The sequence below is a fragment of the Telmatherina bonti genome, assembly GCF_933228915.1.
Source record: "Telmatherina bonti genome assembly, chromosome: 4".
Classification (NCBI taxonomy): Eukaryota; Metazoa; Chordata; class Actinopteri; order Atheriniformes; family Telmatherinidae; genus Telmatherina; species Telmatherina bonti.
In genome coordinates, this window is record NC_136622.1 from 18,030,818 (window position 1) to 18,085,503 (window position 54,686).

The 54,686-nt window shown below is 38.0% G+C and overlaps 3 protein-coding genes across 5 annotated transcripts; 2 read left to right on the top strand and 1 right to left on the bottom strand.

Annotated features, from left to right (window-relative positions):
* Positions 1–701: 701 nt before the first annotated feature.
* stac3 (SH3 and cysteine rich domain 3) lies at positions 702–8,130 on the bottom strand. Its single transcript, XM_079239696.1, has 13 exons — positions 7,783–8,130; positions 6,903–6,943; positions 6,532–6,610; positions 5,908–6,064; positions 5,648–5,745; positions 5,410–5,470; positions 3,252–3,349; positions 2,998–3,067; positions 2,860–2,909; positions 2,658–2,740; positions 2,497–2,548; positions 2,266–2,403; positions 702–2,022 (listed from the first exon to the last, which is right to left on the bottom strand). The coding sequence occupies exons 2-13, from the start codon at positions 6,908–6,910 to the stop codon at positions 1,915–1,917; spliced, it is 1,002 nt and encodes a 333-aa protein (XP_079095822.1). The 5' UTR covers positions 6,911–6,943; positions 7,783–8,130; the 3' UTR covers positions 702–1,914.
* A 1,411-nt stretch (positions 8,131–9,541) lies between these two features.
* Positions 9,542–24,790, top strand: mbd6 (methyl-CpG binding domain protein 6). Its single transcript, XM_079239624.1, has 13 exons — positions 9,542–9,667; positions 10,631–10,852; positions 11,210–11,349; positions 12,653–12,755; positions 13,189–13,360; positions 14,474–16,810; positions 17,075–18,045; positions 18,925–19,033; positions 19,188–19,333; positions 19,456–20,217; positions 20,300–20,352; positions 20,544–20,610; positions 23,103–24,790. The coding sequence occupies exons 3-13, from the start codon at positions 11,234–11,236 to the stop codon at positions 23,172–23,174; spliced, it is 4,908 nt and encodes a 1,635-aa protein (XP_079095750.1). The 5' UTR covers positions 9,542–9,667; positions 10,631–10,852; positions 11,210–11,233; the 3' UTR covers positions 23,175–24,790.
* Positions 24,791–26,038: 1,248 nt separating this feature from the next.
* On the top strand, positions 26,039–43,806 carry kif5aa (kinesin family member 5A, a; the record flags this gene model as incomplete). 3 transcript variants are annotated; one of them, XM_079239742.1, is made up of 28 exons in its annotated part: positions 26,039–26,167; positions 30,362–30,449; positions 30,533–30,606; positions 31,037–31,141; positions 31,373–31,421; positions 31,548–31,603; positions 31,708–31,795; positions 35,114–35,238; positions 35,440–35,544; positions 36,141–36,289; positions 37,603–37,751; positions 37,888–38,066; positions 38,355–38,423; positions 38,581–38,787; positions 39,361–39,507; positions 39,646–39,834; positions 40,005–40,122; positions 40,218–40,279; positions 40,602–40,711; positions 40,999–41,100; positions 41,385–41,445; positions 41,539–41,610; positions 41,836–41,940; positions 42,332–42,548; positions 42,700–42,874; positions 43,209–43,288; positions 43,375–43,414; positions 43,728–43,806. In XM_079239742.1, the coding sequence occupies 28 exons, from the start codon at positions 26,039–26,041 to the stop codon at positions 43,804–43,806; spliced, it is 3,129 nt and encodes a 1,042-aa protein (XP_079095868.1). The 3 variants fall into 3 exon arrangements, with proteins under 3 accessions (XP_079095868.1, XP_079095869.1, XP_079095867.1); XM_079239743.1 differs by having other exon boundaries at positions 40,617–40,711; XM_079239741.1 differs by lacking the exon at positions 43,375–43,414 and having other exon boundaries at positions 40,602–40,732; positions 43,700–43,806.
* Between the last annotated feature and the right edge of the window lie 10,880 nt (positions 43,807–54,686).

Below are 54,686 nucleotides of genomic sequence, written 5' to 3' on the forward strand. Positions count from 1 at the left end.
AGCAGCCTAAGCAGGGAAGCCCAGACTTCCCTCTCCCCAGCCACATTTGCCAACTCTGCGGGGGGGATCCCGAGGCGTTCCCAGGCCAGCCGAGAGATATAATCCCTCCAGCGTGTCCTGGGTCTTCCCCGGGGTCTCCTCCCAGAGGGACGTGCCTGGAACACCTCAACTGGTTCCTCTCGATGTGGAGGAGCAGCGGCTCTACTCTGAGCCCCTCCCGGATGACCGAGCTCCTCACCGTATCTCTAAGGGTGAGCCCGGCCACCCTGCGGAGGAAACCCATTTCAGCCGCCTGTATACGAGATCTCGTTCTTTCGGTCATGACCCACAGCTCATGACCATAGGTGAGGGTAGGAACGTAGATCGACTGGTAAATCGAGAGCTTCGCCTTCTGGCTCAGCTCCTTCTTCACCACGACAGACTGGCGCAGAGCCCGCATTACTGCAGATGCCGCACCAATCCGTCTGTCGATCTCGCGCTCCATCCTTCCCTCGCTTGAGCGATTCGCGGCCGAGTGTGAAGCGGCTGGGATGAGAATCAGCACCTCCAAATCTGAGACCATGGTCCTAAGCCGGAATAGGGTGGATTGCCCTCTCCGGGTCGGGAGTGAGGTCCTGCCTCAAGTGGAGGAGTTTTAATATCTCGGGGTCTTGTTCCAGCAATAAACAGAGGAGGTAAAATAAAGAACCGTGGTTCATGGGTCCATCATTTTTATTTTAATGAAATTTTTTAATATCATGTCTGGTTTTGTTTACTTTTTTGTTATTAAATATATTTAAAAAAAAAAAAAAAACTGAACATGATTAGGTTTTGCCAGAGATTGTAAGGTTGTCTCAAGGTATAAGGGGCATTCAGAGCTTTATGCTTTATAACAAATATGTAAACAAACATTTTTAGGCAATAACATTATAGTAATATATTAATTTAACTGATTAAATACCATGCATGATTTTAGATTCAGACAAGGCGCAGCAAGTTTATTTGTATAGCACAATTTTGTGTACACACACAAACTCAAAGTGCTTTACATAAAACATTAGGATTACATTAAAAGCAAGGTGCAAAAGAAGCAAGAAAGATTGAAACACACATTAGAAATAGAATAATTAAAACAAACTAAAACAAATGAATGAAACAGAAATAGCATGGGTTGCATGTGATACAGACATCGATGGGATACAAATCATCATCACTGTCAATGTATATATGCAATATGGCTGCCTTCCTGAAATTTCTTTGCTCTTCTCACTATTTATCTGATACACAGTTTGAATATGGATGCACTCAATTAGTTTGTTATTAAAGTGAAAAGACACCTTAGTTGTTCATGTCCTTCTAATCTGAAAGTACTTTTGTGCATAATCATTCATTTATTCAGTTTCTATACTGCTTAATCCAATTCAGTGTGGTGGGGGGGAGGGGGTGTAGAGCCTATTTCAGCAATTAGCAGCCAAAAAGCAGGGTACAACCATGACAGGTTACCAGTCCATTGTAGTGTTCAGAATCATATAAATTGTTTAAGTGTTCAGTTATTTGCCTTAATATCAACTGAAGAGTGATTTATGTTGATTGTGCTCCATGTTTTCTTCATCTGTCCTCAAGACCTATCAATCATAAAATCAGCAAGTAGTAACTTAGTGTTATACCATTTGTATTGCTTTGGAACTTACAACAAAGCACACTGGCCAAGTTATTAATGTAGCCTGGATATAAAATAAAACATTAAAAAAAAACAACTTCTAAATCATTATGTGTTAAAAAAAAATACACAGCCAACAGTTTCACTGTGGTAGACACAAGCTCAACAATAATTGATTTCCGTCAGATAATTAAAGAAAAGAATCTTACTGATTTATCAAACTAACATGTGTCTGGTGTTGCTTATATTTTAAGTGTTACCGCCCGTTGCCGCGTTTATGTCACAGTAATCTCCTGCAATAGATCAGCAGGGAAGTAGCCCAGCTTGCGTCCGGTGCTGACCTTCAAGTAGCCCCCTTTCTCATCTCCTTTCTTCACAACAATCTAAAACACAGATAGTACAACAGCATAGCAACAATGTCAATGTTATCAGGGTCTCAAACAGCATTTTGTATGCACATACAGATAATGTTAGATGTTACTTTTTTCATAAAACATTACTTTTACTTGTAATGCAGCTTAATGTGATCAGGTTGATATTTGCACTCATCTGCTGCAACACTTTCAGAAAAAAAAGAATTGATGCATGTTGCTTAGTTATACACACATTTTACATTAGAAAGGTACCTGGTCTTTCTTGAGAGTAATTTGTCCCATTTCTCTGTTCCCTACAAAGGAGCGGGTCACTTTATAAACTCTCTCTGATGCGCGGACTTTGATAATGTAGTTGGTGGGGAAGTATCCTGTCTTCTCCCCCATTTTTCCCTGTTTAAGCATGGAATAAAATATTAATGTTTTACAGTAATAAAGATGGAGATAACTTATTTACAGATTGAAAGTTTAAGATGTTGAACTTACCCTCCACCACTCTTCATTGGAGTCATCCAGTACCGTGATCCGATCACCAGGGCTAGTACACAAATACAGATTTTAGTCTACTTGGCTGAATATATCAATAAATTGAGGCCATATCATTGATGCTGTTATAGTGAAGAATTGTTTCCATTCCCAAAACTCACTGGAAGTCAAGGTCATCTTTCTCAATAGCTTTAAAGCGGTAGAGAGCCAGGTAGTAGTGGGACCCAGTGAATGTACCTTTACTCTGTTGGCAAAATAGCATGGATGTTGTTCCATATGGACTTGTGTGCACAGATGTTGCTGCTTGGAAACAAGGCATCACTTGCCTCCAGTTGTTGTTTAAACTGGCCTGTGTGTTCTCACCTTGTCATCTGCTTTGTCTCCTCCTTTGTCTTTTTTATCATCAGGTTTCCCTGCAAGTGCATCAGGGTAAACAAATCAATGTTTATTGTTTACAGCCGAAACAAGCCAACCTGTGTTTGAGATTTCTTTTTTTTTTACCTTCTCCTCCCTCCTCATTTTCTTTGGGCTGTTGGTTCTCCTCCTCTTCTTCTTCCATCATCATCATCATCTAGAGGACAAAGCACAGTTAAAATCAGCATATTCATAATCTACTTTAACCCTCTTCAAACTCTAAATGAATGATATTTTTACTTAATTCATGCCTGGTCAATTTTCAGCTTTCTGGCACCAGGACTTTTTTTTTTTTTGCTTGTTTGTTTTAAGTTTGGACTTTATTGATATCAAACACTCACATTTTTTTTGTCATTTTCATTCTTCTTGCGTTCCTTGTTTGCCATGATGACTCCAACCCTCAGTGTGTCAAAGACCGGGTCATTCCGATTTGGGTTGTCTAGTGAAGGACAGTTATGAGACCCAGACAGACAGACAGACAAACAGACAGACAGACAGTCAGACAGAAGACAAAATTAAAAAAAATATTTGCCCCCTTCCTGATTTCTTACTATTTTGTAAATATGCCACACTTAAATTTTTCAGATCATCACACCAATTTTAATTTAATTTATTTATTAACGAAAAAAAAAAAAAAAAAAAGCTTTTCAAACCTACATAACCCTACATGAAAGATAATAACGTAAAGTAATGTGTTAACTGCAATTATCCACATTTTTTGGAAAGCTGAGTCCAGTTTCACTGACCGCAATCTGCAAGACTTTTTCCAATTAAGAAATCATTTAAATAGAGCCTGTCATGGAAAGTGAAGCAGGCTAGAAAAGAAACACATCATGCTGCAATCCAAAGACATTCAAGAACAAATGAGAAAGAAAGTGATAAAAATCTATCTGTCTGGAAAGAATTACAAAGCCAGGCTTCAGGACCACAGTCAGAGCCATTACCTATTAATGGAAAAACTGGGAACAGTGGCAAACCTTTCTAGTAGTGGTTGGCCTTCCAAAATTACTCCTAGAGCTCACCAATGGCTTATCCAGAAGGTCACAAAAGAACCCAGAACAACATCTAAAGAACTGAAGGCCTCACTTGCCTCAGTGAAGCTCAGTGTTTGTGACTCAACAATAAGACTGAAACCCGGCAAAAATGGCACCCATGTGAAAGTTCCAAAGTGAAAACCACTACTTCCCAAAGATTTGCCAAGAAAACATCTTGATGATCTCCAAGACTTTGGGAAAAATATTCTATTGACTGGCAAAACAAAAGCTGAACTTTTTAGAAGGTGTGCATTCTGTTACATTTGGTGTAAAAAATAAAATAGCATTTGACAAAAAGAACATCATAATAATAGTCAAACATGATGGTGGTTGTGTGATGGTCTGGGGCTGCTTTGCTGCTCCAGGACCTGGAAGACTTGCTGTGATTGATGGAACCATGAAGTCCACTCTCTACCAGTAAATCTTGAAGGACCATGTTTGGTCATCAGTTCATGACCTCAAGCTCAAGCACACTTGGGTTATGCAACAGGACAACAACCCAACCACACCAGCAAGTCGATCTCTGCATGGTTTAAAAAAAAAGTGATGGGGTAATTGAGTCAAAGTCCGGACTTGAATCCAATTGAAATGCTGTGGTGTGAAAACCCTCCAACGCAACACCAATTCTGTGAAGAAGAATAGACCAAAATTCCTTCACAACGATGTGAAAGACTCATTGCCAGTTATCACAAACGCTTGCTTACAATTATTTTTTGCTGCAGGTGGCACAAACAGTTTTTAGGATGAAGGGGCAAATACTTTTTCACATAGGGTCACGAAGACTTGGAGGGCCTTTCGTCCTTCCAGTATTTTAAAAAATATTTAAAAACTACATTTTGTATTTACTTGGGGAAGGCTTAAAATCAAAGATCTGACACACTCAAGTGTGACATATTTGCAAAATAGTAAGAATTCAGGAAAGCAGCAAATTCTTTTACATAGCACTGTAAATAGACAGGCACAAATAACTTTGTGTGTACTTATACGTGTGCATATATATATATATATATATACATATATATATATATATATATATATATATATATATATATATATATATATATATATATATATGTATATGTATATATATAGATATATACTATATCTATATATATATATATATATCTATATCTATATATATATATATATATATATATATACATATATATATATATATATATATATATATATATATATATATATATATATATGTATAGATAGATATAGTATGTATATATATATATATATATATATATATATGTATATATATATATATATATATGTATGTATATATATATATATATATATATATATATATATATATATATATATATATATATATATATATATATGTATGTATATATATATATATATATATATATATATATATATATATATATATATATATATATATATATATATATATATATATATATATATAGTCTTTCCACATTAAAAAACTCACTTGGATCCGGTTGATCACTGCCATACAAAGGAGAACTGTAGGCCCTCCTAAAGCCAGGTGGCTGAAACACAACAACATAGAGCACCATGTTTGAGCATTGTCAATCAATATATCCCTACTTGGGCAGAATGATTGTAATCGATAGAGATTTTAGTGGTTTGCTATACAATACAGTACAGACAATGTAATGGATTGAAAAAAATGTAACTTTAACGCAACCACTCTGCGGCAAACTCACAATCTTCCCAAAGCACCTCTGGAATTCAACATAGGACTGACATGAATGGTGGATGTTGGTCTTGCAGTTTTTACACCTCAGACAAAATTTGTTATTCACTGAAAGACGAGGAAAGTAATACCAGTGAGGATAATCAGAGACCATGTAGCAATTTCAAAGTGTTGCATGTAAAAACATATCCAAATAAATAACAACAGCACAAATATAAAATTATAAAATGTAATATAATTGTGTAATAATTTCTTTGTGGCAATACATACAAACTATCATGCGAGCACAGACATCACAGAACTTGGGTTTCTTGCAGTAGTGGTCCTTAAACTTGTGAGGTTTGTCATTGATCCGAATAACAGGTTCTGGAGGAGGTTCTGGTTCCTTCTCCTCCACTTCAACCTCCTCCTCATATATGAAGTAGACCTTGGAACACAAGGGACAAACCTCAGATAACTAATAAAAAGTATAATGATATCTTTATGTGCCACCAAAAAACAGTTCCAAAAATAAAGAAGAAAATAATCATGTGTGTAAACTTTATGTAAATAGTTGTACTGGAAGAAAGCTCTAATATTATTTTATAATATTTTTCTAATATTATTGAAAGTCTTGATTGCATATCTTCACTCTGAAAGAATGTATACTTTTCTTAAATATTTTGTATTTATATATTTCACACCTAAGAAATGACATTTCAGACTTGAGCTAATGATCAGCCAGCAGACCATATTAATTTTCATCCCACAGGGGCAGAAATGAGGGACACTTAAGCCCTGGTTCATACTTTACAGTCAACGGTGCACAACAGTCCTGACCCAGCTGGTGGCTATTTTAAACAACCTGGCAATGACACTGCTAATAGTGGAGGTTGACATGGTGCTGTCACTCACAGTGTCTCCTTCTTCTCTAACTACATTGTCAGGGGCTGGAGGATTATCATGGATATCCACTGAGTTTTTGTCATCCTCCCTAACACAGAAACAATGAAGAAAAAAGAAACAATGAGCGTGATCTTCTGGTGGAGCTATATTTGATAAGCTGTATCACTACAAAATGCTGATTTTACCAGTATATGTTAAAAAGCAAATCCACATTGGAATATGAGAATTCACATAGGATGCATTTTTCTATCAAGTGCATGTTCAAACTGACTAATGATGCACCAGAAGTTACAGCTGGGTTCATAAAAGTACATGAGAGCTCTTTAGAAAGGCAGCAGGGCGTCGCAGGTGGCTCTACTGATTTAAAGAATCGTACTTACTGATCCATGGTGCAATATAGAAAAATTCACTCCTGCCCAGCCTGGAATGAAATAAGAGTAAGGTTATATTTCAATTGTCCTAAAAAGGCTCCAAGTAAAATCAGCAAAAGCTAAATTTGTAGATTTTTTTCCCTTCTTTCTTACTCACTAAGAAGTCCAATAGTTTGTAAATCCTAAATATTTAATTAGTAATATACACATTTTTAAACACCTTGCAAATTTTTAAAACATCTTTGTAAATCTGATATTCATTTAAATATGTTTAAAACTGCATTTTATCTACATGTTATCTTTTATGTGAGAACATTGTGGTATTAGATACGAATGAGTTTTTCATATTCATTCATTCGTTCATTCAGTCATTCATTCATTTATTCATTCATTCATTCATTATCCTAACCACTTAGTCCGATTAAGGGTTGCAGGGGAAGCTGAAGCCTATCCCAGCAGTCTTTGGGCGAAAAGCAGGGTACACCCTGGACAGCTTGCTAGTCCATCACAGGTTAATATTACAAAATCAAATATGAGCTCAGAGCCAATAAACACATTTTTTGCCATTTGTATGAAGTTTCCAATCTAATTCACTCACATCCACACAATGTTTTATTGTGTTTGTTAACTTGACCTATTCTTGGGTAGAGAAATTCTATCTCATCACACCTAAATTAGCTGCTGTCAATAAGAAGAATAAGCTAGAAAATCTCCAGGAAATACCACAAAGTGAAAAACCATATTAAATACTTCTGTAAAGTAGCCAAACAAATTTAGTGTGGTGAATATTAAACTATCATTTTCTTAGTGAACTTAACACAAATAAACTGACTGTCATCAAAAAATGTCTTGTCAAAACAAATTCTGATTTCAGATTGCAACAGCTTACCTTTAGTCCAAATTTGCACAGATTCCGCAAAGTAATTTACAAATCCAGTGTGTTGGAAAAAAATAGTCTGAACTCAGTTCTTCATCCGCTGGCAATGAGTTTAGTCCTATATGGTCAGTGTAGCTAAATCTAACAAAGCAGCTGACCAAAATGCCACTTCACTTTCAGGCCCTTTGGAAGCAGTCAGGTCCCTTCTTTGTGATCCTCCTATGTTTTCCTCTACTGAGTTCCACGCTGATTGTTGGCTTGGAGTGCTACCCAAAGGGTTTTGAAACTCGTTGTAATAGTGTATCTATACATTTGTGTGTATTTGAGCACATGGCAGACCGAGCACTGCTATCTTAAGCTGACAGTTTGCAACAGCTGAGGAACTTGGACTGAGCACCAGTGATGGGGGTAATATCAGATGCCTTCTCTCACTCAGTCTTTATAACAGGCATACACACACCTCTTTCCTCTTGTCCCACTTGGGGCAAGAAACATATACACACTCATAAATGTTTGCTACTCAGTGTCATTTGTCTTTTTAAGTCTTAGAGCCAACAGAAACAACAAAAGTTCACAATCTGATATGTCATATATATTTATTTAAAAGTTTGATATTTTACTGTTTACATTGGATCACACATGTAGATACATGAATGTGCTACTTTGGCGGCATAAACATATAATTTATGACAAAGAGAATCTCACTCAAAGCAAAGTGTAGCTTATACACTCCACTTGAGTGGAGGAGGAAGTTTAGAGTTTGATTTTTACTGTGGAAACAGTTGTGATGGGTTTAATGTCAGAAGGGAAGTTATGCCAGAGTTCAGGCCTATTGTAACTAAAGAAGCACTAGAAGCAGACTTGGATTAAATTCTGTGTTCAGCTGCAAGACCTAAGAGCCTGACCTGTTATAGACAAGCAAGAAAGAGATGCATTACTATGCCAAATATCAAGTGTTTAGTGCATTAATAAGTAATTTTATGTTATTTAATATACTTTATGTTATGTTTTAAATCCAAGATCCGTCATGGGATTAATCTGCTTTTTGTTGATTTGGTAATAGTTACACTGTCTAGAGGACTTTCCTAATTATTTTGTTTTTAGTCTATCAAGGGGTTATAGAGGTTATCCTGTCGAATATACTTCCAAGAATTACTTTCCTTATTTTATGTTTTGCATTACTTTTTGTCTTATGCTTTCTGCAAAATGTATTCAACAAAATGTTAACAATTTTGGCAAGTGTAATGGTAGCATCACTTATGACTTCGTACATAACATGTGACAAAGTGTCACTTCATTGCACAGTAGATATGGTGTTCTTTAAAAAAACAAAAAACAAAAGCAATAATAATAATAATAATAAAAAAAAAATAATAATGATAATTATTATTATTATTAGAATTATTATAAAGTGATCATATCAATGTTGTGAGTATCTTCAGATACAGCCACTCAACTGGGCATGTAACCTCCTTTGTTATAATATAAAAAAAAGGAAGGGAAAAAACCCCCGCTTTTTCTGGCCTATTATAATGTTCATTATCATGTCCTCTATCAAGGAGCTCCACACTGCACTCATGTCTGTCTGGTACACTATACAAAGGTCCCGTTGCATGTTGGGTACAATATTCCTTAAGCACTGATTGCGCATGCTCAAAAGAAAAACTCCATTATTTTTTGCTCGGAATTTGTCAGAAAAAAAGAAAACGAAAAAAAAAAAAAAAAAAAGAAAGAAAACAGTGGGCAACTGTGAATTGGGATTACATGGGTCGTTATGGTTGTCGGAATACACTTGAATTCTGCACGGTTTAGCACACCAGAGACCAAAGCAGCGGGTGGATAGCTGTGGACCTGGAGCGGGACATCCCTCAGTTTTGCTGGGACACTCCAGAATCAAGTAAATTTCAACCAGTTAGCTCTGCTAGCTAGCCTAGCTGCTAGGATTTCCCACAAGAACCCCAGCGCAGGAAAATGAAGCTTTATTGCCCTTTGTTTTTTAATCGGGCTGGCAGACACTTCATTAATGCTGAGAGGGGATTCACGGCGTCAACGCGTGGTTTTGATTACGTAACATTTTATGTTACGGGTATTTGTTAAAGTATCAGACGTTTTCAAAACATTCCCTGGTTAGTCTTCTCGCTAAGCAGCTAACACTTGATTCTCTCGCGAGCCAGAAAAGCGAAGACTTCAAAACTTGGCCAACAGAGAGCTCGACGCAGAGAATGGCTCTCCAGCAGATATTGAGGTTATCTAACTGATATCTACAAGAAAGTGTAGTGTGGTGATGAATTCAGTTAGTTTCTTTTTTTTTTTTTTCCTTTTTTTTTTTTTTTTTTTCTTGCGAAGCCATACTGTGCACGGATCGTTTCATGTAACCGATGCTAACACCCAGGAGTTTGCATCGGAGTGTTTTGTGCGCCTGACAGCTGTCACGACAACATAGTACAAAGTGGGTTTAGCTTGCTAGCTTAGCTGTTAGCCGAGACGTTAGCTGCCGTGTTGTCAGTAAATGTTGAATAGCGGATGCATGCTACCTAAAAGTCGAAATGTGAATTTAATTTCAGCTTTTTTGTCCATGCTACATGCTTGTTGTCTTCTAATAAGGTTGTTGGAGAGACCACTGCTTACATTGTAGCTGAACATTCAGTAAACTACGGGCCTACCCAAACACACCCTCCTACTTCAGTGTAGCCAGTTTGCTCTCAAGTTGTACTCTTTCAGAAGTAGCAGTGCATCTGAAGTAAGCCTTTTTAAAAACACAATGGGACGAGATCAGTTGCATAGAAAGATTTATTACACAGGTCATATATCTTGTTTCCCCCTGCCAGATTACATAATCCACCTCCACCTTTCTTTGCAGGCTCTCCATCTTCAGCCAAATCCCTACTCCGATGTGATCGACACAAATAAATCTGTGGTAGTCACCCTGAAAGTTAAGGATCTGCCTTATACTGGGAGAAATTCCACGTATTTGGACAAGTCAGTTTTTACTGGCAGTCTGTGTGCTTCTAACCCACCAGCATGTACATTGGACAGTGGATACCATAGCCAAAACGGATCCTGGCTTCCCAAAGATGACAAGGTATTTTGCATGTTATTTATATGAATTCTTCTGTTATAGTTACACCCACCTAATGATGAACACATTGCGGGATTTAAACATTGCAGATAATGTTCTGGAGAGATTTAAGAAACACATACATTAGATAAATGAATTACAGACCCTTTGCAGAATGTTTTTTGAATGTATTATATTTCATTTTAGTTGTCAAACTCAGTTTTACACATTTAAAAACAATATTTTTTATGTTGTATACTATTTGTGGTGAGGAGGTCTTAAAGAAAAGCTTTTTTTGTTTGTTTGTTTTCTTACACTTAACTAACCCAAATTTCTGTCATTTCCTAAGATAAGATATATTTACATTTTGCTGTTTCCAAGGTGCTGGCAAGCCACAGTAACAAAATGATGGGAGGCAGTGATACTGTCAGCGGGGACAAGGATGGGGTCCACAAAGCTGCAATACATGTCCCCATTGGCTGGCAGAGGAGAGTGGAAGGGGGGCAGGTGATTTATGTCAGGTACGTTGATTTGTTGTTTATATTTTTGGCTTTATTTTTTATTTTAGACTAATTAGTGGCTTACCTTCTGTAGAGACCAGTGTTTTATTAGTTTGGAGGAGCAGGGAAGAGTTCTGAAGTGGGAGCTAAGCTAACTACTACTTAGATGTGGATCATAAGAAAAATAAATATTTTGCTAACAAAAATATTTAAAACCCTTAAATTTTATAATGGTTTGTGCAAACCTTAAACTGCACTTTCTTTGCATCCCATCTTGAATTTGTATTGTACAGTCACAGTGGCTGTGTTCATGTGAGATGTGTTGTGACTCGGGCTGTGACAATATTCTTTTGTCCCAATTCGATTTGATTCTGATTTTTTTTGGGTGCCGATTCAATTTGAATTGCGATTCTAACAATTCTTCGAAATTGCTGATTTTTGTAAATTAAAAAAAAAAAAAAAAAGAGAGAAAACATTTTTTTGTTTTGTTTGCCATTTTTCTTGATTTCAATGAGGAAAAAAAACCAGTAGCCAGACCATCATTCTGCTGCTGTAATGCCCAAGGAGACAAGTAAAAACATCCATAAAAACAATAAAAATGACAAATAATTTATAATGGATTATTTTTATTTATTTGGGAAAAAAATGGGATTTTTCTTGACAAAAAAAAAATAAAAAAATTTGTGAAGCAAAAAATACCAATATTCGATTTTTCGATTCGATTTTCCCACTGCTAGTTGTGACACAGTGTTGCAACATGGACCATATGAAAAGGCTGTGGAACACTTTGCAACGCATATGTCCTGTAATCTATGACAATATAATGGCAATGTAAACTGATGCATAAGTAAGAATATTCAAATCCCACAGTTAAGTATTTATTTGGTTTATATATATATATATATATATATATATATATATATTGCTTTTTTATTCTGATTGTCCAAACAGCTGCTATAACAGCTGTCCAATGCATGTAAAACACTAACTAATAAGAATCTGCTTTAACTAGGAAAAATCAGGACACAGTTAGCTGGGATCACATTCCCACAAATATGCTTTTGACATTGTTTAAATTGCTTTTCAAAAGTTGAAACAGGTTTTTCCTTGTTGCGTTTAGTCTAAGCTTCATGTTTTTGGTCTTGTTTTACAATTTTTAAGTAAGGTATAGTTTCTGCAATGTAAATTTTTCAACATGCATTTCTGACTTACCAACTGTTCTCATGTCCTAAAATGTACTAAATGAAAAAACAACATCGATGTAAGTACAGTCTTGTATCCATTCTTCCTTTGATCACAAAGTCTCTCTGTCCTCTCTCTGTAGTCCCAGTGGCACTGCCCTGTCCACACTGGATGAGGTCAAGACCTATCTGTTGACTGATGGTACCTGCAAATGTGGTCTGGAATGCCCGCTGATCATCCATAAGGTAAAAAAATTCAATACTCTGATCTGATGGAGCATTAAGAAAGAGGACCTGTTGGGGGCTACTGTCCAATGTTTTTTGCCATTCTGGGTTTAAAAACTTAATGAGTTCATTTATGCTTTATTGTACTCTTGAGTTTATTAACATTAAAACAATCCATGTTCTAGATTCATGGTCCACAAATAGGAAACTTTTTTGACAAATTTGCATTTATTTATATGCACATAATTAAAGGACCTCATACAGTTCTTTTACAACTTCAAATTCACTTGACCAATATGTCGGGGTAGTTAAACTTACTTTTTCTTTGTGTGTGTGTGTGTGTATACAGGTGTAAAAAATGCTTTTGTGTGTGTGCTCTCAGCTTTGATGACATGTTACATGTGATGCTCTTTTTGAATTGTGTGTAATCCTCTTTCATCTTGTGGTTTTTTAGGTTTTCAACTTCAGTGTGGGTGTTAGGGTGGAACAGCACAGTCAGCCGTTGGGTAAAACTGAGCAGGACATGACCAAACTGTGCAATCACCGCAGGAAAGTGGTGGCAATGGCCGCTCTCTGTCGGAGTATGCAGGCCTCACAGCTTCCCTTTGCCAACTTTCATCATTCAGGTAACATTTAAAGCTCACTGTATATGGGACTATGTACAGTTCTTTTCGTCTAGTTTCAGACATTATCTGCTGTATCTACTTGTAAATGCTTTGTTTAGGAAACGAGTCAAAGATGTTTAAAGTAAAAACAACAGTCTTTCATTAATCTCAGTCCTAAACAGTACAGATTAACAAGATGACAAACATTGTCCTTTATAAAATGTACCCAAATGTACTTAATAATCATATAAAATGTGTTCAAATGTTCATTTCCAGTTGTTTTTCCTTAAAAGGTTTTGTTTGCATTTTTACCAGTTTCAAAAGACAAGACAATCTTTCAATTAGAAACATTTTTAATATGTTCATGATTGTAAATGACACACGTGAGTGGATTAAGGAATTGTGAGCAAACAGGATTCCTGTGGGAACAGGCGATTGTGGGTTTGGGAAAAATAATGTTGTCTTCCAAATGGAGGTGTAACCACTGTGCTGTACTGTCCACTAAAATGTTCTGTCCTAGACTGACATTTTACATCTAAAGGACTTCATGGACAAAATTGACCACAGCAATGCAAGAATCTCTTTCAACTCAGCCTAATTGAGTGTTTATTTTAAGATGCAAGGCTTTACCTTTACAATAGTTTTTTTCATAGTTTGGTTAGAAGATTTGATTGCAGGTTTGCATGTAGCTGGGGACTGTAAAGAAAAGGTATTTTAAAGATGCATGGAGTTAGAATACTCCTCCATTTGACGGCATTGGTTTTCACAATGCTGTCAGGTGGAATGGTATTAATTCGGTATTTATCAGGATTTATGTATGGATTTACTAAGTTTATCAACTATCCAAAATACGGAAACTACTAAAAACATATAAACATCTCTGAAGTCCACAGTGATGGATAGATGGATACAGCCCTCATGACATGTACAAGATATGCATGAGTAACTGCTGACCCAGTGTGTTGCTGGTGTACAAGTCAGGCTTCATGAACTCCTATTTTTATGTACAGATCAGATTCATAGAATGTCCATAAATGGCCAAATAAACTGTGGTAGAATTTTCATTCAGTGACTGGTTTCAAATTCACAAACTAAACTTATGTTCTACATGTGTTCATGTGTTTCCACTTTCAGATATGAGTCGTGCGGACAGTCGAGATCCAAAAGGGGAACCAGTGGAGCATAAAGAGGAGGAACATGGAATTTGTTATCCAAAATTTCATCCAGTTCCAGCTAGACTCCACAACAATCTCCACCCAAACCCCTGTGTCAGCCCCAAATCCTCCCACCAGTTTATTTATCCTTACAATGGTTCCTCCCCTGTGCTTCACACAGTCACAAACTCCCACCACTCCCTAGATGCTTTAAGAAGACTTCATCCGCCACCTCTCCCTACATCTTCCACCTCTTCCTCTAGCTCCTCATTTACGGCCCAGGGCACTGCCCAGAAATCTCCCCGCACTTCCACAACTCAGAACATCAGTCAAGGTCAAAGAACGCCCAAAACCCCAGAGACTCCCAGTTCTCCTCGGCTAGGACCCCTATCACCAGCTCCTCCCTCTTCCCCAGTGACCCTTGGTGGAGGAGCAAGAGGAGCACAGACTCATGCACAGTATCTTCATGGTGTTATTGTGGGAGCCCCTCCTCTTTCTCCATCTCCTTCCCTCTCTCCTTCTGTCCACAACATGTGTGTGTCTCCTCACCAGCGGTCTCGCCACCCATCAGCCTCTCCTTCCTCTATGTGTGAGCATGGAGGAGGCTCAATACCAGAGGGGGGAGGACTGATGGGAAGTAGCTTGCCTCAGAGGAGGAAGTCCGCGTCTTCCTCTCCACAATCCCCAGTCCCTGGTGGTTCCCCGAACCCCAGCCCCCACTTCCCCAAGTACAAGCTGGAAGACATCTTGGAGCAGTTTAAGAACTCAGGCAACAGCAGTACTAATAATCACCACCTCCTAAACTCTACTAATCCCTCCTCACAGACCAACCAAAGCAGTGGTAACCCTCATGCTGTTTCATCAAAGCCCTCAAAGAGCATCATGACTCCAACTGCCAGTGCAGGGCAACCAGGTTTTGGGTTGAACTCTGTGGGGTCCTCTAGTTTACCTTTGGGGCCATTGCTGAACCACCACTATAGCCATCAGGGCAAACTACCACACCCTGCTTCTTTCCCTGCAAGTAGTCTGCTCTCTGCAGCTGCCAAGGCTCAGCTGGCTAACCAGATAAATCAGAGCCCGAGCTCAAATGTGACCAGCAGCACAGGAAACTTGCCCTCTTCTCTGGATATTTTGAAAGAGGCACAGCAGCAACAAAAGGTAACAAACAGCACTTTACGTAACAGCCACTCTCCTTCCTCCATCACTTCTGCTAGGCTTCCCCATCCTTCCCTTCCAGCAGCTTCTGCTGCTCTTTTCCCATCATCCCACACTCTAGCCCAGTCGCTGGTTTCCTCCTCACCTCACCTGCCTCCCACAGCAGAACGCAGTGCGTTGCACAGGAAAAGACAACGAAGATCTCCCACTGTTCTCAGCATGCTAAGAGACACTCAGCAGCTTGCTAATGGTTCGAGGAAAGCCCCACCAGAGGAAGCTGTTTCTGCTGCAGTTATCAACTTTTCCTCCTCTTCATTCCCCTCTTCCTCGCAGTGCTCCTCTACCTCAGCTGTGCAGAACCAGAGCACTGCCACATTGGATAACCATCATCAAAACCTTCCCGTGCAGATGCTCAGACTCCCCGCTCCTCGACCAACAGCACACCCATCCAGGCCACCGCGTCCAAATGAGGCTCTAGATTTCACTACAGGTCTGACACCCACACTTCTTGGATTGGATCCTCCAACCCAGCCTCTGTCTGCTCTTTTACACCTGCTCAGTGTGCAGAATGCGCAGGCCGCTGCCTCAGCATCCAACGCTGCCTTAGCTCAGACCAGAACTGTGTTTGTTGAAGGTGGTGGACAGGCCAAGAAACAGTCACCATCCTCTCCAGCCCCGAATGACAGGCACCCGCAGACTCAGACCCAATGTCGAACAGATAACACTAATCCTCAGCCCTTGGCGCAACACCCACTTTCTTCCCCTCCCACTTCTGCTCATTTCACATTGTTGCCATCGCAGTCTCCCCCTCAGTCTACTAAATCAAGCTCTCTCGAAAGAGATTCTCTTACAGTGCTGCATCAACCAACTGATAATCACAGTCCTACAATGGACTCTGTATCCCAGGCGTCTTTACAGGTAACCTCTCCACAGGAAACTGTGGCAGTGGAGAGTGGTAGTAACAGCACATCTTTGTCTGCGGACCTCAGTCATTCTCAAGGCAGCGTTTCCATAGGAATACCCTCTTCTCCAAAGCCTCTGGATCTTAGCAACCATGTCCTGGCCCTTCTTGCAGCATCCTCCACTGAGACCCAGGGAGAGGGGAACTCCTCCAACCATGCCACCAGTGTTGAGATGTCTTCCCCAGAAAATCAAACTGCAGGTAAGGATAATCCTCAGCCTAAAATGCACTTTTGTCTCCAATATGTTGAAAAAATCTTAACCTTTGTATTTATGTCAAACTAAGTTGATTTGAACAACTTCATGGTTGATGCTCTGAATCAGTGAGACTCTAGCTTAAATAATTGTGGATTGAATGCTGTTTTAAAGTTATATGTTCCTGTTCCAGATATTTGCCATTTAAACTACCTTTCAAATATTTGTTTGATGGCTGATGGAGAAATAAATGATTGACATCTTTCAATAGGAGCCGAGGAGCCTGGATATATGGACCTTAAGGCCTCAACACTGACCAGACCTCCAGCAGTCACTAATTCCACGATTACTGTCTCCTCGCATCATGAAGAGAACCACAGTCATCACGCCCTTTCAGTTGTGGGTGACTCAACTGCTCCTTTACCTCTGGCAGAGGCCTTCCCCTTCATGAACCAAGAGCAGCTGCTTCAGCTGCTGTCTTCCACAGGAGGTCTACCATCTCTCCTGGACCCCGCAGTCCTGGCTTCACTGCCCTTAGGAGGCCTTTGGTTGGGAGGACAACAGACACCAATGACCCCTGCCTCAGTTACACCACAACCACCACAGAATCTTGCAGAGCAGCACCAGTCAGAGCCACAGTTACTGATACAAGACACACAGCAACAAAACCAAGATCAACAACAGAAGCAACAGATTAACGGCAATCCTCTATTTCCTTTGTTGCCCTTGCTGAGTGGTGCTCAAGGGGAACTGCCGCTGAACCTCTTGGGTCTGTTGAATCCACTTCCATCAGGACAAGAACCTGATATAACAGAAAAAACAAGTCTCCAGTCTCTGCTTATGGCCTCCGTGTTAGTTGGGCAACAGCAAGGCTCACTGTTACCGCTGTCTTCGCTTGGTCAAGTCAGCTTGGAAGTTCCTATTCCCCACTCACAACAGATCCCTACCACTTTGGAGGGCCTTACTCTGGATAAGACAGCTGGCCTCCTGGATCCATCCAACCTCACTGGCCCAGGACTCTTAGAAATTGCCCAGGGTCTGCTCCCAATTGCTGCAGGAGCTGAGGGCCCTCTCCAAACCCTACAGTCTCTGCTTCTTCCCACCACTTTGCCTCCTCCCCCTGCAGCTTTCCTGCCCCTCAGCCCTGCCTTGCTCACTGCTGCCCTGAGCTCTGCCGAGCTTCACCCTCCTCCCAACACCCAGTTAGCTCCTGCACAGCAAACCCAACACACCCAACCTCAGGTAGGCTTCCCTTCTCCTCTACCTCTTTCCTCTGAGCTAATCATAATCCCCTCCCACACCTCCCCAAAAAACACTGATCTCATTTCCTTTAATGGTCTATTGTTTCCATTGCGTCAGTTTCTCTATTTCTTCAACAGTCCATTAATGACAATTTTGTGCTATTTAGATATGTTTTCACTTAAACTATTTTAAATTCCACTTTCCTCAGATTTTCTTTTTTTTATTTCTTTTTTTTTTTTTGTATAAGTTGCCACCGGACCTGATGTGGAAATAAGAGAAAAAAAGATATTGTCTTTTGAAATGTTATTGTTGCATTTTACAGTTTAAATATAAATTATTTTCAAAGTTATCATTACATATGCAATGTACAGTGCTTTCATACAGACAATATCTACAGACCTGCCACCTTTGCACCACATTAGAACTAGAAAAGCACTTGGAGAGCACAGACCACTGCCAAGCTGCTCATTTCTACCCATATTGTGAAGAATCCTTCTAAAAAATTCCTGTGTCTGCAATTCCTTGTATAATACTCCCAATCTAAATGGGAATGTAAATTTAATCAGACCTATTCTCAGATAAAAAAAAAAAAATTCCCAAATAATTTTTTGTGTAAATTTGCTACCAAACAGAACCACGGACAAACACATAATCTGCTCGGTGGAGGTTATGAGAATGTTTTAAATATAAAAGACACCATTGACATTAGTTGTTTTATCAGAGTAGAGAGCTAGCAACTGGAATATTTAGGAGAATTAGATTTTTTTTTTCTCTAAATGTCTAGTGTTTAATTTTCTGTCACAGATGCTTTTGTGATTTTATGTGATTGTCTTAAAATTTATGAGAAAGTATAAAAACTACTGCTGTCCTCTGCTATAGGTACCGACTGATGCTGGTGTTGATACACTCATCCCTGTATCTATCCAAGGCAAGGACAACCCCATACTTCAGCAGTTACTGCCCACTTTGCTTAACCCTTCTATATTAGGTAAGTTAGTTCCCACCTTTTAAAACGCCCTTTTATTTGATCAAATTCATTTTAATCAGAGTTTGGAACTTTACATACAGTTATTAAGGTGTTGCAGGTATTCTTCTGTAGTAATCTGGTGTATTAGTGAATTCATGGCCTGTGTCTTTTATAGGCGAGCTTCCCGGTGTCACAGGTCTCCATAACATGGTAGGAATTGGTGCAGGTTCTATTTTCCTATCCCCAGTCCAGGCTTCTGCTTTGGGTATGTCTCTCCTGCAAGGCCCTGATGGTGCCATTAACCTACTCAACAACATACAGGTAGGTAACTGGCATCTATACAGTATAATGCTCGTCACTTCTTGCATGTACTCTTTGTTTGGTTTTATTTTTTTCTAATTATTTGCTTCTGAGCATATACATACTTTTTCCTTTTTCTCTAGCTAAATCTCGCACCACCTTCAGATGGAGAGAAGCCAGAATCATTGCAGGAAACGCAAAGCCCTACTTCACAGGAGGACATACCATCTGGTGAAGTTGCTCCTGAAGTAGTTCCAAGTCCTTTTCCAGCTCTAGCTCCATCTCCTGCACAAGAATCCACTCCACCCACTCACAGAGGATTTGAGGGCAAGTCTGTCATCGATCCTTACACATCTTTCATGGACACCATTTATACCTCGTTCCTTCAAGTCAGTGCTAAAGAGCAGGAAGATGGGGCCCAGCTGGGGCCATCTGACCCTTCTTCACCCTTCTGTGCCTTACCGTCAGTCTCTTTCTCCATGGAGCACCATACCCCATCCACTACTGTTCCAACTCTGCCCCAGGCAAATGCCCCAGTCTCTCTGAGCCCACGTCGAGCTTGTTCCCTCCGCAACCCTGACTTATCTCGCCTCAGCTTGGAAGCAGCAGCCCATTCCCCTGCTCAGGGTACTCCCAAACCTACAGAAGATGGGCCTACGTCACCTTTACAACAAAAACCAGTTACAGAAGGACATACCCACCTCGAGCCTCCTTTGCCACCTATATACTTGGAGGAGGCAAAGACTGACTGTACTGGTCCTGCTGCTGCTGTGTGTCCCTTTGTGGAAGCAGGAGTGGACAGGCAGGGGAGTCTTCCCCATGCAGGATACCTCAGTCCTGGGGATGGATGTAGCGGGAGGCACAGTGAGGAGTCGGAGACATTGCTGCACAGCAGACAGTTACTGGTGAGTACCTAAGTGATCTGTTATAGGACACAATATTTTATATCAAAAAGTGGGTCTGTAACTTATGGCTTTAATTCCTAAGGATCATGCAGGACCAGTAGGAGGAGCCAGAAGAGGAAGGAAAAGAAAACAAACGTAAGCCACCATCTCTGCGGTTAATACCTAACATGTTCTGAACAACCTGAAGAGGGAATTTCATTCATGAAAATGTTAGAATAAAAAACTGTCACCAAATTGAACTTTACTGATGTTTCATGACCAGACTCCATGAGAATTTTTTGATCAAAAATTATTATTGATTATGAATGTGTTTCTTACTTTATTAGGCTACAGAATGTGTTAGAAGACTTCAGAGACATGGATGCCACAGCACTAGAGGAAACCAAGGCGACAGTAAGAAAAATCTCACCTATCTCTGTCATGAAGATGTATTTTTATTATTAGCAGGACTGGTAGTAGATCACCTTTTATTTATTTATTTTTTTGTTTGTTTTTATAAAGTTTTTGCTAACCCCCCCATGACCGTCTCATTTGTGTTTTGTTTTGTGTTTTTTTAAGGGATGGGGGTTAAATTGTCTCAACTTTGACATATTTCTCTTTACCTTGAAAGCATGCAAACTAAGATTGCCAATCTATGGGAGAGCAGGGCTTCATCTCTGGTGTTTAAATCATTGACACAAATATAGCATTCGAGGCTTCCAGAGAAAATCAACTCAGACATTGTGGAATAACTAAATATTTTTCATATAAATCTCTCCAAGTAATCCGGGGAAACTCTTTTATTCATTTAATATTCATTGATATTTTTATAAATTTTTTAACGTTGTTAAGGTTTTTCCCAATATCATGCAGCCATGCAAAAATACAAAAAGTTTAATTATTTTGGTCTTTGTTGCAACAATTGCATGGAACTACTGACAAAGTACTTTTTATTCTTTTATCTGAAAGCTGAAATAATTTTATACACTTTTTCTTTTTTAATGAGAATTTATTTTGAACTAAAAAAAAAAACTAAAAAGAACAAATATTGGTTACAACAAACAAAACAAGCTTCTTAATTAATTCATTAATTTAATGTATATTATGACAATATACATTAAATTCCATTACAATAAAACTTAGTACACAGTGGTAATACACACAATAAATCATAACATACAATATGCATTGCTTTAAAAAAAAAAAAAAACCCTATGAGGCAATCATATCTTTTAACATTTTTAACACACTTGACTTAAACAGAAGGAAAGAGGCAGGTCTCATGAAAATAAACCACTCATCTGTTTCCTTTTTTAGAAAGTTTAACATGTTTTTTTGTGTCCAACAATTTACAAAACACTGGAAAAAGTTTGACAGTCTGCATGTAGTTTCCTCATACCCTGCTATGTTAGACATCAGTTCTGCGCAGTGCTTTAATGATGATGGAGTGACTGTTTTTTTTTCTAATATCTCACAATTATTTAACATAGCCAGTCGGCACCACAAATTGCGACAACTCTTTAGTTGTGATGTTTTTTAGGTATCATGCCTAGCAGACATATGGTTGACCAAGACCTTGGTTCTTGGTTAAGTAAGTATTAAAGAGTTCATTACAAGAGACAGAATTTTAACCATATCACACTCATTCCAGATTTTTTATGACAATGCAAACAGATCATTATGCAAGCCTTTCTGTTTGATGTCTAGTAATATTGATTGAGAATATTAGAAATAATAAGCTGTGTCTGAATTTCTCATGCAGAAGTGTGTCAGCCAGATATAACTTTGTTCCATTGTTGTTCTGCAATGGTTTCCACAAACTCTTTCCTATCCTGATTTAGGTCCCTTTAACTTAAATGCGTCTTTTATGTTGGCGTGGTTGTAAAGTCAGTTCATTCAGTCCTGAGTTCAGAGTTCACTTCCATATTCTGACAACAGTTGCAGACACTAGTTGGTGGTAATGCACCAGTGTAAAGTTTTTTGCAACCAAGGAGACCAGCCATCTCTGTTATCCTCACAGACTACTTTGTATGCTTGTACTTCTTCCTGTTCTTGTTCTTATTCTCTGTTATCTTCCTTTTACTGATCACGTCAGTGCATGCACCCAGCCAAATTGTCCCTCCACATCTGCAATCCCAGAACTCAACAATCCGCTGTCCCAAAAGTTGAGCCGAAATGCTCCAAAACGCCAGCAGCATGAGGCTTTCTACTACAGCAATGGCTGGCAGCCAATGAGTTAATTATGTTAATCTTAGATTAGAGATATAAATTCAGTTTTATAGTAGTGATTTGATTTTTGTATGATGGACAACAGGTTAACCCATAAGAGCCCAGTGTGACTTATATGATGCATACAGTTTCTAACACATTGATATCACTTTTTTGTTTTAAAAAAAAAAAAAAAAGAGCTTTAAAATCTTGGAAAAAAAACAAACTATGATACTTATCTTCATCCCCTAATGGACACCAGAAAGCATAAGATTACACAATAGGAATTTTGACATATCACATGGTAGTAAATAGTAAATATCCCTGAAAATTTTACTTTTTTCATATTTTGTTTAAGGGACAAATAAAGACCTTTAACAGTATTTCAAGGGTTGGGTTTTTAAACCTGAACTGCCAGCTTCTACAAAGTAACTTTGTAATTGTTTTAGATGATTTCAGATTTGGCCCAATTACTTTTATAACCAGATTAATGTAAAAAAAAAAAAAACTGAAGATTTACTTGAGACCAGTAACATATCTACATATAAAAGCAACTTGTATAAACTGCCATTAGGCCCTCTCAAACACTTTTCCTACAATTTAAGGGTTAGAAGAGGAATGATTTTGCTTATGTGGGTATCTGGTAATGAGTTGATGTTTTCTGATTGCATTGGTAAAATCATTCTCTCTTGTTGCAGACAGCACTCCTGAAGCCTGAGAGATCGGTGCGCGGGAGGCGGCGACGAGGCACCAGGTCTCAGAGGCAGTGATTGGTGGAAGATTGGTGGCCAAACACCTCTCTGTACCCTGTCCCTCCACCCTCATCACTACTGTTTAGATGTTTGAAAGAAAAATCAACTGCACTAATATAATGCTGTTGTTATGTCAACATGGCAGCCGCTGTGGAGAAGTAAAAGCATAGGAAAGGATGATGAATTTATTTAAAAAAAAAAAAAAAGAAGCAGGAAAAGGAAGAGAGTTTTGTGGATACTTTTTCACTATGTTTTCTTAGGTCACAAAATAATGTCTGGAAATTGTGATCAAAGATCTATCAATTTGGTTGGTGTTAGAATTATATAAATGAAAAACATAAGAATAACAAACAAGTACTGTTTTCCTCTCATTGTGTTACTGTGAGTCAGGATAAAGCCCGTCTACTTGAACGATGCTCTCTGTTGAAAGTGTGTCTGAACTTTTTGGAGAGGTGAGAGTGTCTTTTAGTGTGTTTGTGTGTGTTGGACAACAGTGCTGTAGCTGAGCCCCTATTGTCTGTCAATGGTTTTTTTTTTCTTTCATAAAAGGAGAACTCAGTGTCTTTGCTGTTGTACTTTGGAGACAATGGTTGTGTTTCAAAGAGACATTTGTAAGTTTTCAGAAAGTGCTGAAAGAAAGAACGAGGAGTAGGCTTGTTTTTATTTTTATTTTTCTTTAAAGTATGAAATAACCTCAAAATTGGACAAGTCAAGGAAATAATCTGGTTCATACAATCAGGTTTCTTTGGCAGTTTACATCGACAACTAATCACAGAAAAATAAGTTTTTCATTGGAAATGATTCCTCATGTCTTGTGAGATGTTTTTAACTAGTCTTGAGAAAAACAAACTTGAAGTCTTTTTGTACAAACTTTTGATTCATGTTATAATATTCCAGGGTTTAAAACTGATCTGTAACATCCTTCTTAAGTGACTGACTAAATTTGAGACCCTGCCGATTTGGAGTATCTTGTGAAATGTTGAGTACCATTTGTGGCATTTTATCAACCCAGTTACATTTCACAAGCTGTGTTATTTGTCTCTGTAAAGAGTTGTGTGTTGCTATGGTGTAATGGAGACTATTGAAAATTCAGAACCACAACCATACTCCTCACCCTCCAGCCGCAAGATGACATCGAGTGAAAGTATTTGATTTTGAATTAGAAAATTTGCAGGATCCTTGAGTTTAAGGGGTGTACTGTATGTCCTGTTGGTTGATGGAATGGATGGTGGGGAGACTTGTACACACAGAGTGATGATGTCTTATGTGGATCTGTGGAGTCTGTGCGTTATTGTGGATTTGGAGTGATATCCTCCCTCTATCTCCTATCACTGTTTGAGCTCTTCTCCACTCACTGCCCTGCCCCAGGAGTACTGGCATCTCTAGCTGTATTTAAAGTTAAAACATGAAATTATTAAAACTGAAAAGAAAAAAAAAGCGGATTATGCAATTTCTACACTTGGAAATTTGTATATATGTACAGTTAATGTGTTTGATTTTATATTGTCGGAGAGAGATGAGAGAAAACAATTGTGAATTTTTCTTGGAATTGTAATTATTTTTTTCTCATTCTACCCCTTTGCTTTCAATACTTATGTTCAAAAAGACAATTTAAATGTGGACTGTAGCTTTCTTTTTTTATATTGGAGTCATTTTTTTTATTTAATATTAAACTATTTACACAAAATGCAATTTGTGTTGATTTCTCTTCCAAATGCAAAAAAAAAAAATGATGCACTGTACTGACATAAAATATTCTCAGATGAGTGAATTATCAGTTTCTTTAAGCTCAAAAACAATCATTTTCATCTTATTTAATTCACATCTTCAAATTTCAATTGCATCATCTTTAGGTTACGTTCATAGGTACAACTAGATTACTGACAGCATTATGATGTATGTAAAAGCAAAAGACAATATCCATATAATTTAAATAATCTGGGTGAATTTGATTTGAATATATTTGGTCATTTAGATGATTTAGACAAACATTCAAGTAGTTTTATTAGCATGTTTTCCTCATACTATTTGTTGGATGGTAATCATTTTTAAAGTGACAAGGAAGTATGTTTTCAGTCCTGACATTGTGCCTCACTGCTTCATCGTGTAACATCATCAATGCAATGCTCTATAAAAAGGTGAGATGGCAATCAATATTACCTCCATTACCATCACAACAAATTCAGCAAGGTATCACCAAAAGGCATAAGAGTGACTCTGCTGTGATGATTCATGGAAATTAATGAAGGTTTTGCTTATTCAGCTCGGCTGTGACGTTTCATGGCTGTGCTCTCATTTCCGCCTCTGAGCAAGTCGGTCTGATGATGCTGGGTCTGGTCTGTGGGTACCACTTTAAAGAAATGGATGCAGACCACGCCCTTCAGTGAAACACCAATAGAGGGCGCTGTTGCAACCAAAATCAGGCCTATGAGCAGCGGCTTTACCTCACTGCCCTTCCATCAGCATCTCACCTTCAACTGGACACACGCACATCCCCCGACCTCCACGAAAGAAGGAAAAAGGAGTGCAAGATAGACGAACAAACCCACTGGTGGGAAACTATCAACGTGAGAGACGACTGCGTTAATTATGTAGCGGTTTGTTTTGCGAACTAACATCCGATTGAGCCCGTCTGCCTCACTGCGACACAGGAGCACCGTCCAGCTGCGCACAGATTATTTGCACCTTTTCTTAGTTTGTCAAGCTTAAATCGTCCAATCTCATCTCCGTCCTCAGAATTTTTTCTACGAAAAAGGACAAAGTCACTGCGCATCATCTGTCATTTATTTTGAGAAATCAGATCAGGCCCTGATCGTCGTTTGATCGCAATCAGCATCCTTCCTCTCAGCAGAAAGCATCATCATCATCCCTGAATCTGCGCAATGGCCGATACTCCAGCGGAGTGCAACATAAAAGTGCTGTGTCGCTTTCGTCCTCTGAACCAGTCTGAAATTTTACGAGGGGACCAGTTTTTACCCAAATTTCAAGGAGACGACACTGTCGTTGTCGGGGTGAGTAAATGGAGCCGCTTTTGTTGTCCCATGCAAGCCCTTCATCAATAAATCATCAACCAGTCTATACTGACTAGGTTGGTGAAAAACATGTAGCACGAGGAAATATTACAGCTTTCTTTCAAACCTCTTATTCCTTGCTAACATAACGCAAACATAAACTGTATTTAAGTAAAAAAAAAAATGTTAACTTGCCTTTGGCATCAGCTGACTGAGGCCCATAGCCTAATATATGAAGCTTACACAGCTCAATATTTTTAAACGCTTAATATGCAGTTTTATGAAGAGCCAGAAACATCTGGACAAAATCTGCTAATAGAAATGTATATTTTTACTCAACTTTGAAGGGCCCTGTAAACACACAAACCTTTGAAAGGCACTGTAACTGTAAATTTGAGTCAATGTAAACAAAAGTAAATATGGAGGCTAATTTCAGTGATAATGTTAGGATTCAAGATTTTATTTTGCTCTTCTCTATCACTCAGCAGATATTAGTTATACATGCAAACAGATGAAGTGAACTGAGATGTTGAGATTTGGAGGTAAGTAGAGGCTGGTTAGCAGGGTGGGACCCACCGGATTATACAAGGCTGCTTGTTGGAATGGTTTTAATCATATGCAAAAAGATCCCCAATTAGTGTGGCATTCAGTGAATTAATAATGAAATGCTATGAGGCTGGTTTTTAGTTAATTATGTAAAAATATAAACCAAAAAAATCTATCACTGAGTGCTTTGCATCTCATTTCACTGGAGAATTTCTAACACAAGTTAAACACTAAATAGTTATCTGGAAATCTTCTGGATAATCTTCTGAGTTGTCAGTCTGGTAGTGGCAGTTTGTTTTGTTTTGTTTAATTTATAGACTGCAAAGCTTGCAGGTTGTACTAAAGTCTTAAAACAAATCCTTTATGAAACACTGAAAACTGCATAGACATATTAGAGCAAAGTAAACTTGGATATTTCCATTACAGTAAATGAGGCCAAATGGCATGTAATGGGCTGATAAATCAATTTCATTAGCCTGCACGTCAGCCTATAAAAACAGCTGTCTAACCTGACTTCAGAACCTAGAAATTAATATATTAAACTAATACATACATTAGAGGGGTCTCTCCATCTTTAGATATTTCATTTATTTTGGTTTGTTTTACCAAGTTTGAAAATGATTTAAACAAACAAAAAAGCAGAGTGCATGATGAAAATGATTGGAATAGTGAGATTATTTTGTTAAATATAACCTGCAAATGAATAGATAGTGTTAAAATTGTCTTCAGTGATAATGCAAATATCTCAGCCTGACCTTCCTCTCCTCTCAGCACAATGTGGGACAGCACAGTCAGAAAATGATCTCGCTAACTGCCTAAAGAGAGGATCAATAATCAGTCAGTGAGCCCATGCATCTTGCCTGACCTGCTTTCTCTTATCTTTGGCTCCACCTGTCTGCCTCCCTTTCGCAGACAAGATTTCAAGTCATTCCCTGTCTTGTTGTGATGATTCTCGCTCCATATTTGTTGCTGCATTCTTGACTCTCACCCCAGTCACTTTTGTCCACATATATCTCCTTTATTTGTGTCTTTATGGTCCAACCTTCCAGATCCCCTCTCTCATTTTGATACTGAGTTTCTCTTTGGTAATTCACTCTGACGTTGGGGTGTTCTGCAGATGAGTCAATTTGCTAATGACATTTGATACAGCTCATGCTCTGGCAGTGAACATTATGGTGTTTTTTGTCCTCTGTATCAGATGGGACTGTGACATTCAGGGGTAATTTTACGGATGCCCGCATATGTGGGCTGATTCTCACCAGTATGCCTCTTAACTTTCACCTGTTATTCTATTAGAATAATAGATAACAATTCTTTTAAATGTGCTCTTTTATAGTGTTACATTATTCTTCAGGAGTTTTATTAGAACACATATCTTATGCACTGTACATACATTTTAACATCTTTCTTTTGTAGGAATTTTTTTTAGGATTTTTGAAATGTGATTGACAGCACTGGAAACAGTTGTGAAGATCCTGTTTGTCCTAGAAATAATCCAGTGTATAATTCCATTAAAACTAAAGTTTTGTTTATATTTATTTCTTCTCTGCAAGATTATAATGAATATAGTACTTGCAATATGCAGATTTTAGTCTTGTTATATTCAGACTGCCTAAAATTGCATGTCAAGTTCAGCGAGTTCTGATTAGAGTGTACATGTACAAATATGCTTTGGAAATGTAACAGCATTTTACAGAACTGATGAAACTACACCATCCACAACCCACCAAGTAACAAATGCTGTTGTAATAGGAGCTTTTTAGGGGTGACAAACCACACCTGGAAGCTCATAAAAGTCAGTTAACAGAACCTCACAGGATATGTGGTCATTAATGAAAGGACCGGCTTTTATATGACTGCTCCCACGTTAGATATAAAGCTTTTAATGAAAAAAGAGCACTTTAATAACCTTGGCTGACTGTCTGGGAGAAAAAATACAATGGAACCAGCCTGTCTCACTGTCTGCTATCATCTTTCTTTGTTGTACTTACTGTCAAGAATATAAAAGCAGCGTTATCTTTGCAAAAAAATGTTCTGCACACTACCTCTGAAGATGCTTAAATTTGTTATATATATATAAATATAGATTATCAATAGTCTTCTGCTGTTAGTGCTTACATTTAAAGCAGTAACATTTTATTTTAGCTCTTAAACATATTTTACTTTTTATGAAAGATGCCTTCTCTGTTCAAGCTGGCCAGTGGGGTCATTGTGTTCACATCTCATGTGTGTCACTGAAATATCTGACTATTATAAAGGTCATCAGAGCTGTTTTCATTAGTTGGATATTAAATGACCGTTACATCATGATATGTTTTTGTAAGAGAAATTGAGCTATCCTAAAGAGAGAATATCAAAGTACAAGGTTGATATTTTGTTCAGAAAAGAGTACACTGGCCTCTTACACAGGAAACTTAAAATAATCACTCCTTGAGCACATGACTCAAGAAAGGAGAGACATGCTCAGGTTATTGGAAGTGACAGTGGTAAAGATACAACATGAAAATTATATGTTTGGAAACAGTTACAGCTCTGACAATGTTTAGTTTAAAGTTCAACATTTTAAAAAAGAGGAAATTAGCCCAGAAGCTTTACAATTTCCATAAATTACAACATCTGACCTTGAATCCACATGATGACAATCAGTCTTTTGGGATTTTGACTTTATAATAGCAATAGTCTCCTTTGTAAACTAGAATAAGTCACTTTACCAAAGGAATATTACATTTAAAATGAAAATTTCTAATAAGTACCTTTTTTGTTTAGAATGAGAGGACGTCTTAGTTTTTCACAGGCATCTGATGCTTCATTGACTCATAGTACTGACATCATTTCCCAAACTGTACACTGATTGCTTTTTCTGTAGATCGTTTGAGGTGCTGATTGGTATTAAAGACAGAATGCATTATTTAGTATATGGTCATTACTAGTCCCCCAGCTTCCTTTATCCTAAGAGTTATTTAAAAGATTTGAAAATGAACATTGCCTTTACATTAATGAACCCTAACACTGAAACTACTGACAGGTTAAGTAAGTTGCATTGCTCATCAGCTAAATTGCAATGACTTTTTGGGAACACTTGCTTACTTTCCACCTTGAGCCTTACTTGTTCAGCAGCCACACCTTCCTCTTAGCATAGCAGCAGCACTCCTGAGCATTGTTTCTCAACCCAGGTCCTTGGGGACCCCTACCCTGCATATTTTATCACACCTGACACAAATAAACTGCTCATTAACAGGCTAGCAAAAAAAACTTGATGAGCATTTCAATTAATGGGAATCAGGCCCCCACGAGCCAGGATAGAGAAACACCAACTGACATGTTCACCTTGGTGCCAAACTCCTCACAATACCAGTCTGATGGAATCTTAGGAAAGCAAGTCTAGTTCACAAAGACCATGCTGCATAACCTGAAAACCTAAGTGCACTGCACACACTTTAGGTCCCTTACAGGTGCTCTTTGTCCATGTCCCGACAGACCAGAGCTCATCTGGCAAGTTGAGGAGAATCTATATTCAGCAGGGTGGTCATTATGTTATGATCTGTGTACTTTAAATTATTATTGGGAAAAAATTTAGACAAAAATGAGCAGGCAAGTATAAGGTTTTCATGTGGCATTTTAACAGTTTGTTGTTAATCATCTTCACAGGGTAGGTCCTATGTGTTTGATCGTGTGTTTCCGACCAACACCACCCAGGAACAAGTTTACAACACTTGCGCCAAGCAAATTGTCAAGGGTACAATATATATACAAACATTCTTACTGTGAATTACAATGTGTACTTTGGGAAATAGTTATTATGTTGTTATTTCCCCACAGATGTGCTGTCTGGATACAATGGCACCATCTTCGCTTATGGACAAACTTCGTCTGGGAAGACCCACACCATGGAGGTATATATTCCACAACTACAGGTTTTATCCCAGTCAGTTCATAAAAACTGCATTTGTCAGGGTGTTTTTGTGCTTGAGGGGCCTTTGCCTCATTAAAAAGATTCATTTAAGGCTTTTGTTAAAATTTAATAGGAGAATAAATTAATATACAATTCCACCACAGCTTAATGACAATGTTGTTCCTCCCACTACTTAAAGCTGGTGGAATTTTTTTATTTTGTTTTTTTTTTACACTGTTGGGTCTATATTTTCTATTTCTCCCACAAGAAAAACATATCTTCTTTTTCTGTTAGGCTTATAATCTATAGCAATAGTTCAATAGCAACACGATGGGATTTTAAAGGCATCATTAAGGATTATAACATTACCCTTCAACTCTGGATAGCTTTTAACCCAAATTATACTGTCTATCTGTAAAATTCTGTTGCAGGGTAAGCTACATGACCCTCACCAGATGGGGATCATTCCTCGGATTGCTGAGGATATTTTCAACCATATCTTTGCCATGGATGAAAACCTTGAATTCCACATCAAGGTATCACTTGCTGTTCTTCCCAGGGTCTACATCATGATCTACATAATCAGGATATAATGCTGTTTTATGTTGTTTTAAATTTTTTATGCTCTGTTGTGTGGGGATTTTTGGGGAAATGGCCCTTCCCTTCTTTGTCTTAATTTATTACATATCTGCAGATGTGTCACTGCTTCAGGGCAAAGTATATGTATGTGTGTGTGTGTGTGTTCATTTATTGCTGTCCTCTTTCAGGTTTCCTACTTTGAAATCTACATGGACAAAATCCGTGATCTCCTAGATGGTTAGTGCGAAATACACTCGTTCATTTGATTCATCACATGTAATATACAAGCTGAATGTACATGGTTCATGTTTTGGATTTTGTCCTTCAATACTACATCATTTTGATGTTTCTGTATTTTCATAGTTACAAAGACCAACTTGTCTGTCCACGAGGATAAGAACAGGGTGCCATATGTCAAGGTTTGTGAAAGAAGTGTTTTATACTTCATTTTGACAGACATGAGACAGATTATTTTCGTAACATTATCCCTTTCTTATACTCCTCTTTTCTATCCTTCCCTCAGGGATGCACTGAGCGCTTTGTCTCCAGCCCTGATGAAGTCATGGATGTGATTGATGAGGGCAAATCCAACCGCCATGTTGCTGTGACCAGTGAGTTTCTATTTTTAAGTGTTAATTTTACATTGTGTGACAAACATGCAGTAAAAAACATAGAAATTAAAATCAGTATCAGATGTTAATATAATATTGTGAAACGTACAATAATAATAATAATACATAAAAGAAAATGTTTTTTTGTGTAAACTTTTGTTTTTATATCTTCTTGAGCATGATGAGTGTAAGCCCTGTAGCAGCTCCTCCTCCTCCTCATCAGAGGTGCTAATATTAATTAGCACATGTGATTTGTAACTGATGCATGAAGTGATAGCTGAGTTCATGCAGCTAATTATTATATATTATGTAATATGCTTTTTACTGTAATTTCAAAGCTCTATTTATTCTTATAAAAAAGACAGAGAAAGTTGGTCATGATGAAACTGACAGGATTTAAATGTTGTGGGAGAAAGTAATAACAAATAACAAACATCAAAGATTTTCACTTGTTCCTCTTTCTGTAAGTCAGTGTGAGACAACCAGGATTTTAGGTACCAAAGTGCTTCATTGTTGTTAGAAAGCCTGCAAATCATTCTGCATGTTCCTGCACTTTGTGTTACTCTGAGTTCAGCTGAATTACTTTGCTGTGCTGCAGTTTAGTTTCCGACTGAAAATAGCAATACTGCTGGTTTCCAGGTCAAGGTTATAATGTGTGTCTTTAAAGTGCCCAGAGACAACATTGTTGTGAAGTACAATACAAATAAAGCTGAATTAAATTTAATTAAATTCAATTGAATTGAATTAAATAATCTTACATTAAGATTTTGAATATGATTGATTAAATTAAATGAATATTGTTTAGTCTTGTAATATGCTTCCAAGACTTGGCCAACTTTTGTATGAATGAGTAGGTTTTAATAACAATAGATGACACAGACAATATAGCAAAGCAGCAATTCTTCATAAAATTAATTTAAACTAATAAATAAAAACTTGCCAACATACGTACTTATTTTTGTGGTTTTTTTGCATGCTTTATGCTGATTCACTGTGATTAAACCAAAAGCAGCCTGAAACAAAAAAGAGCATGAAAACATGAGCTTTGGGAATCTGCTTCACTGTCATAAATTGAGACCTGCACAGATGTTTATTTTTTTGGTGTTGATTTCTTCCAATACTCTGCAATGCATTTGCTTGTCCTGATGCATTTAATTTGTAAAGACTTTTGATTTGGGCTTGTCCCACAAAGTGAACAATTCAGTTTAGTTTTATTGTGAGAAATTGTAAACTTAACTCTTATGAAAAAAGAAGAAGAATAGATGATTAACAAGATAAATTAAGCTTACATTTAACCCAATATAACTAACAATAGCCTATGTATTTTAGAAACAAAAATGAAGTAAAGATAACAGAAGTTATCCTTAGACAGATTTTTTTGTCATTGTGAGGAGATAGTTTTGCAACTAAAGAAGCTATATCACTTTTAAAATGTAAAACTAAGATGCTGTAATCTTTATTGTTATTAACAAAAGACATCTTGGCAATTAATACAGATGTGTATCCAATAGCCCATTAATCTTATTTTACATACTGTATCAAATGAGGATAAATGATCAATTTAAAGCTACATCTGGCTCATACATTAGTTCATGCATTCATGAATCTGCAGTCAGTTTTTCTGAGGTTAGTGAATTATCATAGCCTCCCATTCAATTTCAAGCAAATAAAATTGAATTATAAATATGAAACTCAATAGGGAAGAAAACAACATATTCCAAAATACTTTCTTTACTTTGCATTTTAAAATGAAAGCTCATTGAATACTCTGTATTTATTGGAAATACATGATTTACAATTGTGACTACCTGCCAAACACAAATATGCAAAACATCAAAAAATCAATTTTTTTGTTAAAACATAATGAATGATGAAAAGTACATACCTGGGGACACTATTCAGTCCCTCTAAAAATCTTCCAAACAGCTTATGAAAGACAAAACAAATCTAAAAGATTCTATTAACAATAAAACATGTTTTAGTCTAGTCCATTTTGTTTTAAACTATACCTCCATGAAATATGAATGTGCTTGTGAGCTACAAAGTTTTATTGGCTGAGCAATGAGTCATAAAAGTCAAAGCTCAGATTTTCTGATGTATAATGCTGTCGAAGAATATAGATGTTGTGAAACAGTCTTCTTCTGATCTGAGCCACGAGTTTCCACCATGAGATAATTATCTGCTATTAAAACGCTGACTAATACAAACTGTGCTCTGGCTGAGCATTCATGGTCCCTTGGTGATTTCAAATTCACCACATTCAAGGATTTTACCATTGTGTGACAATCTTAACGAAAGCTATGAAAAATGTAAAAGAAGGACAGAAATGAATGGATATCTGATAAAAGATAATAGGTGTCTCTTTCATGTTAATCGGATGCCGAGGCAAATTTCTCTACAAGACAAATTAGATAGATGATATCTCTTAATGAAGAGGCTTTAATAATTACAGAGGTTGGTGTGCTCAGTAAAGCAGAAGTAGTCTTTCAAATATAACAATTTGATAACAACATGTTTTTTGCAATTCATACCAGCAGCAGATTTGCTGAAAGCTGCGTTCCTGAACAGTACAGCGTTGTCTACTTCCAGTCGATGCCTGCTGACTCACTGTGCTGCAGAACGGTGTGCTGATAGCTGTCTAATGGAGCTCCACTCTGCAGACACTGAGCTGATGCCCTCTGATATCATCTGCAGAGAAACCTGAACTTTCCGTCTGAGAGGAGGTCCCATCAAGGGAGCAATTTAGTGGGCTAATATTTGCACAATGTGAAATGGTTCTGCTGCAGTGCTGGCTTGTTTAGTAGATAAAAGATATGGAATATTTTAATGGGATGGGCTGATCAGGACGGAAAAACATGATGAAATTCTGGTAAAGAAAAATCAGGGAGTGATATTCAGTATATTTTTCTATATTTTTGTTTCTCTGTAAAGAGAAAATGAACTGAAAAAGTAGAGCAACAAATAATGAGGCTTAAACAAAGAAATTCGGTTTCAAAAACATTAAGTGAAATTAAAGGAAAAGGCTGTTAGAAAAACACATAATTTATGAGGGGAGTAATGTGTCCCTGGATTTTTTATTTATTTATTTTTTTGCTGGAGTTGTTCTGGCATGTGTGTGTTAAGATTAAGGAGATTTACTATATTTCAAAAGTCTCTCAATTGGCTCATAACTCGTGTATCCAGCTGTGCTCAGTTGGAGGTTTCAGATGAAGCTTGAAAAGAACATTTGGTTTAAAGTTTGATGAACACAATTTATTCATTTATGCAATTCATATCAGCTTCACTTCTCTGACTGTTTTGTTGCCTATGTCTGTGCAGACATGAATGAGCACAGCTCTCGCAGCCACAGCATCTTCCTGATCAACATCAAACAGGAGCATGTGGAGACTGAGCAGAAGCTGTGTGGAAAACTCTACCTGGTGGATCTGGCTGGCAGTGAGAAGGTAAGAACACATTGGGACAGATTGTCTAAAAATAAACAGTTCAGCTGCTTCAACACAATAACTGGGTAATGCGGTTTATTTAACATTTCCCTTTCCATCATCACATGTGAGTGTATGGAGATGCTTTTTTTAAATGTACAGTGTTTCTGCCTTTTTGTATCCTGCTTATCATCTGTAATGTTTGTGCCTTCTTCATTCTAGGTCAGTAAGACCGGAGCTGCAGGTTCTGTCCTAGATGAGGCTAAAAACATCAATAAGTCTCTTTCTGCTCTTGGGAATGTCATCTCTGCTTTGGCTGAGGGAACGGTAAGTGTTAAACAAGGTTTATTTTTCTGAATTTCCTATGTGATATACACTATATTATTCAAGGTCTGAAAAGGCTTCATTTTAGGCTGATAGATACATATTATCTTTATTTCTAATATGAAATTAAAAGCCTCAAAATTGTTGAAAAATTAATTAAAGGTGTCCCTTTTGTTTCCATGTTCAGACAGTAAAAAAACCAACTGTACTACTTTCAGCACTTTCACACAGAAGCTCTCTGTCACACTTGGCAACTTGCGCAGAACCAACAACCTTAATTTATTTCCAGTTGAACAGATTCAACCATGAAATGCCCAAACTGTCACTGACCAAATGTCAAATTAGCTGGCTCAAGTACAGTATGTTACTTTTCACAACATTTCCAGGCCCTGTTAGGGTTTGTCAAAACTTAAAACATTTATAGGTTTTCTGATTATGAAGTGCTGATAAACTACAAGCAAATCTTTTTATTTGTTTGTTTTTTAATCTTTTACCCTCTTTTCTGACCTCCTTTCCTCATTTTTCCTCATTAATGATCATCATTACCAACTTCCTTGACGATGCATCCTCTCCTCTTCTCTCATCATTTCTCCCTGCAGAAAACTCATGTCCCATACCGTGACAGCAAAATGACCCGTATCCTGCAGGACTCCCTCGGTGGGAATTGTCGTACCACCATGTTCATCTGCTGCTCTCCCTCCAGCTACAATGATGCAGAGACCAAGTCAACTCTCATGTTTGGACAACGGTACCATTATCTGTCATTTAAAGCTTTTTATTGAGCTATTCACTGCTAAGTAAAGCAAGAATCCAAACAGAATACATGTAGATCTTATTACACGCTGACCAAATTTTAACTTAATCATATCATCTGTCTCACTGGACTACATTTACTTTGCATTGCTTTGTGGATAAAATATTTTTTAAATTTGGGAGGTTCCAATACAGAGCAAATTTTCATAGAGTCTCATGTTATAACGGCCAACTTCACAGGAGATAATAACATGTTTATCGCCTGGTTCAAAAACCATTTTAGGTTTAATATGCCAAGTTTACCTTCATGACAGATGGGTCTGAGCTTTTTTTTTTTTTTAGAAGCAATATATTCTTTAAATTTGGTATAATTGGGGCACATCGTTTTGATTGACAGGTACCTGAGGGCAGACTCTAGCACAACAGTGGATTTTATCCAGCCAACAGTGTGACTTAGCTGTAGCCCGCCTATCACCTTTGTGTCATTACCACCCGTTAACTCCAGGTTAGCTCAGTTAGCCCATAAGATGTCTATCATCCAACCCCACACTCCCAGCCTCCCTCTCACCTACACATCTTCAGCCATTTTTGTCCTTTCCGGGACTGACAGCTTGCATGATGCTGCCAAGATGACGACAGTGGGAACTACCCAATGAGTTTACTTCAGCTTTTCAGAAACTTACGGGTGATGTCACAGCGGCTCTGTCTATCTTTAAACAGTCTGTGCTCTAAATTGGAGATGACAATCCCTTTCTGGGGAAGGACCGTGGTCTCGGATTTGGAGGTGCTAATTTTCATCCCACTTACAATTAGCTGTGAACTGGTTTAGCGAGAGCTGAAGATCAGAGCCTGATGAAGCCAACAGAACCACATCATCTGCATAAAGCAGAGACCCAATCCTGAGGCCATCACACTAGATGTCATCAACACCTCAGCTGTGCCTGGAAATTCTTTCTATAAAGGTTCTGACCACAATCAAAATGACCGTCTTGAGGAGTCTATAACTCATTCATTCATTCATTATCCTAACCACTTAGTCCAATGAAGGGTCACGGGGAGGCTGCAGCCTATCCCAGCAGTCTTTGGGCGAAAGGCTTTGTACACCCTGGAAAGCTCGCCAGTCCATCACAGGTCCAGAGTCTATAACTCACTTGAAACCAATCTGACTTACTGGCACCAATGCACCAATGGCACCAACAGGTTGTACAAGGGGTTCTGGTATTCCATACCAGCCACCTGTCAAGCTGTATAATCACTTAAAATTGATTCACATTTTCATCCTCTAAACATCTTTATTGATCTTTACAGTGCAAAGACTATCAGGAACACCGCATCCATCAACCTGGAGTTGACTGCAGAGCAGTGGAAGAGAAAGTATGAGAAGGAGAAAGAGAAGAATAAGACCATGAAGGACACCATTCAGAGGCTGGAGGCTGAACTCAAACGCTGGAGAAATGGTGAAATTTAATATTTGCATTTCTGTTAGAAAGCATAGTTTTCACTTCAGGTCTCCAATTCCTCTGCAGGCCTTAGAAGTAAAAGGATATTTCTCTTATTGAGTGTTTTCTGTCTTCTCTTATGTTCATTCCTCAGGAGAAGATGTGCCTGAGACCGAGCGGACCACGTCAGACGTGGTGACCCGTTTTGAGTCTGTGGAGGAGCGGCCCATTTTGGACAATGACACTTCCTCCATTGTGGTTCGCATTTCTGAGGAGGAGCGACAGAAGTACGAGGAGGAGATCCGCAAGCTGTACAAGCAGCTGGATGACAAGGTTGAAACACAAAAGCAAAAGGATCTATTATCAGAGGAAACGCTCCTCTGTAGGGTGTGAATTTAGATGTTAATTTCTTGATCCTGTCAAGTCAAGGAGTAGTTTTGTTCTGTTCTCCGTCATGTTTAACAGCTAATAATGAATCTGTAAGCTAGAATAAGGTAAAGTTTCTTCTCTTCCCTGTCAATGTATGATTCACATGTCAATGAATGTAGTGATTTTTTACATTTATGTAAAAAATATGTATGTATGTGTATATGTATATATGTGTGCATCATGTTTATGCAGGATGATGAGATCAACCTGCAGTGCCAGCTGGTGGAGAAACTGAAGCAGCAGATGCTGGACCAGGATGAGGTGAGAAATCACAAGCCAATTCACACATACAAATTCACACTTTGTGCACACACACGAGCACACTATGTTTGCTTGAATACTAATAACAATGTCTCAATTGATTGTCCACTTTTGTTTTTTATCTGTCTTCCTGTTTCCTTCTTTTTGCTTCCCTCAGCTCCTTGCCTCCTCCCGTGGTGATGGAGACAAGGTCCAGGCTGAGCTTGGCAGGCTGCAGGTGGAAAGCGACTGTGCCAAGGCTGAAGTGAAGGAGGTCCTTCAGGCTCTGGAAGAACTTGCCATCAACTATGACCAGAAGAGCCAAGAAGTGGAGGAGAAGGGTCTGCAAAACCAACTGCTGGCTGACCAACTGGCCCAGAAAATGGTACCCAAAATTTTAGGCTGGTGTGATTATTACTCTGAATGAAACAGAAGGGGTGCTGAAATCTGAGACAGGAGGCAGAACAGAAGGATGCTCTTGCCTGCCTGTGGCTCCATACACACAAGCAAATGTCCACAATTCCTTTCAGATCACTCCCAAAATTTAATGTAATCTCAGTTTCCAAACCACCAAGATTCATTCTTTTAAAAAAAACGCAGCATAATAATTCACCTCGTTTTTGTCTAAAATTGGTAAAAACAGACACATTTAAACAGGCAAAAACATAACCTTATGCACATACACTGTATTCCTGACTCATCCCACAGAAAATGTTGCAACCAGTAGATGGCACCACAGCTATATGTGATAACAATTATCCTAACTCAACAATTTTGAGACACTCTTTTAATTGGAATATTTTATCCTAATAAAAAAAACAAAATTTTCCATTTTTCATTGGAAAATTATTGACATTTTCAGCTTGTTTGCAAAAAAAAAAAAAAAAAAGAAAAAATCTTGCTTAGAAAACAAATTATTTAATTCTGAATGTAGCTTTTTACATATCCTCTGCTACAGGCGAGTCTGATGGAGCTGGAGGCAGAGCTGTCTCGCATGCAGGAGGTGAGCGGTCAGCAGAGAAAACGCATCGCTGATGTTCTCAATGGACTCATGAGGGACCTCAGCGAGTTCAGTACCATCGTGGGCAATGGGGAGATAAAGCTGGTGAGCAAGCCCTCGCTAGTTAAAGAATTTTCATTTAGAGGACATGCAGTTATCTGCTTTGTGCCCTGTTGCATGTGCATGCATGTGACTGGGTGAAAAACTCTGGATGAAATAATAATGTGAATGTTTAATGTACAGCCGGTGGAGATTAGCGGTGCAATTGAGGAGGAGTTTACCGTGGCTCGCCTCTACATCAGCAAGATCAAGTCGGAGGTGAAGAGCATGGTGAAGCGCTGTCGCCAGCTGGAGAACTTGCAGCTGGAGTGCCACCGCAAGATGGAAGAAACCGGGAGGGAGCTCTCCTCCTGCCAGCTCCTCATCTCTCAGGTAAAGGACATGGGAGGAGGAAGGGATGTAGATGAAAGGATGTAGTTGTTTAAAAAATATACCAAGCAAAGAAATTTTACCAACTAATGAGTATAATTTTGTCTTGGTAATTGGTAAGATCTGAATTGTTTTATCTCTCTGATGAAATGTGGATGTTTGTGTTTGTACAGCATGAGGCTAAGATTCGCTCTCTGACGGAGTACATGCAGAGCGTGGAGCAGAAGAAGAGGCAGCTGGAGGAGAGTCATGACTCTCTGAGCGAAGAGCTGGCTAAGCTGCAGGACCAAGGTAACGCACACCTCATATATACACAAAAATACCCTGATGGATATACAACTGTCTGTGAGAAAAGCGTTTCTTAGACATTGTTTTACTTCTACTAGATAACTCCCTTCTTGAGGAGAAGGATGGAGAAAAGGGCGAGACTGAGAATGGAAATGTAAAGGTAAGATGATTTTTAATGTAGAATAGGGGGACTTGAACATATTTTTCCTATGAGAGAACATCCAAAGTATTATTCTAGATGTGACTTATGCTTTTTCAAGCCTTAAGTTTCTGTTAAATCAGCCTTGTGCAGTGATACTTGTAAAAAAAAAAACATCATTCCTGAGATTTTGAATTGTTTCTGGTCAAAAGATGGCTCCTCAACCTCTGATGGTATAAAACAACAATGTCTTTTGTGAGATCATGTACTTTAACTGTTGTTTACTCACATCTAAATGCATGTGGAGATTTTTCTAGACATTTTTCATGTTTCTCACTTCTAGGCAGCTCCTCGGCAGCAGGGCGAGTCTCACCGTGGTCTCCATCACAAACAGCTGGCCCGTCTGCGGGATGAAATCAACGAAAAGCAGAGGCTCATTGATGAACTCACTGAGTCAGTGATTGCCACTTTTGTGTGTGTGTGTGTGTGTGTGTGTGTGTGTGTGTGTGTGTGTGTGTGTGTGTGTGTGTGTGTGTGTGTGTGTGTGTGTTGGGGGGGTATAAATGCTATATATGTATGTATATATATATATATATATATATATGTATATTTATATATATATATATGTATATAATAACTTTTTTATTCATACTGGTGAAGATGTGTTATTTTTTGTTTTAATGCAGCTTTTTCCTTTTTCTTTTTCTAATGAACATGTGTGTCTTAATTTCATCTTTCAGCCGTAACTCCAAGTTGGAGCTGGAGCTGGCTCAGGTGCGAGCAGACTTTGAACGCTTGAAGAGTCAGGACAGCACCAAGAGTGAACGCCTGGAGGAGCTCTCGTAAGTGTTGAACAAGTCTGTTTTCTAGTACTGAACCACCAGGCAGAATGATATATTTAATGTATTATGTGTTAGATTTGAAAATTTAAAGCATTACTTTGCTGTTAAGTTCATATTCATTTAATAGGTTGAGATAAAATATTTGAGATCAGACTTCATTCAGCTTCCTTTATACTCCATTATAAGATGCTAAAGCCACCAATAGATACAAAAATCTTCTGCAAACAGATTTTTTTTTTTAAAGTTTTAGTCCTGCTTTTGCTAATTTATTTATTTATTTTTAGATTCTTGCATGAGCGCCATGAGCAGACCAAACAGGACTTAAAGGGTCTGGAGGAGACTGTCGTGAGTAAAACAGGCGCTACCATTTATCTTCCTCGTGCTTTGTGTCATCTAGAGTTGTTTGTTTAACCTCATTTCCATTTGTCTATCTTCCAGGCCCGCGAACTCCAGACCCTCCACAACCTGCGCAAGCTGTTTGTTCAAGACCTCACGTCGCGGGTTAAAAAAGTAAGGAATTCTGTTCTTATGGAATATATGACCTGGCATACCTCAAAGCAAATGCAATATTATCCTCATTAACTCCACTCGCCTCGACTTTTGGATCTCAAGTATAACACATTTTTTTGCAAACTGGTGACAAACCATTTGACAGAGGTCTATTAAGAATAGAACAAAATAAACAACATTATTAGCCAAAAATACAAGATGCGCCTTTTATTTTTTGTCCTGCAGAGTTCCGAAATGGAACCTGATGATAGCGGGGGGTCTAGCACCCAGAAGCAGAAGATTTCCTTTCTTGAGAATAACTTGGACCAACTTACAAAGGTTCACAAACAGGTGAGAAAGAAAGAAATTTGAGCAAATGGAACAACTGGTTATGTATGTCATGTTATGAATATGGTTTTCTGTTATGACTAAATTTAAACTGATGTCTTTAAACCGAGGGACACAGATTATGGGCGGAGCTTAATTTACATTTACCATATATACCACTGTAGGTTATGTTTGTGTAACTGGTTGAAATCACAAAATTTATTATGAATAATCTTTGAACTTATTGCAAATACGGTGAATTTGTTTTTTCCTGTGGTTGAGGCACAAATATGGTTCCAATAAACTATCTTATCTTGGTTGTGTGTTACTATTTCTAAGAATTATTTAACATCACTTTGGCCACATATGAATTCACATTGTCTCCTTCCTCCTCCACCTCCTCTCTGAACTCTAGCTGGTTCGTGACAATGCAGATCTGCGTTGTGAGCTTCCAAAGCTGGAGAAACGTCTTCGGTCTACTGCTGAGAGAGTTAAGGCCCTGGAGACTGCACTGAGGGATGCCAAAGAGGGCGCCATGATGGACCGTCGCCGCTACCAACAGGAGGTTGATCGCATCAAAGAGGCAATGAAGGCAAAGAATGCTTTGAGGCGCCCACATGCAGCACAAATTGGTAATACGCTGAATTCTTTGATTGTAGCTTTAGATTGTTTTATTTTTGGAGAATGGAGGAATATGCAGAATTTGTTTAAATTGATCAGCAAGAATAATGCCCTACTGTTGTGCAAGTTGTACCTGGCCTTACACCAGTGTCATCCTAACAGCAAAACCAGTGAGACCAAAGCAGCTGCCTGTTTGCTCTCCAACAAACCCCTTCTACACTTACATCCGTGCCACTGAACAAGCCAATGCTTACAGCAACGCGCTCTTCCAGAGCAACATGACACAACAGAACCCCTCCAGCATCAACAGCAACCCCAACTCTGTCCAGAGCAACACGTGAGTTTAAATATTTTCTTCCAACTTTTCACAGAGAAGACAGCTGTTCCAGAGTATAAAAAAGTCTGCTGATTTTCTCTAAAGAGATTATTTTGTCAGTGGATTAATAGCTGTATGCAGTACATATTGCATAAACATACAATCTATTCATGTTTTCGTTTATATTATATATTATGTATAATGTACTGTACATGCAGTATCATGGACAACGTGTAAAGTTCTGAAATCCACTTGGATAAGTGGCATGCTTTATACAAAATCCCTCATTAGTCATCTTCGCTTGTCCTGCCACATGTAACTGTCTGTATGATTTCTCCTGTGGTTTTTTACATAGAGTTTCCACAGCACTGGGCTACAGAGCAGGAAGATATAATGGCGACATACTGGAGTCCTACCCACTCAACATTGATAATGGTAGATTGTCTGTTTTGAGAATGATCTCTTATCATTTTGGTTGAATGTATGACAGCTTGGTAAACTGCTGTTTCTTCCCCCAACAGGTAACAGCGTCAGTGAAACCAGAGACATAAATGATAACAGGTGAGGGTGTTGGATACATTTACTACATAAAGCAAGAAAAGAAACATTATTAAACTGAAAACTAGCTTTGAACTGATCTGTACTATGCAATTCTTGGATAACTTTAGCTTTCTAAACAAATAAAAGAGGATGAATTTGTATTGGAAACTCTGAAATTACATGAAATAGAAAGGAAACATTGCGGCCCACTGTTACCAGTTTGCTTCTTAGAGTTGCTGAATTTTATGGGACTGTGATGGTGTGAAGCTCTTGATAGAAATTAGAAGTGGTAAAAGAATGAAGTAGTTAATTGTCTGTGTCTTTCCATTAATAGGAGTGACGGCCATTGTGGCAGTGAAGTGGATGACTCTAACAGGCAGTACATCATTCAGCAGGAGACTGCTGCAAGTTAATAAGATGGTAATGAGCAAACACTCAGTTACATACACCCTCACACCCACCCCCATGACTTATAACCAATAGTAATTTTGTGTAAAGGTCTTGTATTTTAAAAGAGCTTCCAAAATGATAATCAGCTAAAATATCTTCACTTCAAAGGTAGTCCTCACAGATATTCAGCTACATTTTATTATTTCCCCCTTTTAAGACAGAAATTTGAAAGCTGAGTCATAAGTATTCAATCAAGATTTAAAAAAAAGGGGGAGTATCTATCAATGACTATTTCTTTTTCCTTCTTTTACTTTCTGCAGACGATGACCAAACACTGTTCCCTTCCACGTCCTCTCTCCCTCCACTTGCATGCAGCCTTTCTCCTCATCCCTTCACTGCATCACCAATGAAGATGACGATGAAGATCTGTAGCTCTCAAGTCTTCTAGTTAGACAAAGCCTGCCCTGCTCATATGGTGACCAGTCTTGCTCTCAGGTCTGGGCTTCAGCCCTTTCCAGTTCATTTAATACTGAAAGTGAGTTAAATCTTTATTTTATTCAAATAGTCCAACACTAATTAAAATAATTTATGTATTCTTCAATCAATCATATCATTACCAGATTTCAAAGATTAGATCCAAGATGGTTGAACTGAAAAGGGGCTGGCTCCATTCCTGATAGCTTGGTATACACATGTTGTAAATAATAGCGCTGTATACTCCAGTAGAAGTTTTTGACCAGCAACTGTTTGTGTGAATGCACAGCTTCCTCCATCCCCTGCGCATATTTTCTTGAGGGCATCATTTGGTTGACATGCTGTAGACAGTCATGACCTTTGCCTCTGTCATAAATAAGAGTCTATAGTGTGCAATGCCAGCTTGAAAGATAACCCCCACACCCTTCATGCATGTTGCTTAGTGGGTAAGCTTTCAAACCTTTGCATGTGTCATGATTCCAGTCTGGAGCTGGAATGCTGTGAGTGAAGTCTGATCGACTTCAGCATATGACAGAAACAGCAAGAGCTGGTTTCCCTTTTTCATAATCCTGGGCTCAGTGCTGTACAATTTCTGTTTGGAACCAAACTGAGTACAAATATAAGTTACCGATTTAAATTAAGAAATAAAAAAAAGCAACATCTGGATTTCCTTTTAGCTTAAGAAGATGTAACATAAATTGGGAAATCCCAGCTTAGGCTTGCAGTTAAGCAAACTTTTTCTAATTGCTTTGATATGATGGCACTGTACATTTCCTGCATTGCACACACACACCTTGTGAATCTTCTTACCAAGCCTTAACACGAACTAATATCTCACAATTAATATAACATGCTGTCCTTTGCGTACATTTGTGAATACTACCTCTAGAGCAGCTTATTGTATACTCTTCTTACAGTATACTCATATGTCATCATTTCAAGAGAGGGATGATCCTAGAGTTTCTATAGGCAGTTGCAACTTTAAATTACTCATACATTTTAGTAGATGTAAATGTTCAAAACAGAGTTATAGTCATATTCTCCTAGAAGTTTATTTATACACATTTTCATTCTCAGTCATATTACAGGAACCAGAGGGACAGCAGCTCAAAAACCTTTATCTCCTTTCACCAAATTTAAATTTGCACATTTCCCCTAGCTCTTTAAACTTGATTTGTACAGCAGAAAAGAGATATTTCAAAGCCTGAATAGGTACCATGTAGTGGTTTGGTGTTTTGTTTAGATTCCATCATGAGCCCAGTGATTCAGGGTGTTTGCAGGTTCCCCAGCTGAGCAGCCACCAGTTTGGGAAACGTTGAAGAAGATTGTAGCTTGTTGTTGGACTGTGCTGTTTTTCTTCTGAGAGAAATCCTGATCAGCCAGTCAGGATAGAAGAAAACAGTAGATCCAATACGGGCAATGAAGACATGGTTGTCTTTGTAGTGAATGGTGGGAGATTGAGTTGGACTCAACTCAATCTGTTGGTTTCCTTATATAGGCTATTATGAATTGGCCTTCATTATGTTTTCCCCTCTGTCTGTAAAGTGTCTTGAGATGGCATTGCCGTGATCTGACGCTATATAAATAAAGTTGAAGTTGAGTTCAAGTTGAATCGGTGAACCAAAGGACAAATTAGGGCAGCATTGTGTGTTAAATGTTTATATTTTTGTCTGCACATTTTAGGTGGCTCTGATCAGACTTCTCAGAATATGTTTAACATCTCTGGCAGTTTTTAAATGATTAAATCCTCACTTTCAGGTTATAAATTGATTATTAACAGCATGTAAAGGTTGATGTGTTATATTGCTTAACCAGATTTGTTTTGTGTGTAAATTAGCCCACTTGCGACATTATGGGCATGTAAGGTGTGACTCCTAACATCCTTGTTCTTCACAGCACCTGATGCTCTTACATACATTAACAACATCTCAGGGCTTGATATTCACAATCATTGCAACTGTGTGTCATCACCATTGTCTTCCTCCTAAACTATGTGATTGCTGATGAACAATCAGGTCAGTGTGCCCTCTTTAAGGCTAAGCAAAGGAATGGAATGACTAATGTGATATTATAAAAAGAAATGTACAGACACATATTGTAACATCTCCATTCTAACATATGACATGTAAAATGAAGTAAACCTTTAGCATCACCTGGTCAGACCCTACTGTATGCCCAATCAGACCCTTTATTTTACATCATGTTTTAATTGTAAAAACTCTGAACTAAGAAGGAGCGTGTACTCTGTTGTCACCTGCTGTTACACCATCTGGTTTCAACATATCTAAAATACATGTGCTATATATTGTTAATCTTGTAAGTAAAATGGCGTGTCATGACATAGTAAGATGCACGCTGACTTTGTTCAAATAAATGCTTCTTTTGTTTATTTCTGTATGGCTATACTGTAGCGTTAAGATAATTATGTGAAGAATCACCTTGCAGAATATCTGTATATATAGACTCATTATGCTGTACTGTATGTGAACCTCTGTGTTGTAGTAAGTAGCTCAATAAACTTTTAAAAAGAAGCCTGGTTCAGAGAATCATTTGACTACAAAAAAAACTTATGTGATGTTTAAAATTGTTTTTTATTAAAGTGAAAAGATCAGTAATTGTGCTGTTGTGTGAAAATGTCTCCATCTAGTGACTGTCTATTAAGTGAAAAAGTGTCCACTTTATTGCCTTACTACAACCAATACAGAACAGCCTCTGTGAGATAAAGCAGCTGCCATAAACTAAACCAAGAGATGGAAGAATAAGATAAATATAATGTCACATCTCACAACTCTATAATTTAACAGAAAATGGTTAACTGTGATTGGACTAGTTTCAGTAAGACAGTGTTGCATGCTGTGTGTTGTTACAACCTCTGACCTAAACAGGAAACTGATTTAGACATTTTCTACAAAAGAGACATTTGGGGGGGAAAAAAGATGACGTGGAAATTAAGTTGGCCATAGAAAACTGTGGAGAACAGCAAGATTCAGAGGGTCAAGAGAAAAATCACTAAACACATCCTGCATTTATTGACAGAATTCTATATAGAATGTGGAAAACAGAGTTAATGCCTACGATGAATGTTTTACTATAACTTTACATGTATCACACTGACACGTTACACACATAACCATCCTGTTGTTTAGATGTATAGGCTATATTAATAAGTTGAGTTTTTTTTTTAATGTATAAACGCAGCAAACACATAAATTCCTTAAATTCTGTTTAAATGATGGCAACCCTGCAGAAGAACTTCCTTTTTGTCCTCTTCTAATAAGCGGCTCCTCATCTTTCCCACGAGAAAGGAAGCAGAGATGTAAACAGCAGAGGCGTGTGAAGCATATTTAGACCTCTGTGTGTGTGTGTGTGTGTGTGTGTGTGTGTGTGTGTGTGTGTGTGTGTGTGTGTGTGTGTGTGTGTGTGTGTGTGTGTTGGGGGTGGGGGTTTGTGTGATGTACTTTACAAATCAAATCTCAGTTCATTTCAGATTATTAAGAAATTTCGCAAGTTCAGAGCTGAGATTTTTGACAGGAAAGATCCAAAATCCGGGTCAACACCCACACAAAGCAAGCATGAGATGATGTGAATTATTGGATTAATGTAATAGTGAGGCAAGTTCAACCCATTTTTAAAAAGATATTTCACACTGAAATTAATTTGATCAAAATATAATCCTTAATTTTGACTGAAATTTAGGCTTAATTTAATCCAAATAAGGTCTAGTACGTCCCAGACTGACGTGGTTTTTGCGCAGTATCCCAGAAAAGGGTTTTATTTTCAGCCACTCACTAAAACTAATCGATTTGAACTCATTGCGCGTTCCCGCTGCGCGCCGCCGCTCCTTTGTGGGATTGACGCTAGTGGACGCAATGGGACACTGCTCTGCAGACCTGAGCAATCCACGGGAGACCCTCCGCACACACCTCCAGGTGGACACACAGACATGAACAAGTGGGGTTTTAGAGCCTGTGCTATGTGACGGTGCAGCTGCGGAGCGTTGCTGTTGCAACTCCAACACGCACTCTGAACCAGACGAGCAAGACAGACCAGCAGCAGGTTTGTTACTGGTGAGCTAATGACCAGTTCTGTACGAAACAAGGCAGGATTTCCCCCTACACTGTTAACTACATTTAGAAATGTCTGAATAGCAATAACAGTGCTGTTAAACTGATGCAGCAGTGACATGCTAGTTCGCACTGTAACGATGGACATGCCGCATGATGGTGTCAAGCCGAGCAAACAATCTGGGCTTTGGTGAGTCTCATACATCTCATCACTTCTTAAATGATTCTTGAACTTCTGGTGGTACGTTGATTACTTTCATTCATGCTGTTTGAAAAACCCACCCACGCGCATAATAGATCTACATATCATTAGGAATGCTGCTGGTTTATTTGGGCAGAATGCATTTAGTGGAGAGGAGGATTGATGTATTTGTACTTGTTATAGAGGCTATTGTTGCTGGAGACCCCACACGATGATTGGATGATCTCAAGGATTTTTTTTTCTTTCAAACAGAAAGTTAATTGAAAACAGAAATGCTGCACTTTTGTATAATTGATTTTTGTAGTTATTGTGATAAGTAGGATGTGACATTCCAGCACAAAATACAGAAAGCAGATCATGTTGCATTTTAAATTCATTGCAGAGTAATATCAGAGTTATTCTGCCTTCACTGTGTGTGTGTGTGTGTAAATAAAAAACAAAGCCTACCTCATTGTTTATTGTCACACAGCAGCATTCTGGCAATAGGGTTTCATTTTATATAAAGTCAGTAGTATTAAAATGATTGATTGCGCTATGCAGCTATTTTTTATCAGAAGCCAAGGAGCCAGTGATAATCTTCCCAGCTATTTGCTCTGGTCAGTCAGGTCGGTTACATAAATGTAAGACCGATTATGTGATGACATGCAGACACACTCACACATGCAGGGCAGGATGGAAAAGTGTCATATGGATCCAAATGATCATGACTGAAAATTTGATACTTGCTTTTCTACATTTGAAGTCATGTTTTTGCCACAATAAAGGGGAGATTTACATGATGTTATTGTTAAACTTTCAAAAACATTTAAAGATTTTAGATTTGACTGTATTATTTTTTTTGTATTATTATTGTTTTTTTGTTTTTTGTTTTTAACCTGGGGGACATGCATAGTTTGTACATGACATCACTATTAATGGTCACGTCTGTGATTAGTTATTCCAAAACTATACGTGTGCTATATAGCATGTGCTATATAGCACAATGTGTGTGGCTGTCTTAGTTTCATTATGGGCTTGATTTTTAACCTTCTGCCCATGTGACCCAATTGCTACGACTAGCCTCCTGTAACCAGCTGTTACTGTCTGTCTGTGCAGCTTCTTCTCTACTCGGGGTCTTCTTTGCTGTGTGGGCGAGGATATAAATAAGAGGTTGGAAGCTTTTTGTGTGTGTGTGTGTGTGTGTGTGTGTGTGTGTGTGTGTGCATGCTTGTGTGTTTAATCAGCTGCTCAGGCGACTTGTTTGTCTCCTCTAAGTGCAGGTGTACATCGGACCTGTTCACTACCCTCTAGTACTTACCACCAGTTTTTAGCTCAAGTGTGTTAGTTTATTTATGTTGTGTTGCTTCACTTGTCTCGCTCGTGACATTTTAGTGTTTCATTTTCAAAACATTTCTTTATAAAGCAAAATTAGCCTTCAAAACAAATGAAAAAATAAATCTGGTACCTTCAATTTGTGATATGAAATCCTACCAGTATTTTTTTTGTAACTAATTTTTTTTCTAAGATGAAATTTTTTTCTAAGATGAAATATGAAAGTCAGATTATTTGCGTTTGCAGGGACTTCTTCTATAAGCTGAATCCAATGAGAAATTTTCCTTAAATTTTTTCGGAATAGAGAAAAATGTAAAAACTCAAATTTTTTGTGAAAGTTTTCATCTTTGAGCAGTCAAGTTACACCTTTTGTGTGTACACAGGAGATCAGCCATATTTGTAACATTTTGGATGCCTGCTGTCATAAAAGAAGATGACTAAGAAAGTTGGGGAATTACTGACTGTGTATGCTGTTTTGTGAGGTTGTTAGGTAGATATTTGGTGTGGAGAACCACAATAATGAGGATAAAAAACAATATTTAAGAAAAAATCAGTTGTCAGTAAAACTGGGGACACATTTACAAAAATTTGATTTATGATTAAAAAAAAAAAATCATAGGTGTTTGGAGTGACACCAAAGTTTCTGGGGGTTTTTTTTAAAAAAAAATTTATTTGAGAGTTGATTCAGTTTCAGAACATTTAGTTTTATTGTGGGTGGATGACACTTGAGATTGCATCTAAATCCAACTTGGCCACAAGATGTCAGTAATTATTACAGACTGTTACTTGGACTAAGTAGGGACTCAGTTCTCTGTGGCATACTGTATACAATACTTTAAACAGCATGTTAAAGATATTGAATGATGTCACTTGTCCTGTATGATTTGTGTGATGTTGCTCTTTTGAGATTAAATCATAATAATAAATGTGATTACATGTAGTCTCAAGCATCAAAGAAAGTCATAGTTTGTTATTTTGTTGTTTAGAAAAGAAATAAATGTTTCAGACCTATACTATTAGTCATTATCTAATAACTAATATTTAAAAATGAGAGAAAACAAACAAACAAACAACAGGTTTTACACTCAGTTCTCCTGGCATTTGTTAGATGGATCCCAGACGTAAGCCAGGACACAAAGTTTGCCTCTGATCAAAAGTTGCATTTTCTGAAGTAGTCCTATAAACTTTATAGAAAAAAATCGCTTTGTTATTTAAGTTAGTGAGCCTCAGCATTGATAAGCAGGCCCTAAGTATTTGTGGCTCAAATAGTTTGGCATTTATTATCTCCACTTCTTCTGACTGGTCTATTAGCTGTCATTTTGAAAACACTATACAACCAAACAGATATACCTCTTCTAAAATACACAGTACATGTCCACGAAGATTTAAATGTTCACTTCCCATCTGTACCTAACTGTCCTAATGTGGTTTTAGAAGATGGAAATATAACCTTGTCCTCTCTAGACATAACAGTGCCTTTGTGTTGTAACAGAACTTTATATTTATATGTAAATCAGGGTAAAATAGTTTCTGAACTTCTCCCATTTTTCCTTGGTGATTGCATCAAGAACTTCGGGTCTAATGTGTCTTGACATTCAAGGTCAAGGTTGTATATGAATCACTCTGAAGTCAGCATTTGATCCTGGCTAAAGAACATGTACTGAATGAGTCAACTTAAAGGTCCATGAGACCTTGCCAGCAGGGCAGAACTGGTGAAGGCTCCGAACTGAAATAATAGTTAGTTAATGATGTAAAGTGTTGGTTCTCTTTAGATAATATCTCCACTTCTACCATGGCGGTTATTTTGTTTGTCCACATGTCTACAACAATTGGTGTCCCATTTCATTCTCAAATGCAAACACTCACAAATACATACACACCTCCATTACAACAATACATTTAAAACATCCAGGCAACCTCAAAGTGCATTGTGTGGGACCTAAACACTCTGTGGTGATTGATGGCATTGACTGGTGACCAGCAGGGTCAGCTCCCAGGGAGGCTGCAAGGGAGTCACATAGTCAGTTGGATGGCCAAAATAGACACCTCCCCTATTCTCCCCCTCTGGGTCAATTTGTCTCTCAGAGCTGTCTCTGTAAGCTATGTGGTGTATCACACAGAGAGTTTTTCTGTGGCACAGCAGTTTTGTTGTGCTATGTTGTATGAGTGGAATAGTGAAAAGTTTTGTATGTCACACAGATGTCATGACTGCAATGAAGACATTTTCTAAGCCTGTTTACACCTTTGGAAAGTGGGAAAGTTTATGTAAGTGCAGAGTATTGCTTAACAGAAATTAAATGGACACAGCATCCTAAACCTGGCGAAGAGTGTGACAAAGAAAGCTAAGCAATGAAGTGCACAAGTACACACAAACTTGTCATTATGGATAAACATATGTTCCTCTGTATCGTTGAAAACTTTTTTTTTTTATTAAAAAAACAAAAAAGAAACATGTAACAATTTTAAGCATAGAAAAACCTCTAAAAGAAAAGTCAGCCTCTAACAGTTTATTTTACAGACACAACAGCTCAAGCTTCTTTCACATTTGAATTCAAGAATGTTGTAAAAGCGAAGTGAATTTAACAGCATACAAACAACAGGGTTTCTTGCCAGTACCTTCCTTGTCTGCTTACCACTGATTACAGATGGATGCACACTTAAAGAGACAGGAAAGAAAACATAGATTAGATTTTGAGTTTCTTCTTTGACCTTTTTTGTCATCTTTTCATTTGCTTTCTTTTGTTTCCTCTTGGTTTTCTTTTTCTTTTTCTTCCAGTGTTTAAGATAGTCATTTCCACTACCTTTACAGACAGTTTGAACATTCTCAACCTTTTCTCACTCCCTGTTAGTCACATACCAGCTCTTAGCTGGATACCTTTGATGTAATTTTCCAGGAGGGAAGGTATTTTGATGGACTTCAGTCACTGTTTTGAGCCTCTTCATTGTGTCCTTTATACACTTATATAGGGACTAAGGAAATATTCATGTATAGTATGTACACAGAAGTGACCAGTATGACCACAGACTAGAATAGTGAATGGTATTTTACTCACGTAAATGAACTACATGTAAGTTATTCACCGGCAATTGATTTAGGATAATGGTATCTGTAGCTGTTTGACTGAGTAAACCTAACAAAAAGAGAAAAAACAAATTCTATTGGTTTTAATTCTTTATAAGTTAAGGATTTGAAAACACTTGCCTAACTCAAAACATATAATGATTTCATTCTTAAGTTATACAGTTGATACAGATTTTATTTAATAAAAAAAATCTGAAGAAACACTGAAGCAGCCAGTTGGTCATAAAGCTGTCAGTAATGTGAACTTTTGACCCCCACTTGCTTATAAGAGGAAAAGCATCTTGCTATGCTAACTGCAGTGCAGAATGGTAATGAGGTGCTAGGTGTCTAAGCTAGAGTTTGGGACGATGCACGCTCAAAGTGCTGAGGATACTGGAGGTAAAAATAGATGGCCAAATCTGGAGGTACATTTGTTTCCATCACTAGTTGGGATTAGCAGCTTTTAAACACCCCATTGCATTAGACTGTGCAGCAAAGTGCACAGATTTATAAACACACATACTTTTTCATAAATTGCGCGGATACAGTTTAACATTGACATCATTGCTTCCAAATACAGAAAAGCCTCTGCTGACTTTCAGAACCTGGGCTTGTTTTATTGGTTGTCTTTGCATGCTGTGCAGTTGTTAATATTGCACAGACAGTCACATTGGGGACGAATCGAAATGTGACAGACTAGAGTGCATAAACAAACTACAACCCGCTAATACTTTGTATGATGTAATATCCTACAGGAGATGTCAAACAAGCTTTGAAAATCCAGGTGACACTTTGCAAGCTTAGCACAAGTCATGTAATAAGTTTAAGATTTCTGTCAGGACAGTGTCCAATGGACCATGTGTGTTAGAATGATGCAAGTGTAGAATACTTTAATATCTGGGTGCCTGTAAAATCTGCTACTGTTTAATGTTAACATTTGAAGTTTTTGGCCATTTTACTGCTTGTTGCTAACCTTTATTCCTATCCATTTATCTTGTGTGTGCCAACACCTTTTGGGCTAACTCTTTTTAACACTCATTAATGTGCTATGTGACCCACCTAAGTAAGCTTTTTGAGATGCACTTTTAAACCCTTTAAAAAAAAAAGCCAAGAAAAGTGGATCTTTATATGGGCCTTTAAAAAATCTAAAAAAGAAATAATCAACAAAAATAGCTTTTGTATATTTATCATTGACTATTGTGCGATGTCAAAATATATTTTAGTATAAAAAGTGTCCACCAGGGGGCAGAAGATAAGCACCAGACAAGTGCAACGCAGTTTTGAGTAAAGTTTACCATAAAGTAATGCAAAAGGTCCAACAAGCTAATTGGCTAATTAGCCAGTTATTGGGGCTACCTTTAAATATAACACTAATAATCTAAGCAAATATGAATGAAACAAATTGTAAAAGTTATATTAAAAAGGAGATGGTTATTTCATATGAGATCACAAAATACATGTTGCAGCCCTTTTTCAAATGTACACAGCTTCATTCATGGTGTCTGTCTCCTAGAATTTAAGTGACTATCTTCTCAAAATCTAGAAAACCTTTTTAAAAAGCAAAAATATCACAAAGGAGATCAATGCTTGTAGCACATGGCTAACAATGCCTTGAGGAAGACTGTTACATCTCATCTTTCTCTTACTTGCTTCTACGTGCAGCTATGAAACTTCCAAATGAATTAACTACACCATGTTACTTCAGCAGCCCACAATGAACAACCCAAATGCTGCCCAATACAAGGCTTAATTCTTTCTTTCTTTGGTTGTGCATTTGTAGTATTCATGTTT

Excerpts from the sequence above, each read along its gene's own strand:
- stac3 (XM_079239696.1), bottom strand. Across the intron at positions 2,549-2,657 it reads AAAGATGACCTTGACTTCCA|CCCTGGTGATCGGATCACGG; the intron begins GTGAGTTTTGGG and ends TTTGTGTACTAG. Across the intron at positions 2,023-2,265 it reads TTACTCTCAAGAAAGACCAG|ATTGTTGTGAAGAAAGGAGA; the intron begins GTACCTTTCTAA and ends TCTGTGTTTTAG.
- mbd6 (XM_079239624.1), top strand. The coding sequence starts at position 11,234 with ATGATGGGAGGCAGTGATACTGTCAGCGGGGACAAGGATGGGGTCCAC. Across the intron at positions 11,350-12,652 it reads GGGCAGGTGATTTATGTCAG|TCCCAGTGGCACTGCCCTGT; the intron begins GTACGTTGATTT and ends CTCTCTCTGTAG. Across the intron at positions 19,034-19,187 it reads GCTTAACCCTTCTATATTAG|GCGAGCTTCCCGGTGTCACA; the intron begins GTAAGTTAGTTC and ends TGTCTTTTATAG.